General features: G+C 44.7%; 4 protein-coding genes across 6 annotated transcripts in view; 3 read left to right on the plus strand and 1 right to left on the minus strand.

Moving 5' to 3' along the window:
- Positions 1–3,273: 3,273 nt before the first annotated feature.
- Positions 3,274–4,344, minus strand: LOC129639200 (histone H3.3A-like). The gene has a single exon (XM_055564216.1). It carries the CDS (start codon positions 4,228–4,230, stop codon positions 3,820–3,822), a length of 411 nt encoding a protein of 136 aa, XP_055420191.1. The 5' UTR covers positions 4,231–4,344; the 3' UTR covers positions 3,274–3,819.
- Positions 4,345–19,087: 14,743 nt separating this feature from the next.
- On the plus strand, positions 19,088–22,953 carry SMIM10L2A (small integral membrane protein 10 like 2A). The gene is made up of 2 exons (XM_055563200.1): positions 19,088–19,839; positions 21,392–22,953. The coding sequence occupies exon 1, from the start codon at positions 19,263–19,265 to the stop codon at positions 19,497–19,499; it is 237 nt and encodes a 78-aa protein (XP_055419175.1). The 5' UTR covers positions 19,088–19,262; the 3' UTR covers positions 19,500–19,839; positions 21,392–22,953.
- Positions 22,954–38,860: 15,907 nt separating this feature from the next.
- LOC129639073 (zinc finger protein 75D-like) lies at positions 38,861–50,985 on the plus strand. Of its 2 annotated transcripts, XM_055563939.1 has the most exons (6): positions 38,861–39,139; positions 41,129–41,652; positions 42,835–43,024; positions 43,717–43,808; positions 44,138–44,264; positions 50,058–50,985. In XM_055563939.1, exons 2-6 carry the CDS (start codon positions 41,206–41,208, stop codon positions 50,765–50,767), a joined length of 1,566 nt encoding a protein of 521 aa, XP_055419914.1. In that variant the 5' UTR covers positions 38,861–39,139; positions 41,129–41,205; the 3' UTR covers positions 50,768–50,985. The 2 variants fall into 2 exon arrangements, with proteins under 2 accessions (XP_055419914.1, XP_055419915.1); XM_055563940.1 differs by lacking the exon at positions 41,129–41,652 and having other exon boundaries at positions 38,868–39,139.
- Positions 50,986–70,885: 19,900 nt separating this feature from the next.
- ZNF449 (zinc finger protein 449) overlaps positions 70,886–71,179 on the plus strand; it is a 13,751-nt gene continuing 13,457 nt past the window's right edge. Inside the window, exon 1 of one of the 2 annotated variants that reach the window (XM_055563657.1) lies at positions 70,886–71,179. This exon is cut by the window's right edge and continues 527 nt beyond it. The gene's annotated coding sequence lies outside the window, so the exon portion shown is untranslated. The other variant, XM_055563656.1, reaches the window with a different exon arrangement.

Below are 71,179 nucleotides of genomic sequence, written 5' to 3' on the forward strand. Positions count from 1 at the left end.
TTCTGAATGTTGAGCTTTAAGCCAACTTTTTCACTCTCCTCTTTCACTTTCATCAAGAGGCTTTTTAGTTCCTCTTCACTTTCTGCCATAACGGTGGTGTCATCTGCATATCTGAGGTTATTGATATTTCTCCCGGCAATCTTGATTCCAGCTTGTGTTTCTTAGGTTTTCTAATAATATGAGGCTGTACAGCCTCACATTGACATCTTCTACCCACTCCCTTCCTGTGCCCAAGATCTCTCTTCTATTTCTTCTCTAGCCCTTATCAAAACTGTCTGTGCAGGGGAGTCAGACCCGGTCACTGAAGGCTTTGGAAACACAACACCCACCAGGCTTTCTTATATAGCTCGAGGCATCCACCAGCAAATGGCACAGCTCCACTAAGTTCTCGAGTTATATGAGGCTCTAAAGCATCACATTGACATATATCCCTACCACTCCCTTCCTGTGCCCCAAGATCTCTCTTCTTTTTCTTTTCTTGTCCGTATCAAACCTTACTGTGCATAGATGATTGTCGCTGCCCCCTGAATGCCTTGAAAACACATCTTCCCAGGGATTTCTGCTGTCTTTCAAGGAATCCACCAGTGAACGGCACTGCTCCACTATGTTTTCCAGTGATACGATGCTCTATAACCTCACATTGACATCTCATCTACCCACAACCTTCCTCTGCACAAAGAACTCTCTCATCAGTCTCCTCTTGCCCTTCTGAAAACTGGCTGTGTACACAGTGGTCTATGTCGCTGAAGGCCTTGACAACAAAACACCCCCATGGCTCTCTGATGTATACCAAGAAATCCAACAGCATATGGGGCTGCTCCACCAGGTTTGCAAGTTATAGGAGGCTCTACAAATTCTTATTGACATCTACTCCCTCTCACTGGCTTCCTGTGCCCCAAAACATGTCTTTGTTTTCTTCTCTTGTCTTTATCAAAACTGGCTGTGCAGAGGTGACATTTCATGCCTCTGCAGGCCGCAGCACCAAAATAACCCATGTCTTTGTGATGTACTTCAAAGTCATCCGCAAGCAGATGGTGAAATATCACTAGGTTTTTTAGTTACATGAGGCTCTACAAGCAACTATTGACATCTACTTCCCCCAGTCCCTTCCTGCGACCCAAAACCTCTCTTCGCTTTCTTTTCTTGCCCTTATAAAAACTGGTTGTGCACGGAAGACTGACCCTTTGGCTTAAAGACTTAGAAACACAACACTCCAACTGCTTTCTGATGTAGAAGTTAGCCACCAGCAGATGGCAGTGCTCCTCTCCGCTTTTAAGTTCTGAGAGGCTCTAGCCTAACATTGACATCTATTCTTCCCACTCCCTTCCTGTGCCGAAACCCCTCTTCTCTTTCTCCTCTTGCTCTTACCAAAACTGTCTGAGAAGGATGACTGTCCCTGTGACTGAAGGCCTTGCCAACACAACAACTTCAGAGCATTTTGCTGTAGTTCAGTTGGGTGGAGTTGGATCTCTTCTCTCTGGAATGCAATGAAGTGTCCAGTAGTGAGTTTGGGGGTGTCTATGGGTTTGGTATGTTTTGGGCAGGGCATCGATTAATGTTCAGGGTCGCGTTCCTGTTTTGCCGGAGAATTAACCTGGTGTGTCTTGCACTGGAACTTGTTGGCTCCTGAGTGGGGCTTGGTTGCAGTGTAGGTATGGAGACTTTTGGGTGAGCTCTTGTTTATTAATGTTCCCTGGAGTCAGGAGTTCTCTGATGTTCTAAAGTTCTGGAGTTGGGCCTCCTGCCTCTGGGTTTTGGTCCTCCTCTTACAGTAGCCTCCAGACTTCTCTATCCATACAGCACAGAAGATAAAACCCCTAGGTTAATGGTGAAACAACTCTCCACAGCCAGGAATACCCAGAGATTCACAGAGTTATATAGAGAAGAGAAGAGGGAGGAGGGAGATAGAAGTGATCATGAGGAGAAAAGGGAGAGTCAGAAGTGGAGAGAGCAATCAAGCCAGTAATCATATCCCTAAGTGAAAATGGATACTGAAGATTAGATTCTTAAGGGTACAAAATTGATAACAAATATCAAAAAGCAAAGTTTAAAAACCTAGAATAGAAGTTAGACTCTCAAAAATACAATATAAAAAATATGAAACAAAATCAATCACAAAAATTGAAAAATATATATGGAATTGATTTTTAAAATAGGGGTTTTTAAATATAAATTTATTTATTTTAATTAGAGGCTAATTACTTTACAATATTGTATTGGTTTTGCCATACATCAACATGAATCTGCCACGGGTGTACACGTGTTCCCCATCCTGAACCCCCCTCCCACATCCCTCCCCGTACCATCCCTCTGGGTCATCCCAGTGCACCAGCCCCGAGCATCCTGTATCATGCATTGAACCTGGACTGGCGAACTGTTTCACATATGATATTATACATGTTTTAATGCCATTCTCCCAAATCATCCCACCCTCGCCCTCTCCCACAGAGTCCAAAAGACTGTTCTATACATCTGTCTCTTTTGCTGTCTCGCATACAAGGTTATTGTTACCATCTTTCTAAATTCCATATATATGCGTTAGTATACTGTATTGGTGTTTTTCTTTCTGGCTTACTTCACTCTGCATAATAGGCTCCAGTTTCATCCACCTCATTAGAACTGATTCAAATGTATTCTTTTTAATGGCTGAGTAACACTCCACTGTGTATATGTACCACAGCTTTCTTATCCATTCATCTGCTGATGGACATCTAGGTTGCTTCCATGTCTTAGCTATTATAAACAGTGCTGCGATGAACACTGGGGTACACGTGTCTCTTTCAATTCTGGTTTCGCCCAGCAGTGGGATTGCTGGGTCGTATGGCAGTTCTATTTCTATTTTAAGGAATCTCCACACTGTTCTCCATAGTGCCTGTACTAGTTTGCATTCCCACCAACAGTGTAAGAGGGTTCCCTTTTCTCCACATCCTCTCCAGCATTTATTGCTTGTAGACTTTTGGATAGCAGCCATTCTGACTGGCATGAAATGGTACCTCATTGTGGTTTTGATTTGCATTTCTCTGATAATGACTGATGTTGAGCATCTTTTCATGTGTTTGTTAGCCATCTGTATGTCTTCTTTGGAGAAATGTCTATTTAGTTCTTTGGCCCGCTTTTTGATTGGGTCGTTTATTTTTCTGGAACTGAGCTGCAGGAGTTGCTTGTATATTTTTGAGATTAATTCTTTGTCAGTTGCTTCATTTGCTATTATTTTCTCCCATTTTGAAGGCTGTCTTTTCACCTTGCTTATAGTTTCCGTTACTGTACAGAAGCTTTTTTTTTGTTTTTTGTTTTTTTTTTTAGTTTAATGTATTTTAATAGCAAACTTACAGGAACAGCACAGAAGACAGACAACATGAAAAACATGTACTTGCACGTAGGGCAACTCAGTTAGAAAAGTATAGTGAGTGGGTGGAATCTACTGTATGATAAAAATGCTACAAACACCACTTAGTTGCAGTCAATAAGAAATTTACTTGTTTTAAAAAAATCCAAATGCTGACATTGTCCAGAAAAATTTAACAGGTTTATTTATAACAATTATAAAGTTGAACTGCTGAAACTTGTTCACTGAAACATTTTGACTTTCATTAATGCTTTATGTCCCCGCATTTATATTAAAAATTCACACACAAATGAAAATGGAAAAACTGCCAATACCTGATTTCTGTCCCCTATTTTCCACTTGCAATCATATACTTAGGTACCTTTTGACCCCATGGAAAAAAAATATCTAACGTTCAGAACTACCAATAACAGGAAGAAGAGAATTTTTTTTTTTTTTTTAAAGAATGAAATGTTTCCCATCATAGTGGATTCTTAAGCACGTTCTCCACGTATGCGGCGTGCTAGCTGGATGTCTTTTGGCATAATTGTTACACGTTTGGCATGGATAGCACACAGGTTGGTGTCTTCAAAAAGGCCAACCAGATAGGCCTCACTTGCCTCCCGCAAAGCACCAATACCTGCACTCTGGAAGCACAGATCTATTTTGAAGTCCTGAGCAATTTCCCGCACCAGACGCTGGAAGGGAAGTTTGCGAATCAGAAGTTCAGTGGACTTCTGATAACGTCTAATTTCACGGAGTGCCACAGTACCAGGCCTGTAACGATGAGGTTTCTTCACCCCTCCAGTAGGGGGCGCACTCTTGCGAGCGGCTTTTGTAGCGAGTTGCTTCCTCGGTGCTTTACCACCGGTCGATTTGCGGGCAGTCTGCTTTGTACGAGCCATGGTATAGAGACCTCCTTACTTACCCCCCTTCTCCTTCGGCTGGAGCTCGGCGAGCTAGAGGCAGCGCTGGCGTTGGAGAGCGACGGCGGCGCGGCGGCGGGTGCGAACACAATTCTGTACAGAGGCTTTTAATTTTAATTAGGTCCCATTTGTTTATTTTTGCTTTTATTTCCATTACTCTGGGAGGTGTGTCATAGAGGACCCTACTGTGATTTATGTAAGGGAGCGCTTTGAATATGTTCTCCTCTAGGAATTTTATACTTTCTAGTCCTGCATTTGAATCTTTAATCCATTTTGAGTTTATTTTTGTATATGGTGTTAGAAAGTGTTCTAGTTGCATTCTTTTACAAGTGGTTGACCAGTTTTCCCAGCACCACTTGTTAAAGAGATTGTCTTTAAGAATAGGGGTTTTTTTTAAAGAAAGGTTATAGGCTATAAAATGAAAGTTAAAGGAGTAATAAAGAATCAAATTTTTTAAAACTCTAAAAATGATAATAGTAAAAATATATCTAGGTATTTCTCTAGAGCTTCTTGTGGGCAGTGTGGGGTCAGTTCGGTGTCAGATAATCCCTTATTCTGGCCTGTACTTGTTCTCAAAAGGTCTATAGGTGCCTCTCAAGTGCACAGTCTCGGCATTAACTGCAGGGTTTTAATCTGTTGCACCTGTCACTTCCAGAGTGGTTCCCCCTTTGTTTATTTTGGCTCCCTCTGTTTGCAAGTCTCTTCCATGTCTAATTTGTGCCCTGATACAAGGGGGCGAAGGTGGCCACTTATTTAGGCTCACTTGTTTAGTTGTGTTGTGGGGAGGGAGGGACACCGCAAACAAACACCACTGGCCTGTGTGGGGAGTGCTTGCAGTGGATGGACCACACTGGGTTTGCCACAGCCCAAGGCGGCGTGTACTTCCTGGGTCCACCCTGCTCAGGCTCCAGGGTGCTCTGCAAGGGCATTGTCCCAAGTGGGCCCTGTGTTTTATTCACTTCCCAGGTCTAAGCCACTCAGGTTCTCAGGTGCTCCACAAGGCCACAGACCCAGAAGGGCTGTGAGTTTTGTGCCCTTCCCTGGTCCAACCCACTCAGGAGACTGGGTGCTTGGTGAGCACCCAGGTGGGCCATGAATTTTATGCACTTCCCCGGCCTGGCTGCTTGGTTTCCCAGGTGAGGGTACAGTTCCAGGTGTGCTGTGTGACTCCTCTGGGGAGCTGATCTCAGGCCGTGACACTCCTGGCAGATGTGAACTGCCCAGGATCCCAGGAAGACACGGTTAGCAACTGGGAGCCTGCTCACAGTTTGGTGGAAGCTGCAGTCTCTGGGGCCAAGACTGCAGCAGCCCCTTGCCCTCTGGCTCTGGCTGTCACACAGCTGCCTCTCTGGCTCTGGGGAGGGAAGGCCATAAACAGCAACGGGCTTGTTCTCCTTGTTCTCTAGGGCACAACCCTTTGTTCTGTAAGCATGCCAGGGGTCACCATATGGCATTAGAGCCTTTTGTAGGAAAGGTCCTTTTTTTTTTTTTTTTCTTGTATCATTGGCAATCCCAGGGTTTGGGTTGTTATGTCGCATTAACTCCCTCAGATTGTCCTCAGGGCATTCAAGTCTGGTCCTTACCCTGGGGACCGATGAATCAGCCCATGCCTCCCTGCCCAGGCCCCACTCACTGCTGCCAGATGTGAACTTCTGAGCTGCCTCTCCACAAATATTTGTGGTTAGGCACGTATTCTATGGGGTTTTTTTTTTCAGTTATGTTGCCCTCTGAGATCCCAAAGCTCCCCACTGACGTGCCCATGAGAGGGTTTTCTGTTGTGTGTAAACTTCTCCTTCTTCACCACTCCCTCCCCAGGATGGGTCTCTGTTCCTAAATCCTTTGTTTCTGTTTTTGTCTTTTATATTTTGTCCTACCTCCTTTTGAAAAGATTGGGCTGCCTTTCTGGGTACCTGGTGTCCTCCACCAGCGTTCAGAAGTTGTTTTGTAGAAGTTGCTCAACATTCAAATGATCTTTTGATGAATTTTTGGGGAAGAAAGTGGTCTCCCTGGCCTATTCTTCTGCCGCCTTGGGACCTCCCCCCTCAAAAAATTCATAAAATAAATAATATTTAGATCTACATTCTCACCCCTGGGACAAAGGCACCTGAGCCATTCACATTCAGTCAGTCTTGTCCAACCCTTTGTGACCCCATGGACTGTAGACCCAAGGCTCCTCTGTCCACGGGATTCCCCAGGCAAGAACACTGGAGTGAGTTGCCCTTTCCTCCTCCAAGGGATCTTCTTCACCCAGGGATCGAACCTGCATCTCCTACACAATAGGCAGATTCTTGACCACTGAGCAACCTGTGAGCTCCTCAAAGCCACCAGAGGAGTAGTCCTATTGTACACTCCTGTCCAGTCCACCTTCCTGCTGCTTCCTACTATGGTGAGGCTTTCTTTTTTTGTGTAAATTATGTTTTATTGAAAGTATCTTTCATTCATTGCAGATGCTTTCAGTGTTATGCCATGTGTTTTAACATTAAAGGTTAAATTATTTTTTACATGCAAGGAGTGTAAATAGTTTTCCCCACGTGGGATTACCGATTATAAGACGATGACACATCACATGGGTTGTGTGTTTTTAAATTGAATAGCTAGCTAACTGTCTTAACTATATTTCCTCCCAAGCCACGAACTGAATAGTAACTGAACAGATTCAAAGCTGAGAGGATTAAAAATGCAAAAACAAGTCCTCAGATCCAGTTACCAGAGCCCTGCTACATACTGGCTAATCAATACCAGGGAGATGGAAGATTCTAACACCACTTGGAGCATTTATCTCAAGTAAGATAAGGCTTTTTTTTTTTGGTAAATCATCATAATGAAGACCAGAACTTTGGTGCTTAGAAGAATAAAGACCAGAACTTTGGTGCTGAGAAGGTCAAAGTTAGATTCATTTTAAATGAGAACCATCTAATAAACTCAATCTTTTTGTTACAGCAGCACCCACAGTGAACAGAGGAACACAAATAGACTGGAAAAAGATGCTACTGACCAGTGAGAGGAGTAGGTTGTCTCTACTATGGAGCAAATCAGCAATGCCCTGGAGTGACCCTATCACTACTTTTAGTTCCTGTCTCTAGAGACCCAGGGGATGGATTTCAGCACCAACTTTAGTGATGGCACAGAGGATAGGAGAGAATTGCTGCCTCTGCCAGTACCCCTACCTCCCTAAATAGAGATGTACTACTTTTCTGGCTGGTCTTGACAATTAGGTCTGGCTCCACTTTCTTCACAAGTCCCTAGGCTAACCAGTATTGAAGTTTTCCAACAACAGGTCCTGAAAAATTGACGACTGTGCATGCTATGTACACATAACTATCACTGTATGCTGTGTGTACTAGAAGACTGGAACTCATAGACTGGGTTCCCTCAGCCTCTGGCTGGTGGTTGGGTTTGGTCAACGGTAAGCAACTTCGTGAATTCCAAGGATGGGGGAGGGGAGAGGCCAAAGTGTTTAATCCCTACCACAACCCTGAATTGTCATTATTGTCATCAGACCAAACTTGGGTCCATTCATCCACAGGCAGTCAAGCCAGTATACTAACACCAGGTTGTGGTGAAGCAAAATGCAGCATTTTTCCTAAAGGTTCCAATACAAGGATGACAAGTGCATCCTACTTTAAAACCCTGAATTCCCCAGAAGGTTGCAGCATAGCATTTTTAAAGGGCAAGAGAGCGAGGCATGTGTCAGGGCCTATGATCAGCTTGTGCACAATTCTCTGCTTGGCTGGTGGTGATCAATTCTTAGGCGCCAGAAGGTCTAGGGGCTAGTGATCATGACCCTCAAGTAGTTAATTTCTTCCATTTGATTTTGGTGGGTTTAGCAGCTGAAAAACTCAGGAAATTTGCATCACATAGAATCATCTAGGTACTTTGGAGAGAAACTAACTTAAAGGATATGGGGGAGGGGTATCGCCCCATAGGGTCCTACTCAGTTCCACTGTGTCTCTCGCAGTGGCTGTGTCCCTCCACAATTGTGGCTGCTGGTGAGTGCCCCTTCCTCTATGAATCTGTAATGACAGAAACTAGATCAGTGGTTGATGAGAAGTGGGAAGCAGGAAAGGACAGGAGGAAGACATTACAAAGGGGCCTGAGAAGACCTGTGGGTGATGGATACATTCACTTGATTGTACTGATTGATAGTTTCAAGTGGGCATACATACTAAAATAGTTATTAAATCATATACTTTAAATATATTCCTTATATTGTGAGTCAATTTTACTTCAATAAAAGTGTCTAAAAAAATAAAATGAACATTCTCTTTTATCTCATGCCATATGCACACATTTTTTGGCCAGACCAGGCAAATTCTCTCCTGTGTGCAGACAACTCCGGCAGGCCCACCTGCCTACTGTCTTGGCAGTCCTTTGCACCATGAGCGAGAAGTGCCCAGCCACCACTGCAGCAGGGCAGGGGAAACCAAAAATTATTTTGAAGTGTGTAACAGATCAAAATATAAAACTAAAAGAACTCAAAAACAAGCCAACTTTGTAACATGCACAGATTTCTTACATAGCATCAAAAACCATGAACCATAAAGAAAACACTGATAAATTTCATCAAAATTTGAAAGAAAAGTCATCTTTGAAATACTTTGTGATACTTATCGGCAAGCCACAGAGTGGGAAAAAGTACTTTCAAAACATATATCCCTCAAATGCTTGATATCTAGAATATATCAATATAAAGCCCTCTTATTGTTGTTGTTTAGTTGCTAAGTCATGATCGATTCTTTTGCTAACGCACAGACTATAGCCTGCCAGGCTCCTCGTCCACTAGATTTCCCAGGCAAGAATACTGGAGTGGGTTGCCATGCCTTCCTCCAGGGAATCTTCTTGACCCAGGGATCAAACCCATGTCTCCTGCATTGGCAGGCAGATTCTTTACCACTGAGCGACCAGTGAAACCCATAAAGCCCTCTTACAACTCAATAATAAGTAAACAAGCTAATTTGTTAAAGGAGTAAAAGATTTGAATGGATACCCTACAAGAAAATAGATACTGAATGGCAAACACGCACATGAAAAGATACTCAGCATCATTACTTGTAAGGGAAATGCAAAAGAAATCCACAGTGAAATATCAGTACACGAGGGCGGGATGATTTGAGAGAACAGCATTGAAACATGTTTATTACCATATGTAAGGGCTTCCCTGGTAGTTCAGTTGGTAAAGAATCCACCTGCAATGTAGGAGACCTGGTTTGATTTTTGAGTCAGGAAGATCCACTGGAGAAGGGATAGGCTACCCACTCCAGTATTCTTGGGCTTCCCTTGTGGCTCAGCTGGTAAAGACTCTGCCTGCAATGCGGGAGACCTGGGTTCAATCCCTGGGTTGGGAAGATCCCCTGGAGAAGGGAAAGGCTACCCACTCCAGTAATCTGGCCTGGAGAATTCCATGGACTGTATAGTCCAGGGGGTCACAAAGAGTCGGACACAACTGAGCAACTTTTCACTTCAGACGGGCTGGGGAGGGAGGTGGGATGGGGTTCAGGGTTGGGGAACACATGTACACCCGTGGCTGATGCATGTCCATGTAGGGTAAAAGCCACCACAATATTGTAAAGTAATTAGCCTCCAATTAAAACAAATTAATTTTTCAAAAAAGAATCAAACTGCCAAGGGTTGCTATTAAATGTATGTCAGTAGGTCAAGCCTACATTCAAGACTGCAATTGTCCAAGGGAGTGAATACCAAGCAGCTGGGATCACTGGGTGCAGTCTTAAAGGCGGATTACCATAAGTGAATTGCTCAGTGATTAGTGACATATCTATATAATAGAAAACTACTTAGCAATAAAAAGGAATTAAATATTTACTTGCAACAACAAGGATGAATCTCAAAAATAATATGCTTATATGCACACTACTATATTTAAAATGGGTAAGAAAACAAGGACCTACAGTATAGTACAGAGAATTCTGCTCAGTATTATGTAACAACCTAAATGGGAAAAGAATTTGGGGAAAAAATACATGTGTGTGTATAACTGAATCACTTTGCTGTACGGCGGAAGCTAACATAATATTGTAAATCAACTATCAGTTCGGTTCAGTTGCTCAGTCATGTCCGACTCTTTGTGACCCCATGAATTGCAGCACGCCAGGCCTCCCTGTCCATCACCAACTCCCAGAGTTCACTCAGACTCATGTTCATCAAGTCAGTGATGCCATCCAGCCATTTCATCCTCTGTCGTTCCCTTCTCCTCCTGCCCCCAATCCCTCCCAGCATCACAGTCTTTCGAATGAGTCAACTCTTCGCATGAGGTGGCCAAAGTATTGGAGTTTCAGCTTTAGCATCAGTCCTTCCAATGAACCCCCCGGACTGATTTCCTTTAGAATGGACTGGTTGGATCTCCTTGCAGTCCAAGGACTCTCAAGAGTCTTCTCCAACACCACAGTTCAAAAGCATCAATTCTTGGGCGCTCAGCCTTCTTCACAGTCCAACTCTCACATCCATACATGACCACTGGAAAAACCATAGCCTTGACTAGACGGTTTGTTGGCAAAGTAATGTCTCTGCTTTTTAATATGCTATCTAGGTTGGACATAACTTTTCTTCCAAGGAGTAAGCGTCTTTTAATTTTATGGCTGCAATCACCATCTGCAGTGATTTTGGAGCCTAAAAAATAAAGTCTGACACTGTTTTCACTGTTTCCCCATTTATTTCCCATGAAGTAATGGGACCAGATGCCATGATCTTCGTTTTCTGAATGTTGAGCTTTAAGCCAACTTTTTCACTCTCCTCTTTCACTTTCATCCAGAGGCTTTTTAGTTCAAATTTAAAAAGATTAAAAAACAAAACAACAAAAAATAATATGCTTAGCACAGGAGGCTAGATTTCATACTGTATAATTCCATTTATGTGAAACAGGATAACAAATCTATAATAGCAAAAACAAATGTAGGATGACAGAAAACAGATCAAGGGTGGACTGGGCATGAAGAGAAGGCATTGTCTGTAGAAAGGAACTTTCTGCTGTGATGGAAATATTCGGTATCTTGATTGTGGCAATAGCTACACAGGGGAATGAATACTTTTAACAGAACTCATCAAAAGGTGTTCTTATTAGCATTGCATTTCATTGTATGTTAATTATGCCTCAAACACAGGAAAACTCTGAAAGGTGGAAGTAAGGACTCCATCAGGACCCTGGGGCTTAAGGAAAGGCCTGGCAGTGAACTCCCCGGGTGTTCTTTTGCCTCTCACATATCCCCAAAAGGGCACTAGAGGAGCCTGCAACCCAGAACCATCAACAAAGAAAAGCTCCAAGAAAAGCTGTTCCCCGTAACCAAGGGACTGGGAAAAGGTGGTCTAACAGAGCAGGGCACCTTTTTGACAATAGTCACCTTCCTCCAAGTCTGTTTTCTGCAGTTTCAGCAGGGCTGGGTGGGGAGCTGGTCTTCAATACCCGCTTCAACCTCCACATGAAAATAAGAGGGCAGGACTAATCAATCCTTTGCTTTTCTACCCATTGTCAGTAGCCAATTATTATTAGTTTTTCGCTTTTATTTTTACATTAATTTTTATTGGAGTATGGTTGCTTTACAATGTTCTGTTAGTTTCTCACCATACAGCAAAATGAATCAGCTGTACATACAAATGTTGCTGTTGTTTAGTCCCTAATTCATGTCCAACTCTTTTGCAACCCCATGGACTGTAGCCTGCCTAGCTCCTCTGTCCATGGGATTTCCCAGGCAAGAATACTGAAGTTGGTTGCCATTTCCATCTCCAATACATATACATATAACTTTTTTGGATTTGGGTTTCCTTCCCATTTAGGTTACCACAGAGCATTGAGTAGAGTTCCCTGTGCTATACAAGTAGGTTCTCATTAGTTATCTATTTTATACATAGTAGAGTATATATGTCAATCTCCCAATTCATCCCACCCCCTTCCCCTCTTTGCATTCATATGTTTGTTCTCTATATCTGTGTCTCTATTTCTGCTTTGCAAATAAGTTCATCTGCATCAGTTTTCTGGATTCCACATATAAGTGATATACAATATTTGTTTTTCTCCTTCTGACTTGCTTCACTCTGTATGACAGTGTCTAGATCCATCCATGTTTCTTCAAATAGCACATTTCGTTCCTTTTTATGTCAACAGCCAATTCTGTATCGAGCAAATACAACCTTCAGGAATGAAAGTGAAATAAATATATTCTCAGATGAAGGAAATCTAAGAGAATTGGTTGCCAACAGACCTACCTTTAAAGAATGGCTAAAGGAAATTCATTAACCAGAAAGGAAATTATAACACAACAAGGATGGGTCTTTAGGAAAGAAGAGCGATAAAGTGAGTAAAAGTTAAGGTAAATAGAATACTCCTCATGAACTTTTTAAGATCATGTTTCATCATTAAAGCAAAAACTGTACCATCATGTGACGTGAGTTCAATGTGCACAGAGGAAATACTTAAGCTATTTCTATTTAAAAGTGGGAGGATAGAGGAACCAAAATGGAAGCAAAATTTTTCTACTTGATGAAGTGATTGAAATGATGATACCAGTAAACCGGGATATGTACACATGTATATTGCATTGAAAACTATAAAATAAAACAATAAAATAAACTACATGAAGAGCTATATTCAAAAGCACTATAAATAAATAAAAATGGAATTTTCAAAAAATGCTTAGGTGTCCTACAAGAAAGCAAGAAAAGGAAAACAGAGGAATGAGAAACAGAAAACAAATAATAAAGCAGCAGACTTAAGCTTTAATATGACATAATTACTTTAAATGTAAATGGTGTAGGAATAACAATTAAAAGACAGAAATTAACAGAGTAGATTTTTTAAAAACACCAAATTCTATGCTGTACACAAGAACCTCACTTCAAATTTTCATGTTGTTTTAAAGATTTATTCATTCTAAGCATAGTTTTGTGCTTCTTACATGCAACAAAGTAAAATTGCTTTATTTGATAACATAAACAAGAGTGAACTTGAAAGCAACCAAGCCTGGAACTGTGAAGGATCTTTTGTGCCAACTAGTTTAATGGCCTCATCATGGAAAACTTAGTTTAACAATATCCTAGACCAACAATTAATTTCTAGGTGATGCTAGTATACTTAAGATGGCAGTAGTCTCACTACTCCTCAAGTCTATCCATTCCCTAGGTTGACCAAGGACAGTTGCAGCCCTTCAGTCTTAATTCTAAACCATGCAATAGTACAGTGGTAATTTCATTTCTCTTGGGCCTGGTACACTTGCAAGTATTTGGACATGCTGTCATATCTCCTTTCCAAGTCTTTGTTCTCTAAACCAGGTGTCCCCCACCTCCGGGATCTAATGCTTAATGATCTGAGGTGGAGCTGATGTGATAATAATAGGAATAAAGTGCACAATAAATGCAATGCATTTGAATCATCCTGAAACCACCCCCCAACAGTGTTCCATGGAAAAATTGTCTTCCACAGAATCAGTCCTTGGTGCCAAAAAGGTTAGGGACTGCTGCTCTAAACCACAAATGTTTCTTTCATCCATTCATCACAAGACATGGATCTAGCTCTTTTATCACCCACATTGCCTTCCTCTGGAAACACTCCAGAAGAATGCTTTTCTTAAAGTCATAAAACATATCTTTAAGTATTTAAAAGAATTGAAAGTATACAGAGTTTAATTTCTGACCACAATGGGATCAAACTAGAAATTAATAACAGAAGGATAGCAAGAAAGTCTCCAAATGTGTTGGAAAAAACCACACTTCTAATTAATTCTCCATAATTTCTATATGGTAACAATGAGCATGTAAAAATGTAAACTAATACATATATATATATATATAATTTATAATTGCTTCAAAGAAAATGAATACCTAAGAACATATTTATTAAGCATGTACAGGATCTGAATGCAGAAAATTATACAAATTTTGGTGAAAGAAATCAAGGATCTAAATAAATAAATAAATAAAGAGATATACTCATGGGAAATGCCAAATGAGTCATAAGCTGGAATCAAGATTGCCAGAAGAAATATCAACAACCTCAGATATGCAGATGACACCACCCTAATGGCAGAAAGCAATGAGGAACTAAAGAGCCTCTTGGTGAAGGTCAAAGAGGAGAGTGAAAAAGCTGGCTTAAAACTCAACATTCAAAAAACCAAGATCATGGCATCTGGTCCCATCACTTCATGGCAAATAGATGGGGAAAAAATTGCAACAATGACAGATTTTATTTTCTTGGGTTCCAAAATCACTGCGAACAGTGACTGCAGACACAAAATTAAAAGATGCTTGCTCCTTGGAAGAAAAGCTATTGACAAACCTAAACAACATACTAAAAAGCAGAGACGTTGCTTTGCCGACAGAGGTCCATATAGTCAATGCCGTGGTTTTTCAGTAGTCATGTATAGATGTGAGAGTTGGACCATAAAAAAGGCTGAGAGCCAAAGAACTGATGCTTTCGAACTATGATTCTGGAGAAGACTCTTGAAAGTCCCTTGGACTGCAGGGATATCAAACAAGTCAATCCTAAAGGAAATCAATCCTGAATACTCATTGGAAGGACTGATGCTGAAGCTGAAGCTCCAATACTTTGGCTACCTGATGCGAAGAGCTGACTTATTTGGAAAAGACCCTGATACTTGAAAAGGTTTAAGGCAGGAGGAGAAGGGGATGACAGAGGATGAGATGGTTGGATGGCATCACCGATGCAATGGACTTGAGTTTGAGAAAACTCTGGGAGATGGTGAAGGACAGGGAACCTGGCCTGCTGCAGTTCATGGAGTTGCAAAGAGCTGGACGTGACTTAGCGACTGAACAGCAACAATAACAACTGTGTCCATGGACTGAAATATTAAACATGTAAATGATGTCCGTTCTCACCCAAACTGATCTGTAAGTTTAACACTTTCTAGCAAGCGTTTTGTACCCATAGACAAGTTTATCCTAAAATTTGTACAGATGAGCACCAGCCCTAGAATAGCTAAATAAATGTTGAAGAAGAAAAATAAAGTGTGAGGAATCACTCTAACCAATAGTAACATATACTCTATAGCTACAGTAATCAAAATAGTGTGATATTGGAGAGAGGATGGATAGATACACAGACCAAAGCAACAGAAGAGAGAACATCAAAATAGACCCAGAGAAATATGCTCCACTGGTTTTTGACAAAGATGAAAGAAAAAAAATTCAAGGGAGGAAGGATAGCTTTTTTAAACAAACTGTGCTCTAGCAATTGGGCATTTTTAGTCAAAAATTGAACCTGGATTTAAACCTCCAAACCCTGCATAAATATTAACTCAAAATGGACCACAGACTTAAATGTGAAATAAAACTTTAAAAACTTTAAAAGAAAACATAGGAGAATATCTTTGAGACCTAAGGCCTGGCAAAAAGTTCTGACATATAATACCAGAGCCATGGTCCATAAATAAATTGGACCTCATCAAATTAAAAATTTTGCTGTGAGAAAGCCCTTGTTAACAGAATGAAAATACAAACTACAGATTGGGTGGAAAAATATTTGCAAACCATCTATCCAACAAAAGAGTCATATCTAGAATATATTATATAGAACTCACAAAACTTAATAATAAAAACAAGCAGTTCAATTAGAACATGACAAGACATTTAACTAAAGAGGATATATGGGGTTTCCCAGGTGGCGCTAGTTTTAAAGAACCCACTTGCCAATGCAGGAGCCATAAGAGATGAGGGTTTGATCCATGAGTAGGGAAGATTCCCTGGAGGAGGGCATGGCAACCCACTCCAGTATTCTTGCCAGGAGAATCCCATGGACAGAGGAGCCTGGCAGGCTACAGTCCATAGGGTCGTAAAGAGTCAGACACAACTGAAGCGACTTAGCGTGCATGCACAAAGACAATATACAGATAGAAAATAAGCACATAAAAAGATTTTCGCCATTATTAGCCATAAGGGAAATATTGGGTTAGCCAAAAAGTTTCAATTAACTTTTCGGCTAACCCCAATATAAATTAAAACCACAATAAGATATCACAATACACCTATCATAATGGCTAAAATTTTTAAAAATAGTGATAACATCAAAGGCTGACAAGGACGTAGAGAAACAATATATTCAGAAATTGCTGACTGAGAGTGTAAAATGTTACAGCCACATTGGAAATTTTAACTGAATCTTATGAAACTAAACAGGCACTTACCATACAGCTCAGAAATTGTACTCTTGGGCATTTATCCCAGATAAAGAGAAAATTTTGTTCACGCAATAATCAGTGAACAAATATTCACAGCAGCTTTATCCCTAATAGTTCCAAACTGGAAACCCTGGCGTCCTTCTTGCGTAGGAGGTATACAAATTCTGGTGCAACCATGCGAAGGAATACTAACTTAGCAATAAAAGCAGTGAACTACTGACACTTGACATTTCCAGCAACTTGGATGACTCTCCAAAGAAGAATGAGAAAAAAAGCCCCAGATTGAGTGAAAAAGCCAATCTCCAAAGTAAAAGAAAAAAAAAAACCCAATCCCAAAAAGTTACATCCCATAAGATTCCATTTTTACAACATTCTCAAAAAGACTAAATTATAGAAATAGACAGCAGGTTAGTGGTTGTGAAGCATTAAGGAAGGCGAACAGGAGAGAAGTGGGTGTGGTCAAAAAAAAGGGCAACATGAGGGATCCTTAGAGTTATGAAACTGTTCTGTATCTTGACTGTGATGGTGGATGCATGAACGCACATATGTGATAAAACTGCATAGAACAATTCACAAACACACACACACAAACGAAAAAGTAAATTGGGGAAATTTGAACAAGATAGGTAGATTGTGTCAATGTCCTGATTTTGATATTGCACCATACTGCAGTTTTGAAAGATGTGGAAAACTGTGGAAAATTGGGTAAAATGTACGCGGGATCTATTTTTTTCTTGCAACTGTATGTAAATCTACAGTTATCTCTAAATAAAAAGTTTCATTAAAAATTCAATTGCAGGGACTTCCCTGGTGGTTCAGTAGCTAAGACCCTGATCTCCCAGCACAGGGGGACTCAGTTTCTATCCCTGGGTAGGGAATTAGATCCCACATGCCACAACGAAGATGGAAGATCCTGTGTGCCACAACTAAGACCTTGGTGCAGCCAAATACATAAATTTTAAAAATAATTGCATTCTGTATATGAAAAGTGAACATGTGGAAACCAAAATTAAGCACACAGTACCATTTACAGCCATTCTAAAGGAAATGAAATAGATGAAACTCTAACAAAATATGTATAGGGTTGCTGAGTAAGTACAAAGAGGTGGCTCAAATCAGTTCTTTTGTGGTGGTGGAATATTTTTGTATCTTGATCATAGTGGTGGTTGCATGAATCCTGACATGGGATAAAATTGCTAGAGCGATACAGGCACACATACACACAAATTAATGCAGGTTAGAAAAATGGAGAAATCCGAATTGGGCCTTTAGTCTAGTCAAGAGTAATATACCTGTGTCAGTTTCCTAGTTTTAATATTATACTGCATCTATAGAAAATGTCACCACTGGGGAACGTGGGTAAAAGGCACAAGGTCTTTTTTGTGCTATTTGTGCAACTTCCCTGAGTCTATTATTATTTCAAAATAAAATGCTAAAAATAAATGAGATGTGGCCAAGAAGAGGTTTCAGAAATGATTGGAGGGAACAGGCTCTGCACATGAATGAGGCAGGATCCAGTCTAGGAAAAAAAAAAAAGGTTTCTATGTAGCTTAAGTCTATATTCATATGGCCCCCTCTTTTTCAAAGATTTTTGTTGTATTATACAAGTAATAGTTACAGATACACAAATGGATATACATACATATACACGAAAGACAAAAGGTATGTCTCTCTTCCTACTTCCTTAACCAGAGTAAATGATGTTCAATAATGTGACATTTATCTACCCTGATTTTTTTTATGCATTCTTATTCATGCATGGTTATATTGTTGTGCTCCAATAACCTAGTGCCTCTCAAACTCTCTCTTCTCCAGGACAACTGCTCAATCAGTGTATATGAATCTGCTGGGTTTCTTAAACATTTATACAGATGTCACAGAGATATTCAGTATGACTGTGAACAGGCATTCTGAGAGGAATTAGTCAGCCCTCCTTGTGAAAACTGGGATGAAATCTTCATGAATCAGCTTTTGCAGACGGCTTTTTGAAAGTCCTGACTACAATGAAGCAAGCACATTTCAATAATTCTGAAAATGTCATGGAGTTTGAATTGGATTTGGTTTAGAAAAAGATTAGATGAAACCACGAAAGGGCTTTAAAACCCAACAGCAGATAAAAAGCAATGAATGAGGACAAATGTATACCTGAGAAGACCTTGCGCAGCATCCAGGGCAAAGACAAAGAGGAGTGCATAGAAATCACCATGGGATGAAAGGTAAGGACAATGGGGTAAAGGAGCATTCACGAAATACACATGAACGGGGGAAAAATGAGCATGTAGGTTTGGTGCAATTCCACAGTGCAGAGTTACCAGAAAAAAACATGAATTAAAAGTACAGTGGCTAGCTGGCCAGATTTTCTGCGGAGACAGTGAGGGAAAGGGGATGGTGTAAACGGGTAAAGAGCTCCGGGTGGGCCTTCCTTGCAGAATAGCGCATTCTGCCAAAGGATCCCAGGAGGGCAGGCAGCCCTTGACAAAAAAAGCTTTCAGGCCCTCCGGCTCTCTTGGGAGTCCGGGAGGAGGCGGGGCTTCTCGGAGGGGCGGGTACCGGGGGTGGGGCTGAGTCGTTGGCAGCAGCTCCGTGGTACCCGGCAAGGGGCAGGGCCATGCTAGGGGCGGAGCTGCGCAGGCGGTCGCCAAAGTGCGTGCAGGCGAGGGGGCGGAGCTGTCCCTAGGCAGCTCAGGTGGGGCCTTGGCTGTGGCGGAGGAGTCAGCGGGAGCCCAGCCCCTGAGGGGAGACTGAAGGCGGGGCGCGGCGGAACAGGGCGGAGTGGGACGCGACTGCTGTTGGCCCCCGGCTCCAGGCCTCGCGTCCACCTGTCCGCCAGCTCGTGCTGCGGTCGGTCCGCGGGGCCCGCGCCGGCCCGGGCCCATGGCGGCGTCGGGGGCTCTGTCTGCGGCGGCGGCAGCGGCGGCCCTGTCGGGCGTGGCAGTGCGGCTGGCGCGCTCAGCCGCGATCCGCGGCTCGTACGGTGCCTTCTGCAAGGGGCTCACGCGCACGTTGATCACCTTCTTCGACCTGGCCTGGCGTCTGCGCATGAACTTCCCCTATTTCTACATCGTGGCCTCGGTGATGCTCAACGTGCGCCTGCAGGTGAGGATCGAGTGAACGCCCGCTACTACCTCTGCCCGGCCGCGACGGCAGGGGCATCAGCATGAAGGATCACTGGGCCGGGGGCCGCCAGGACGCTCCGGGGGACGAGGAAGGGGCGGATCAGGCCTCCGGGCCCTAGACCTCCGCGGGCGACGCAGCCACCGAGCCCCAGCTCTGGCCAGCCACTTCGCGACCGGTGACGAACTGCACTGAAACTCTCAAAACGGGCCCTTTGCATCGAACTCGAGAAAATTATCTGAGTGCAGCCGACCTGTTGCCTCACTTTGGCCGAAGGGGGGAGCAGAAGGAAGAAATTCTTCAGTAGGAACATGAATGACTGACCCCGACCGAAAAGGTAGGAGGCCAGAGGTTGGACTTGCGGGCTGGAGGGAGGTGGTGGCCATGACATCTAGATGTCCAGGCTGCCGGGCGGCTTGGGGAGACGAGGAAGGGACCTGAGGAAACCAGCCTGGAAAGCTGCCTGGCCGAGAGCAGACAAGGCAGGGTGCATGCAGGCCCTCTGGACTCCCTTGTCATATATCCAAGATGGGGATGAGGGGCAGCTGCCTGGGCATCTCCGAGGATCAGCCGATCACCTCGGCCCACGGCCCCGGTAGTGTCACCTGAACACGGGGGAATAGAGGGAAATGGCCCTGGAGAGGCCTGGAAAGCCCTAGAAGAGAGCGGATGCTGGCCCTCTTGTCCTCCACCCCTCGAGAGGCAGCCTGGATGGATGGTTGTGTTCTTGGCCCAAGCCCAGGTCTGTCGCTTTCTCAGCCCTTCACAAGACTTCCTCCTGGCGGGTCTCTGGGACTGCTCTCTGCCTGCTCCTGCTGTCTCTCTTGCTCCTCTCCACCTTCCAAAGCTTTGCATCAGGGGACAGGGAAGAGTGGGAAAGACGTGTTCCTCCCAGCCCTGCCCCATCTCAGCCACGCTCCCTCCACCTCCTATCAGTGCCCTCCTGGTGCCACAGAATGCGCTGCTCCAGTCCTGGACAGCCTCAAGCAGCCCCTGTGTCCCAAAGGATTTGGGAAAGTGGGGGTCTCCTTGAGTGGAGGGCAGCTGTCAGGCTGGGATGGGAGAGCAGATGGAGAAGAGGCTTGTAGGGTAGGCGACAGTTGGGGAGACAGGGACGTCTTTGGGTGAGGAGGCAACTCTCAAGTCCCCATGTTTTTCTTGCAAGAACTGGTGTTATAGAAGGTGAACTGCCCCTTCTGTGGTCAAGAGAATCAAATCCCTGCCTGGGGCACCCCTGACCCTAGAGTTGCCTGGGGAGCGCCCAAGAGAAGGGCCTGACCCCTCGAGGAGAGGCAGGGCCTTCCAGGTGGAGAGCCCGAGGGGAGGGGTGGCCTGGTGATCCAGTACTGGCATGGGGGAGGAAGGATGGCGCTAGAGACACTCTGGTGGAGCTCTGTTCTCCCCACCTGCTGGGCTCTGGGAAGGGAGACATTTGCCCTTGTCACATAGATCAGAAGTGAGGGAGCTGAACCTGCCTCCGGGCCTGCATTCCCCACCTGCCCCCCAGTCTCTGGGAGACCTGGCACAGTGGGATGGGGGAGGGGAGCACAGGCTCCCAAGAGATCTAGAGAGAAAGGCCCGTGGTAGGGAAGGTGAGAGCAAGTCACAGGGAAGAACCAGGGGACAGTCTAAGCTGAGATGGTCACAGGAGAGATGAATCCCAGAACCCCCTGGGGAGCAAGGTCCTCACACACAGTCAGACCTCCCCACCCCAACCCAAGCCCCACCCAAGGCTTAACCAGGGGTTCCTTGGTGTTGAGTGGCACAGGCCTCTCAGCTTGGGTGGGGGTGTTGGCCGGCTTCTGGGGCCGAGTGTAATAGGAGGGAAGGGATACAAGTGGGTGGGGTGGAGCTGAGACCCACACATGACCCCATGTCTCTGTCTCCAGGCTGCCCCTCCTGCTAGGATCACACAGGAGCATCTGCTCTGGATGGGCCTGCAGCGGTCCTGGCTGAGCTGCTGACTGGTGCACCAGGAGCGGCACTGAGGGGAGCCGGGAGGGCCCTGGCCCTCACCCCCATCCCAGATCCACATCTGCCCCCTCACTGATTGCTCGCGGTCCTGGTCCTCAGTTCCTGGGACTAAGAACCACAGCAGCCTGGTTGCCCCTGGGACAGAGGGGCTGAGCCTCACACCATGTGCCCTTCTCAGCCACCCAGGTCCCAGCTGAAGAGCTCTCCCTGCCTCACCCCGAGGCCTGAGGCTGCACCCGGGCTACCACATGCCCCCCGCAGATTCCCACAGACGGAAGGGCGCTGGTGGCTTCCTCCCTTGTGCCAAGTTGCCTGGAAACCCCTGGTCCTGGTGGCCTCTCCTCCACCCCAACTGTGTCCCTCCAGGACCACTTCCGGGAGACTGCCAGCCTTTGGACTTCATCCCTGGAGTTCCGAGAGACTGTGACATGGGCTGCAGGGGAGGAGAGGAGCGGAGGACCAAGGGCCTCCTTGGGGCTGATGCGTAAATGTGCCCTTTTCAAGTTCGGATCTCACCCTCTGGGTGACTGGATCCCCAACCTCAGCCTCTTCCTGGGCCAGCCTGAGAGGACCTGAGGAGGGCACTAGGGAGGGTCTTTACTTAATATGTGCGTGCCTGTGTGTGAATGTGTGTGTGAGCGCGCATGTTGAGTGCATGTGTGAGTGTGGGGATGTGCGTGGGCATATATGTGCGAGTATGTATGCACATGCATGAGGGTTTGAGTGTATGAGTGTGTGAGGGGGTGTGTGGATGAGTGTGTGGGTATGAGTACAGATGCATGAATGCGCAAATGTTTGTGTATGAATGTGCGGATGGGAGTGTGTAAGTGTGTGAATACACGTGTCAGTGTGCATTTGTGAATGGGTGTGTGCCTGTGCACAAGTGTGTGATTGCTTGTGCACACACAAGTGACTATGTGCTGCAGAGGGTGCAGAGCTGTTTAGCTGGTGTGCAGTGCAGGACGGGCTCCCTGTCCTTCCCGGGCTTGTGGCTCTGTTGGAGCTGCCTAGGCCCTGGGAGGCTGCTTCCCAAAGTGGAGAAAGTATGTTGGAGTCAGGGCCCCGGGTTCAGAGACCCCTCATCACCTGCAGAGAATCCCCGCTCCTTGTGGGGCTCTGGCTGGGGCTGTCCGCCCCCGAAGATGTTGGCCGTGGGAGGGGCGGGGACACGTCCTCAGCACGTGCTCCTGCCACTGCTCTTCTTACCGTTTTGATCTTGAGTCGTTTGCTGCTTCTGCTCTCCCGCCTCTTCCTCATCTCCCGAGTGGGCCCCTGCTGCTCTCTTTGCACTTTATTTGCAGTCTGTTTTTCAGGCAGTGGAGCTTACACACAATCACTGACTTGAATAAGACCACTGTTCCTTTTCTGTGTGTGATGAACTCTGCACCAGTCAGCGCAGTCTGGTCAGAGAAATGTTCTTGTTTCCAGTGTTGTCAAATCTTGTGTCTGTCTAAGTTAATAAAAAATATTCTTTGAATTGAATAAAATAAAAACTGGAGGCCTCTTGTTTCTGGTGTGGTGCCCCCTTGGAGGAGAGGGGCTGGGGGTGAGCGCACCCTACTCTGGTGGCCAGAAGCTGGGGCAGGGGAGCATCCTGAGGGCTATAAGTGGGTGGGGTCATGGCAGGGATGGTGGCCTGTTCAGAAGATGCCCTGAGACAGGCCCTGACTTGAGCGCTGCTCCCGTGATGAGAAGTCAGCAGCACGGGCCTGGCCTAAGAGGTAGCGATTGTCCCAGTTTGTCCCATTCACAAACTATTTGAATAACCAGACAGCTAAGCGTTTTCTTTATTTTAAAGCCTGGTGTTAGAAAGCACTTAATTCAGTTGAACCCCAAGGATGGGCTGGGGTAGGTGAGGTGAAATGGACCGTCTGCAGATCATTTTGTGTCACCCGGAGGCCCCTCTGCAGCAGCAGGTGGCAGGGACCCATCGCTTCCCTGGCGGCCAGGTTGATGCCCAGTTTTGAAGAAAATCAATGTTGGGGACCAGAGACCAGCTTCCCTTCCCTCCACCTTAGACTCAAGCTGTCCCATCACAGGGCCTGGGGTGGGGACTCCGAGACTGCTGCAGAGGGACGGGGGGTGGTGGTCAGAGGCTAGGGGAGGGAGGCCTGCAGAGGAGCACATCACCCACCTCAGAGGAAGGAAGGTAGGGCCCTCTTCTGCACACAGAAACAGAAACATCAGGTCGTGGGGTGGCTGAGACCTGTGCTGAAGCAGAGTCCCACGACAGGACCAAGGCTCTGAGCTACTGGCAGATCTTAAGGCCTGGCCCTGACATTCCCTGAGGGTCCTGTCACCCCACTGGAGGGACTCATTCTCTGCTCCCCATCCTCCCTGTCTGCCTCCTGACTCTGCCCACCCTTAGACCAGGATCCAGCTCAGACCCCACCTCCACACCTGCACTCACCTACCCAGGCAGGGAGGAAGAGCACTCAGCCTCCCCAGCCCTTATCTGGGCACCCTCAGCCCCCCCAAGAGATGATTGTCTGCCCTCCCTCCTTAGCCTCAGCCTCTGGTCTCAGCCAGACCTCTCCTGCTGTGTCTTTCCTGCCACCTCCTGCTCTGCTCCTTCACTTCCACCACCCTGAGCTAAGGGCTCACTCAGCATCTGGGCCCAGGCACAGCCTGTGGCTTCTGGCCCAGTGTTCTCGCTGCCTCTGGGTCTCCTTCTTGGCACCCATGATTGTCCTGGGCCTGAGGCTGCTTCTGAGCCTACACCCTGCACCCCGTCCAGCTCTCAGCTCCCTGCACCCACTTGCCCAGCCCCTCCAGGGAGGCCCATTCCAGTCCTTCTGCTGCCCCCCACACCCAACCAGGCAGGAGGAAGATGCCCAGACAGTGCCTACCCATGAAAGCCAGCATGGTGGGGCTTCCCCTCTGGCCAGAGTGCCTCCGGGGGCCTATGACTGACTTTCCCAACCTCCACAAACAGTAGGCCTCCATGAGCCACAGCTCCCCACCAAGGCACTGGGTATCCCCCCCAACCCTGCGCACTCAGAGACAATCTCACTCCCCACTGCCCCGCTGACAGTGGCAGAAGCTCCTGATTATCTTGAGGCTGTGTTCCACCTCAGCACTGGGAACCAGGCTGAGCCTGGGAGCCTCTGCCTCTTCTGCAGAGCGGTCCCCAAGGCTACCTCAGGCCAGCTTCTCCCTTGCCTGGTCACCAAGCCTTTCTCGAGGCTTCCCTCAGTGGCTGCCATGACAGCCCTCCCTCTCTGTGGCCACCACAGGGTCCATCTGCAGCAACCGCCACTGCTCATCCACCCACAACACCCCTTACCCAGAAATCCAAGGTCTCCTCAGGAATCCCTCCTTCCCCTGCCTCCCACACCCCAATTTATGCCACACATCCCCTGTAGCTCATTAACATTCACCCTGATAATGGGGTCACAGTGGCACCCAGAGGGCCTCAGGGAAGGCAATTCTTCAGAGACCCTCAGCCGCTCATTTGGCAAGACATATTTCCTGGGCTCCTCTCCACGCCTGACCCCAAAGTAGGCCCTGAGCACCGAACCCATGGACCAGTCAGAGGAGCCCACACAGACCATGTGAGAGCATAATAGGTGCAGGGCTCATGGGAGGGTTCAGTCAGGAGGAATGCGACCCCTCGTGTACCCAGGAAGTAATCTGGGGTGTCGTTGCTACGGCCAGCTCCAGGTCCGAGGTTAACTCAGAGCAGCCTGGCCACCCAGACCAGCAGAGCCATAGGTGACTTGCCCAGTTCCCAGAGACTGGCAGCCAAAGATTGCATTTTTACATGGTGTAGATTAAAAAGAAATGTCAGGACACATGTGGCAGGAATTCCAGTGAATGCCCCAGACACAACTGGAAGGTAATTCCATCGATGTTCTCGAGGCAATTTTTCTGGAAAGTCTTATCGAAAGTTGTTTCCAGGTGAATACCACGGCAGATCTGAGCACTTTTTAAAGCATTTTTTATTCAGATGTTGTGCACATCCTTAACCCAGACCCCGTGGAGTGTTCTCCATCCTGCTTTTCCTACCTCTCTCTACCACAGGGTTTTGCACCCAGGAGTACAGAGGGCAGAGCCCCAGCCCAGGAATGAACGGCCGGGTGGGTTCCAGCTCCACGGATCACCAGCGCTGGGCATGTGGGCATGGCACCGTGCCTCGCTGCACCCGTTTCCTGGCCTACAGGCACAGTAGTGCAGGCCCCAGGGAAGCAACATCTCAGTTCTCTTTGATGTTTTGAGACCAGTAGACTATTTTCTCTAGGTTTCTGTTTTCTCATTTTCTATGACTTCATGATGATGGCAGCTCTCCATGTACATGCCGCCTGCGAAATACTGCAGTTTGACCTTGCCCTGCCGGGCGCCCTTTCCCCAAGGTCAAATTTAACAGAAAGCCAGTCTCTGTCACCCTGGGAATCCCAGTCATATGGCTAAAGCAGAGGCTCTACAACCTCATCTTGACACCCATTCCTCCAACTCCCTTTCTGTGCCCCAAGACCTCTCTTCTCATCCCCTTAGCATCTATGTCTTTTTTTTTAGAAATGTCTGTTTAGTTTTCTGCCCATTTTTTTCATTTTCTTATATTGAGTTTCCTGATTTGTTTGTATATTTTGGAAATTAAACCCTTGATAAATTAGGAGTATGGTATTAATGTATACACACTGCTGCTGCTGCTAACTCGCTTCAGGCATGTCCGACTCTATGTGACCCCATAGATGGCAGCCCACCAGGCCCCGCCGTCCCTGGGATTCTCCAGGCAAGAACACTGGAGTGGGTTGCCATTTCCTTCTCCAATGCATGAAAGTTAAAAGTGAAAGTGAAATCACTCAGTCGTGTCCGACTCTTCGTGACCCCATGGACTGCAGCCTACTAGGCTCCTCCATCCATGGGATTTTCCAGGCAAGAGTACTGGAGTGGGGTGCCATCGCCTTCTCCCGTATACACACTACTATACATAAAATAAACAAGGATTTACTGTAAAGCATAGGGAACGATATTCACTATTTTCTAATAACTCAGAAAAATTTTAAAAAGAATATACATATATAAAACCGAATCACTTTGCTCTGCTCCTAAAACTAACGCAATATTGTATATCAGCTGTACTTCAATTTAAAAAACAAAACTGACTGTATATGCATGACTGCTTCTGTCAGTGAAGTTCTTGGTCACACAATACCCACAGGGTTTGTGATATAGTTCAAGGCAGCCACCAGCACTGGCCAGCCTTGGACTGGAGCATGGAGCCTTCACCAAGTTTTGGCAGAATTTGCTTTCTGTAATGAACAAACCATGAGGACGAGATATACAGGTTTTCAAGTTATAGGAGGTGCAAGATCTTGAGCAAATAAGAATCTATGAACTGACTATGTGCTTCAGATTTCTATGCACACCACAAGATTTGCAAATACATCTGGGATGCAGGGTACCCCCTTAAGTCACCAGGGACTTTTCAGAACACCAGCGGTACTGGAAATTGTCATTACCTTTTGTACACCAGGCACATGGTTCTTGGAGCAGACTTGGGAGGGGAAACTAGCTGGGTTCGAACCCAGACTCTTGAGCGGAGTCACTTTGGCCAGGTCCTTCAGACTCTCTGGGCTTCCCTGGTGGCTGAGTGGTAAAGAATCTGCTTGAAACCCACTTGAGAGGTGGGTTCGATCCCTGGGTCAGGAAAATCCCCTGGAGAATGGAATGGCTACCCACTCCAGCATTCTTGCCTGGAGAATTTCAAGGACAGAGGAGCCTAGCGGGCTATAGTCCATGGGGGGTCATAAAGGGTAAGACAGGACTGAGCGACTGAGCACATTCAGATTCTCTGTCGTTCACTTCATCTGCGAGATGGTGAGTAATTCCGTGGTTCTCTGAGGAACATGTGAACCAATACACATCAATCACTGAACACTGAGCACGGTGACTGACTCGTGGAAGTGGTCTGTACACAAGACCCCGTCTTTGTTAGTGATCAGCTTGATTCAGAGCTGGTCAGAAGAGCTGCTCAGTCTCAGGACATCAAAAGACAAGCTGCTCTTGCTGAAGCTGGGGAGGGGCTGGTGACTAGAGTCCTGCCTCTGGCCTCCACACCAGCAGTGAGAGCCCTTGAGCCACTTCTGTAGTGGACGCTTGCCTGCTACTCAAAGTGTGGTCCAGGGACCAGCAGCATGAGTATCACCTGGGAACTTGTCACTCTCAGGCCTCCACCACAGGCCTATTGAATTAGGACTTACACTTTCATAATAACTGGTGATTCCAGTGCACATTAGAGTTTGAAAAGCACTACTCCCTGATATCTTGAGAGTCGAGAGGTTGACATAAGTAAACTGTATTTTAAATGAACTAAAAAAGGACTTACAGTGATGTACCCAGAAACCATAAAACTACTGGGTGGGAGAGCCAAGATTAGCATCCAGGTTTCCTGACTTTCAGCTCAGGCTTTTCTGCACGATTCTGATCAGTTGCACCCTGTGGCAGATTCCCCTCTGGTCCCAGGGGACAAGTTCATGTCTTGTTTCTGCAACCAAGCCCCTGTCATATGTCCTTGCATCTAAATCCATGACTTGTGAGACTTCCTTGGTTATCCAGCAGTTAAGATTTCACCTTCCAGTGCTGCCTTGATGGTTCAGTAGTTGAGAATTATCCTGCCAGTTCACTGCACAAGGCTTCCATCTCTGGTCCAGGAAGATCCCACTTGTCACAGAGCAAGGAAGCCCGGTAGCCACAACTGTTGAAGCCTTCTGGCCCTAGAGCCTGTGCTTCGAAACAAGAGAAGCCACGGCAATGAAAAGCCCACGTACTGAAACCAAGAGTAGCCCTGGCTGGCTGTAGCCAGAGAAAAGACCCAGCACAGCCAAAATAAATAACTTAAGAACCGCAATGGCACCCCACACCAGTACTCTTGCCTGGAAAATCCCATGGACGGAGGAGCCTGGTAGGCTGCAGTCCATGGGGTCGCTAAGAGTCGGACACGACTGAGCGACTTCACTTTCACTTTTCACTTTTTACTTTCATGCACTGGAGGAGGAAATGGCAACCCACTCCAGTGTTCTTGCCTGGAGAATCCCAGAGACGGTGGGGCCTGGTGGGCTGCCATCTATGGGGTCGCACAGAGTCAGACACGACTGAAGCGACTTAGCAGCAGCAGCAGCAGCAGCAGGAAGCGATTACATTCTTCCGATTTCTGCGTGGAGCAGCGCCACCTGCTGGTTGATTCCTTGAACTACATCAGAAAGCCCTAAAGGTGTTGTGTTGCCAAGGCCTTCAGCGACAGGGACAGTCATCCGTGCACAGCCAGTTTTGATAAGGGCAAGATAAGAAAGAGAAGAGAGGCCTTGGGACACACGAAGGGCGTGGGAGGAATATATGTCAACGTGAGTGTGCAGAGCCTCGTATAACTCGAAAACCCAGTGGAGCTGCGCCATCTACTGGTGGATTCTTTGAATTATATCAGAAAACCAGGGGGTGTTGTGTTGGCCATCCACATCTCATCAATCAGTGGACACTGAGCACAGTGGCTGAAACGCAGAAGCGGTCTATCCATGAGGACCCGTCTCGTTAGTGATCAGCTTGATTCTGAGCTGGTCAGAAGAGCTGCTTAGTCTCAGGACGTCAAAACGCAGCACCGCATCAGGGTCAAGGGCATAAACTCTCTATTTAGACACAGCAGCTCTACCACTTAACCAGGGCAGGCCACTCGGCCTTTCTGAGCCGCAGCTTCGTGACTGGTCAGATTGGCGTGGGTAGCACCCACCTGGCGACTGTCGTGGGTCCAGTGCGGCCGCGAGCATGGGTAAGGGCCTGGCTTGTCCTGGGACGGGTTCGGTGGGTGGCAGCTTCTGTGTGAACCCGGCTGCGGGGGCGCCTCCACTGCGCACCATCCGGAAACAACTCACTCCTTCTGCCTCATCTGTAGCTCCTTCACCCAGTTCTCATCTGCTTGCCCTCAGCTGCACAGAGTGGGTAGCCGAGATCCAAAGGAACAAAAAAGAACACAGGAAATGGAAGGGATTCTATTCATCAACCTTCCCTGGATTTGGGAAAGACAAAGCCGCCCTGCGACTTTCAGGGTGTACTACAGCTGAAACCCCTCACAGCCTCCCCCTGCTATCTCTTTGGTGTACCTGAACCTTTGGCCTCCCGCAGCCACAGGAGCAAGCCAGTTGGTGCTACTGCCTCTCCTCCCGGGTGCGGCGAGGGGGGCCGCTGGGAGGGCAACTGAAGGCTGAGAGCTCCGCTAGATTCCTGCCCTCCCTCGGTTCTGCCCTCTGCCTCCACCAATCCCTATCTATGCTTTTCCATCACCTGTGTGCTCCATGGAGCATACGGATTTGCTCAGCCTTTTATGCCACAGAGGACTAAAACCTGCAAAGTCAGCCACATTGTTTTCCTCTGGAAGATTTATGGAACTGCAGACTATTATTTTTCACCTGGGGCTTCTGAGGTCCCCAGTTAAAATACATCTGTTCTGGCATCACTATCCCTCAAGAATACTTTCTGCTTTCTAATTCGTGTTGGTATTTTACCCTGACCATTGTAGTTCCCACTGTAGTTCTGATTGGCATTCTAGCTTGTAGAATGGTGAGTATATCAGGATATCAGTCTCTGGTGAGTATATCTTAATTTTTGACTCTTGCAAAAATGAGTTCATTACCCTGCAATATCAAGAACCAACCCTTAGTGGTAACCAAGCAGATTCTCATCAGAGATCTAGCTGCTTTTGGCACACTCAAGTGTTCATAGTCAAACTGTTCCAAGTTGAATTTGTCTTTTCTAAAAACCCAAAATACCTTCTTTTCTTTTTTGGTTCCCTATCTTGTGTGGTGTCACCACCATCCACTCCAAAATCAGGAGTCGTCTCTTTACTGGCTGTGTCCTTCTCCCTCATGCATCCAGTTAGTAAGACTCCACTTCCTGTTGTTTCTTGAATCCATCCCCCATCAGCCTTGCTTTGGTTTAGATACAACTTATGTTGCTGTTGACTCTCTACAAGTTTCCTGTCACTGTCTACCCACTCCCAGGTTTTCAGCCCCACCCCAACCAATGCCAAGTTCACCCTCCTTCTCCTAGATAATGTGGTTCATAAATATAGCCATTCCATTCTTCTCTCAATATCTTTCAACAAATCCCAAAGTTTAGGATGAAACTGCATCTCCAGAGCACCTCTGACCCCGTCTCGCTGATGCACATTGTGCACTATGAGGTTTGTTTTCTTGCTCTCCAGAGACTAATGAGCTAAAAGAGCACTTCATGTGCACAAGGGCCTGACCTTGTAGCTTCTCGCCAAACAGATTGCATTTCACAAACATCATGACAATGATCAAAACACATGGAAGTTGAAAAATAATACAGAGATACTGCATGTTCTCATCATCTATGAGCAATAAGTATCAACCCATACGCAATCAGAATCGATCTCTGCCCCCTTCTCTTTCCTGCTGCTGCTGCTAAGTCACTTCAGTTGTGTCCGACTCTGTGCGACCCCACAGAGGGCAGCCCAGCAGGCTCCCCCGTCCCTGGGTTTCTCCAGGCAAGAACACTGGAGTGGGTTGCCATTTCCTTCTCCAAAGCGGGAAAGTGAAAAATGAAAGTGAAGTCGTTCAGTTGTGCCCGACCCTCAGCGACCCCATGGACTGCAGCCTACCAGGCTCCGCTGTCCTTGGGATTTTTCAGGCAAGAGTACTGGAGTGGGGTGCCATTGCCTTCTCCGTCTCTTTCCTACCACCATGCAATTAATTCAAAATCAACCCTATATGAGTACGTACAGGAAATTGCTTTCAAAGGTGAACTGGAAGGCCTTATGAATAACACTAAATAACCAATTTTTGGATCTGTATTCCTCCATTTTATTGGCTTGTGAGATAATTCAGACATCCCCGATGCAGGAATAATGTTTTGAGTTTCTAGGTCCATGAACAATACACAGCCTTATAGGAAAAGAAACTTCTGCAGGTGACTCCAGCCGATGCAAGTGAGTGTACTAGGCCATGTGGTGTGGTGCGTGATGGTGCTGTATGGCATATCAGGTGGCTGTAAGAAGCCTATGTCAAGCCAATAGATGAGAGTCTTCCTGGCATATACTAGAGGAACTGCATGCTCTCTTCATCTTTTCATTGCCTCCCTGATACTAGATGACTAAATGCCCCACTGTGAGATACCAGGTCTCTCAAGCTGCCCTGCATAACTGGTGATTTCTGAGGCTTAACAGTTCATTAAGGAAAGAAAGAGAGTAGGTAAATAAATAGATCCCTATGAGAAATTATCCTTTGGGCCACAACACAAAGGCCACACATACATATTTGAGGACTATAAGAATGTTTAAGGAAATCTCCTGACCCTGCTAAGATAAGGCAGAATTAGAGTGATTGGTATGCTCCTATGCATGGTCACAGAAGAAGTCAGGAGGTTCTGACACCAAAAGCAAAGGAACAAAAGCAAAAAATAAGCAAGCAGGGCTATATTAAACTAAAAGGCCTCTGCCCAGCAAAGGAAACCATCAATGAAATGAAAAGGCAACTATTAAATGGGTGAAAATACGTGCATGTCATATATCTGATAAGGGGCTAATATCCAAAAAAAAAATATGGGAACTTCCCTGGTGGCTCAGATGGTAAAGAATCTGCCTGAAACTCAGGAGACCCAGGTTTGACCCCTGGGTAGGGAAGATCACCTGAAGGAAGAAATAGAATATATATAAAAACCTCATACAACTCAAGAGCAGAAAAGTGAATAGTGCCATTAAAACTGGGCAGAGGATCCGAATAGAAATTTCCCCAAAGACATACAGATGACCAGTGTTACTCGCTCACTTGTGTCTGACTCTTTGCAGACTCCATGGACTGTAGCTGGCCAGGCTTCTCTGTCCATGGACTTCTCCAGGCAAGAATACTGGAGTGGGTTGCCATTCCCTTCTCCAGCGGATCTTCCCAACCTAAGGATCAAACCCAGGTCTCTCACATCGCAGGCAGATTCTTTACTTCTGAGCCACCAGGGAAGCCCAGATGGCCAACAGGTACATTAAAAGATGCTCTCACCACTATTATTCAACATAGTTTTGGAAGTCCTAGCTACAGCAATCAGAGAAGAAAAAGAAATAAAAGGAATCCAGACTGGAAAAGAAGAAGTAAAGCTCTCACTGTTTGCAGATGACATGATACTATACATAGAAAACCCTAAAGATACTATCAGAAAATTACTAGAGCTAATCAGTGAATTTAGCAATGTTGCAGGATACAAAATCAATACACAGAAATCACTTGCATCCCTATACACGAACAATGAAAAATCAGGAAAAGAAATTAAGGAATCAATCCTATTCACCATTGCAACAAAAAGAATAAAATATATAGGAATAAACCTACCCAAGGAGACAAAAGAACTGTATCCTGTATACAGAAAATTATAAGACACTGATGAAAGAAATCAAAGATTAAAAAAACAGGTGGAGAGATATTCCATGTTCCTGGGTAGGAAGAATCAATATTGTGAAAATGACTATTCTACCAGATGCAATATACAGATTCCATGTGATCCCTATCGAATTACCAATGGCATTTTTCACAGAACTAGGACAAAAATTTCACAATTCATTTGGAAACACAAAAGACCCCGAATAGCCAAAGCAGTCTTGAGAAAGAAGAATGGAGCTGGAGGAATCACCCTTCCTCTCTTCAGATAATACTACAAAGCTACAGTCATCAAGACAGCATGGTACTGGCACAAAACCAGAAATATAGACCAATGGAAAAAGATCCAGAAGTAAATTCATGCGTCTATCCATACCTTATTTTTGACAAAGCAGGTAAGAATATACAATGGGGCAAAGATAGCCTCTTCAATAAGTGGTGCTGGGAAAACTGGACAGCTACATGTACAGAATGACATTAGAACATTTCCTAACACCACACACAAAGATAAACTCAAAAAGGATTAAAGACATACATGTAAGACCAGAAACTATAAAACTCTTAGAGGAAAACATAGGCAGAACAATTGAAGACATAAATCAAAACAAGATCCTCTATGATCCACCTCCTAGAGTAATAGAAATAAAAACAAGAGTAAACAAGTGGGACCTGATTAAACTTAAAAGCTTTTGCACAGCAAAGGAAACTATAAACAAGGTGAAAAGACAACCCTCAGAATGGGAGAAAATAATAGCAAGTGAAACAATTGACAGAGGATTAATTTGCAAAATATATAAGCAGCTCATACAACTCAATACCAGAAAAACAAACAACCCAATCAAAAAGTGGGGAAAAGACCTAAATAGACATTTCTCCAAAGACATACAGATGGCTAACAAGTACATGAGAAGATGCTCAACATCGCTTAGTATTGGAGAAATGCAAGTCAAAACTACAATGAGATATCACCTCACACCAGTCAGAATGGCCCTCATCAAAAAGTCTACAAACAATAAATGTGGAGAAAAAGGAACCCTCCTGTGCTGTTGGTGGGAATGAAAATTGATACAGCCACTATGGAAGATGGTATGGAGATTACTTAAAAAATCAGGAATAAAACCACCGTATGACCAAGCAATCCCACTCAGAGGCATATACCCTGAGGAAACCAAAATTGAAAAAGACACATGTACTCCACTGTTCACTGCACCACTATTTACAATAGCTAGAACATGGAAGCAACCTAGATGTCCATTGACAGATGAATGGATAAAGAAGTTGTGGTACATATACACAATGGAATATTACTCAGCCATAAAAGGAATGCATTTGAGTCCGTTCTAATGAGGTGGATGAAACTAGAGCCTATCAGAGTGAAGTAAATAGAAAGAGAAAGATAAATGTCATACACTAATGCATATATCAAGAGGGTTAAGGTCAAGAAGCAACAGTTAGAACTGTACATGGAACAATAGACTGGTTCCAAAGCAGGAAAGGAGCATGTCAAGGCTGTATATTGTCACCCTGCTTATTTAACTTCTATGCAGAATACATCATGAGAAATGCCAGGCTGGATGAAGCACAAGCTGGAATCAAGATTGCCGGGAGAAATCTTAATAACCTCAGATATGCAGATGACACCACCTTTATGGCAGAGAGCGAGGAAGAACTAAAGAGCCTCTTGGTAAAAGTGAAAGAGGAGGAAGAAAAAGCTGGCTTAAAACTCAACATTCAGGAAACTGTGGCATCTGGTCCCATCACTTCATGGCAAATAGATGGGGAAACAATGGACACAGTGACAGACTTTATTTTCTTGGGCTCCAAAATCACTGCAGATGGTGATTGCAGCCATGAAATTAAAAGACGCTTGCTCCATGGAAGAAAAGCTATGACCAACCTAGACAGCATGTTAAAAAGCAGAGACATTACTTTGCCAACAAAGGTCCATCTAATCAAAGCTATGGTTTTTCCAGTAGTCGTGTATGGATGTGAGAGTTGGACTATAAAGAAAGCTGAGCACTGAAGAATTGATGCTTTTGAACTGTGGTGTTGGAGGAGACTCCTCAGAGTCTCTTGGACTGGAAGGAGATCTAACCAGTCAATCCTAAAGGAAGTCAGTCCTGAATATTCACTGACTGATGCTGATGATGAAACTCCAATACTTTGGCCGCCCGATGCAAAGAACTGACTCATTGGAAAACACCCTGATGCTGGGAAAGATTGAAGGCGGGAGGAGAAGGGGATGACAGAGGATGAGATGGTTGGATGGCATCACTGACTCAATGGACATGAATTTGAGTAAACTCCGGGAGTTGGTGATGGACAGGGAAGCCTGGCATGCTGCAGTCCATGGGATGGGAAACAGTCGAACACGACTGAGCGATTGAACTGAATGCATATACCTGAAATCTAGAACGATGGTAACAAAGAATGTATTTGCAGGACAGCAGTGGACAAACAGACATAGAGAACAGACTAATGGACACAGGGAGAGGGGAGAAGAGGGTGAAATGTATGGAGAGAGTAACATGGAAACTTAAATTACCATATGTAAAATAGATAGGCTATGGGAATTTGCTGTATGTTTCAGGGAAATCAAACAGGGTCTCTGTTTGAGACCCACACCTAGAGTAGAGGGATGGGATGGGGAGGGAGATAGGAGGGAGGTTCAAGAAGTAGGGGACATATATATACCTATGGCTGATTCATAGGTATATATATATACCTATGAAAAATAGAAAAAAAAGATGCACTATGCTCTTAACCATCGGGGAAATGCAAATCAAAATGATAATGTGATATCACGTCACACTTGTTAGCACGGCCATTATGAAAAAGATGAGCTATAACAAGTATTGACAAAAATGTGAAGAAATATGAATCTTCCGACACCACTGGTGGAAATGTAATTGGTGCAGCCACTATGGAAAACAGTATGGATGTTCCTCAGAAACAAACAAACAAAAAAATAGAGCTACCATATGATCCAGCAATTCCACTCCTGGGTACGTATCACAAAAGAAAAAGAAAAATGGTAGCTTGAAAAGATACCTTTCCCAAGTGTTTTGGAGGAGACAAACCCAGCTGGCAGAAGCATTTGTAAAATGCTTATGTTTTTCAGTAAGATATGTATGTTGAAAAAGCTCCCACTTGTAGATGTTATTATTTGTGATGACTACAAGCGTGATCGATGAAGATATGGCTCTGGGTGTGCATCACACCAGGTACCGAGTGGGACTCTGGGCTCCGTAATCTGGGCTTTGATGAGAGGTGGTGGGTGGCAGGGGGAGGGGTCTCCAGGCCGGAATTGAAGTTCTCCCCTGGTTAAGGTAAGAAAGGTGGTAGGTAATCTGACACCTTCCTATGTGAAGTGATCCTTTTGCCTACTACATGAGAGCCACAATACATGTTCAGATATCGTGGGCGTGTTGGGCAGTTCCTGGTAGAGTGAGGCAAAGTCAGGGTGACCAGCACGGTTCTGCAGAACATCAGTGCAGAAGTCACAGGGAACAAAACCGGAACCAGTGAGCGTGCAGTTCTGCCTGGGTAAGATGGTAATTGATGTGAATGGTAAGTCTCATAAGGATGTACCCTCTCCCCACTGCAGCCACCGTAAGAGCCCCCATACAGATCTTATGATGTCACCAGACTGACGTTGCTCCTACTTGGAATGTTTCCCTTGACGCCGGAGCTAAGAGGAGGCCCATGTAATTGCTCTTAGGCACTAAAAAGGCATTCCAACAGGGGTCTTCACCTAGTCCCCAATTCAGCCCCCCTTCTGGTAAGCTTTCACTAGTGGTAAAGAACCCGTCTGCCAATGCAGGAGATGTAAGAGACACGGGTTCCATCCCTGGGTCAAGACGATCCCCTGGAAGAGGACATGGTAACCCACTCCAGTATTCTTCCGTCCACCTATAAAGTTGTTTGCTGCTCAGGATCGCATCTTGATTCCTTGGGTGACTCAAAGTTGAAGTGTTTAGAGGAAAGAAAATCCTTTTTACACAGATTTTGCATACCTTCTCTTTTTTACTTAGTGTTTCAAACATATTACCCAAAACATAAGTATGGAAGGGATCTGGGCGTTATGGATTTAAATTATAAGTAAACTATAAACCTTTCATTATGCAGAGTTTTATAACAGAAAACATGGGTCAATGTATGCTTAAACCACTAATCATATTAATAATATGTAATGAAATTTAAGTGAATTACAACCTGTATTCCTGGAGTCTCTAGTCATTTAAACTTTTTTTTTTTCTTTTCTTTGAAGCATATAAGCCATAGTAGGTAATAAGGAAAACTGAAGAGATCATTATACTTATTTCCATATTCATTCTAAATGGCTAACTGTATAATCTAATTTCTATTGAAGACAATTATAAGGAATAACTATGAGCAGATTAATATTAAATTTCACATGGTTTACAAATCTCACTAGTTAAAAAAGAGGAAAAAGAAAATGCCTTTATCTGACCATCCTCCCTGGTTAGTGACCCAGCTGAAAGGTAAGCCTGGGAATTACCCAGAAGCAACAATGTTCTGACTTTTATTCTATTGTCATAAAACATTCGGTTGAAAATGCCTGACCTCAGGATCACAGCTTTGAAAGAATCATTCTGAAAACGACTCCCTGGTGAAGCAAACATGTTTACTAGTTTTACAATCACAGATAATGCTCTGTGTTCTCTCACACTTTTGGGCAGCTTTGCTCTGCAAATAAGGATTAACCCTATCTTCTGAGTGTAATCTTAGTTTGCATGTTAAAAGGCGGACAGGCGCTCCTTGTTTATTTTCCTCCTTGGCATGCAGATCTCTGGTATCCTTGCCAGAGTAGTTTCTCACACTGATTTTTCACACTGACGACAGTTTCATCTTTGCTGTACCACTGAGCTACACATAGTTTCTCCTCTTTGATTCTTATAGATAACTTTTGTCCAAATGGCTCTGCTGCTGCTATGTCGCTTCGGTCGTGTCGGACTCTGTGCGACCCCATAGACGGCAGCCCAACAGGCTCCCCCGTCCCTGGGATTCTCCAGGCAAGAATACTGGAGTGGGTTGCCATTTCCTTCTCCAATGCATGAAAGTGAAAAGTGAAAGTGAAGTCGCTCAGTCATGTCCGACTCTCAGCGACGCAATGGACTGCAGCCTACCAGGCTCCTTCATCCATGGGATTTTCCAGGCAAGAGTACTGGAGTGGGGTGCCATTGACTTCTCCGCCAAATGGCTCAATACTGGGTAAACAATGAAAATTTGGAGACAGTGACAACCTGAGATATCCGGGCTCTTAGAAAGATGCCTTCTCCAAAGAACTATGCTAAGCACTACAGGACGTGTAAGATGACACAAGAGTCCTGTCCTTCAGGGATGCATAATATAGTAGCAAAAGCATGGGGTATGACAACAGGAGACCTACATTGGTCTAAAATCTGCCTCCTGTAATCCACGTGACTCGGCGGACGCCGCGTCCTGTATCTGAATTTCTTTATATGTCAAAGAGAAATATAAATGGAAGGGACACCATGAGGTTAAAACCTACCTAATAAGAATAAACAATAATAGTTGGGAAACACGTGCCTGCAAACCAGAAAAGGATTTTTAAAATATCAGGGACTGCTGCTCCTGATCCAGCGAGGGGTCTGGCCAGGAGGACCAAAAGCCTCAACTCCAGTCCCAGGACAATTCTAGCGATGACTTTCGGAGATAGGGGTCCTAACCAGGCGAACTTCCCGGTAGAAAAAGCCACCGGCTGCTGGAACGCGATTCAGTAACAATCTGGATGCAAGACACGCGGCAAGTCGGGGGGATCTGAGATCGGGGACGCTCGCAGAAGACAGCCTCCTTCGCGGCGCCGCTAGGACTCCCGTGAGCCCGAGACACGCTGACCTGAACTGTCTGCATCCGGGGCTGAACCCAGGATGGGGCGGACCTGCGGGACACTTCCGGACTCGCGCGGGCGCGAATACACAGCTCTGGGGAGGGTGGTGATGGGCGTGGATATCACGCAGCCACCGGAAGCCATCCTTTCTTTTCCGGTCGGCGCCCGGCCCACAGCACGAGACCCCGAAATGGCGAGCCGGGGTACGGTCTCGAGGCGCTAGAGGGGTCGCGCCGGGGACGGAACTTCCAAGGTCCGCGCGCGCCCGGGGCCTCGCGCCTTCCCGGCACCGCCCCCGGGGGCGCGGGAACCCGGACCTGCCTTCCTCCTCGCGACGGCGTGAGGTGTGGTGACATCATAGCCGAGCCCAGGAAGAGGGAAGTGGCGTCCACGGAAGCCAGAGCTGGGTGGAGGTAATCGAGAAGCTGATTTTCCTTCGGGGTTTGGTCAGGAGAGCCTCGAGAAACAACGAGCCATACCCTTAGAGATACCTCACGAGCCAGCGCGGGTGGCGGGAAGGCCGGACGGAAGTTAGCCGGGGCGGGCGGCCTTTTCGTTTGCGTTGTGGCTGCTTTGCGCTGTGGCTGCTTTGCCGGGCGGCGGGTGGGTCTGAGACCCGGCGATACCTGTTCTCGAGGAGGCCGGTCCTCAGGCAGGCACTTATAGTCATATCTAACCTGCGGAAGCAAACTTTGGTACACCGTGTGGAAACCAAACCCAGGGTTGCTGCTGAAGTAGACTCGGAGGCTGCTGGTGTGTTGAGAGCTTTTGGTACTTTGGACCCAGAAGGTGTAGGTGGGCCATAGAGCGGTAAGGCCTGCCAGTGCACCCAGCGAAACCTGCCCGTTTCTGCTGGCTTACGAGCATATTACTGGTGAACTTGAAAGTCGCGCAGTGGTGTCCAACTCTTTTCGAATACAGTCCATGAAATTCTCCAGTCAGAATACTGGAGTGGGTAGCGTTTCCCGTCTCCAGGGGATCTTCCCAACCCCGGGTCGAACCTAGGTCTGCCACATTGTGGGCGGATTCTTTACCACCTGAGCCACAAGGGAAGTCGAAGAATATTGGAGTGGGTAGCCTATCCCTTCTCCAGCAGATCTTCCCGGCCTAGGAATCGAACTGGGGTCTCCTGCATTGCAAGCGGATTCTTAACTAACTGAGCTAGCAGGGAAGCTCCGAGAAAGAGGTCATTTCAGCCTCCAAGACATTAGTTTCTGCTGACAGAGAAATGCAGGAAGTGTCCGTGTACCTCTCGAGCCATTTCTTTGAACACCTGTGGCTTCCTTGAAAGAGCTTTGTTGTTGTTTCTCTTGGGTCCCCTCTGAGAAAATCGGACTCTCAAGGCCATCGTCAGCCTTGCTTAAAGATCTCTATGACCCTGAGGAAATGTCAAGTCAAGACAAGGGTTACCTTTTCTAGGACTTTTCTTGTTTCCGAAAAACCTTAATTGTCACTGTTCCTCCGTTTGTTTTTTTTTTTTAAAGAGTGTGACGTTTGGATATCTTGTAAACAAAGCCAGCTGTCAGTTTTTCTAGTAAAGTGAGGAGAAATTTTCATACATATGTAGGAAGGGGCTGCTGCTGCTAAGTCGCTTCAGTCGTGTCCGACTCTGTGCGACCCCATAGACAGCAGCCCGCCAGGCTCCCTCCTCCCTGGGATTCTCCAGGCAAGAGTACTGGAGTGGGGTGCCATTGCCTTCTCTGAGAAAGGGGCACTGTGACATTCATAAGTGTTCCCAGGAGGTGCCAAAGAAGCAGTGGTAATGCCATCTGATAGCTTAGTGGGGGAAACTTGCTGAAAGGAATAAGGTTACTTTTTCTCTAATTTTTTTCTGATCTGGGTGTCTCAGTTTCCCTTCCAGTATTAACATGATGGAAAAGAGAATGTAGATGTTCCATGAAGCAAAGGAATCAGTCTGCATAAGAAGATGAAGGGACAGAGCAGTTGTCCCTCATCTCACTGAGCATAAGAAACTGGAATGATCTATTAAAATGTAGAGAAAGTCAAATACCCCCATTTATAAAAGTCAAATACCCACCTTTATAAAGGTGGGACAGGAAGTGCACAGATTATGTATTGGATAACATCAAAGCTTCTTTTAGCAAATGCATGTAAGTTTTTTCATCCCTCAACCTTAAAGAAAAAGTGATGAACTAACATTTGTCTTTCCAGAGTTGTATATTTGTTTCAAAGCTGGGTAACAGAGGAAAGGTTGAAAACATGTCCTGAGTCTTGAGCCTTCTCGAGTGGCAGTTAATTTTAAAGAGGAGGCAGAACGGTTACTTTCTGTTCCTCCTTTTCTGATAACTTTCTGTTCTTCTTCTCTGATAACTATAAGTAGTAAATGTGCGTCATGTGGCTTTCTTCTTGATGTGTACTTTTTTTTTCCTCCCCTCTCTCAGTGCCCTTGGGGAGAAGATCCACTCATTGGTTTTGTACCAAACCTGACAAGGCCTCAGTTATCAGGTGGCCCAGGAGGATGTCACAAGTAGGAGAAAAGCTGTTCCCAGAGCAAATAATGATGAGCCCTGTGAAGGCGCATGCATGCTTGTACCCACATGTGGAGGTTTTACAGGGGACTAAGAGGTCTGTGAAAGAGAGTTCCAATAAGAGTAAGAAATCCAGCCCACAGATGGGCAGTCTTAATCCTGAGAGTGCTCGCCAGCACTTCCGGAGCTTCTGTTATCATGACGCACCTGGACCGTATGAGGCCGTCAGCCAACTGCAGGAATTATGCTCTCAGTGGCTGAGGCCAGAGATCCACTCAAAAGAGCAAATCTTGGAATTGCTGGTGCTGGAGCAGTTCCTGGACGTTCTGCCCAGTCATATCCAGAACTGGGTGCAGAAGTATCATCCACAGAACGTCAAAGAGGCTGTGGCCCTGGTAGACCGCTTTCAGAGAGAATCTGGTGGAATAAGCAATGAGGTGAGCAGAAAGATTCCTTACATGTACACTGTGAAAGAGGGTGAGAGTGGGGTCAATAATTGGAGAATGAGATGGATTAAGTCCCTCTTCTGTTGTTCCTTTAGAATAACTAAGTGCAATCTGAAATCACAGGCTTGCAGTGACAGCTTCCAGGTTTGGGAGTTCCTGAGAGTCTTTTCCTGGCCTTAGAAAAAGAAATGCGTTTTGCCCTCTTTAGGGCCAGGGTGAAGTGAAGGTGGTGGGCCTGGCCTAGCATGGCCAGGGAGACAGGACTTAGCAGCCAAGAAATAAAAGGCAAGAAAATGCTAAGAAGGGAGGAAAAAAAACCTCCGAATGCAGGGTTTTAAAGGTCAAAGGCAGGAGAGGGTAGCAGCCAAAGTGTAAATCAAACCTTTCTGGGGAGACTGCAAAGAAAGAGAAGAAATGGAAAGAGAAAAGGCAAACAAGGATCAGAAAGAAGAAAAAGGCTAACAGTAAAATGGAGAAAATCTGAATGCTGAGGGGTGGTGCTCTCTGGGCTGGGAACACACATCTCAGGGCCAGGAGAAAAGCATCTCCGTGGCCTGCCTTCATGCTTTGGCTTGGCCTTGCTGGTGAGTGGGTAACCAGGCCTGCCCTGGGGAGATGGCAGCGTACTTCTCCTTGAGAGCCCCGCCTTGAGGAGCACAAGTGTCTTATACACCTGAAGTGTATGGCGGAAAGTTGAATCCAGCTCTTCCCCCATTTTTTCCTCCGCTGCATCCCCTTTCTCCATGAAATTGTTCCCTGGACGTGGGAGGATTGGAAAATCCAACTGACAGAAAACCCTCTTTTATTCATTTTCTTATTCTTTAGAGGAAACTAGAAAATAAAAGTCCACTAAATCAAGGATCCAAGTCTAGAAAGCAAGAGATTGGAGGCAGTGAGAGAACAGGCAGCCTGCCCCTACCCTGCTCGTAGCCTGAGCTATGGCTGTCCAAGGAGCTATGGAGGCAAGCAACAGTCATAGCTTCTCTCATTTTAATCTGATTTTCCCAGATCATGTGTACAGTTCCTTGTGAGAGGATCATGGCGCAATATATCTCTTCATTTTTAAAAATTTCCTTACACACTCCCCAAACCTGGACTCTACTCTTGTTTGTTCTTCCATCACCACCCCAAAACCAAAAGCTCTTTTCTAATGAGGATGGGGGTTATTTGTAGGTCACAGCCCATGAACTGGGAAATGACACAGCGCTCTTGGGAGGAACAGAAGTGGCCCCAGGCTTTAAGTGGAAGCCAGCAGAGCCCCAACCAATGGGTGTGTTCCAGGAAGAATGTTCGAATATATACCAGGTACTGCAGGAGCCGGGCTGGAATACTCAGAAAGAAAGCCAGCCTGTGGATGAAGGAGGTGAGGAGTTTCATCATAATTATATTCTCCTGGGAGCTGTGATAGTAATTGGTTCAGGGAGCATTCCGTGGGAATTTTCCAGGTGCCCAATCATGCTTTCAGTTAGGATGTCTTTCTAGTGGGAGTACAGTAGTAGGTCAGTGGTGAGTGAAGGTGAAGGCCATTCTGGGGTACAGAAGCATCCAAACCACAGAACCCTGGTATTCACAATGTGGACCTTTCTCTATGGAAATTTGAGAGGGGAGAAGAAGGTAGAGCAGGGACAAGGTGGGGGGTCATCTCACCGTTAGAAGTTAGAGGAGAAATTGGGATCAGAAATGGGCTGTCAGTGGCAGAATGGGAAGAGAATTGTACACCAGGAAAAAAGTGATAAATCGCCCATGTTTCCCACCAAGGTTTTAGTTTTCAAACACCTCTAATGCTTGCCTAGCTCAGTGAACATTTTCTTTAATGAGAGGAAAAGCAGTGGATTTCCTTTCATTTAATGAAAACTGGGAACCAGTTCTGTGGAGTGGTGGCTTTTTGGTTCTAGTTTATAAGGAGAAGGCCACTTCGGGTGCACATGTGTGAGCTCACGTGTGCACACACACACGTGAAGGTGAGCCGTCTTTACTGACGGAGTCCTAAACTGTAGAAGTTGGTTTGGGGTATTCATAAACAGAAATTTTTTTTTTCTTTCTTCTTCCCCACAGCTGTGCCTGCTGAAGAGAGTCCAACCTTTTCTAAACAGAAAAGCACCCCAAGCTGGAACATGATATCTGAGCTCACCTTGCCTGAGTCCCTGGTGAGCTGTACTTTACAAGCGTTTTCAGACAGCCTGAATGTGGCCTTGTCTCATTTTCTCTGCTGCGCATGATCCTGCCTTACACAGCAGATGCTCTGAGGCACATTAGCCCCGGGTGTTCCCTAGGCAACTAGAATTGGCGCTGTGGGATTGGGCACCTCCCAAGCTGTGTCCTGATCTCTTGGGCACCTTTTGTGTCATCTCACTCCTTTTCCCTTGAATCTTCTCTTAACTTTTTTGGTAACTGGCCTCCCATGTAATTCAGAAATGAGTGATAGGATGGCTTCTGTTGTAGCGAGTACTGAACTACAACTTCCTCTCTTCTCTAGAGTCCATTGACATTTGAAGATGTGGCCTTGTATTTTTCCAAGGAAGAATGGAAAATAATGACCCCTGATCAGAAGACCCTCTACCTTGATGTAATGCAGGATGTCTATGAGGATGTCGCCTCTGTAGGTAAAGAGTCTTCCTTTCCTTTGTACAGCAATTGAGCAAACTGTTACATCCTCAGTTCATGGAAAATGCACACCTGTGAGAGTGTCCCAGTGTCCTAGCAGTGGGTTGGTTCTCAGCTTGATGGTGTGAGGGAGAGGGAAGGCAGGTCCAGATCACCTGGAGAGCTTTTTACAGATACACATCTTTCTCCTAAGTAGACTGCGTGATCTATCATACTCTTGCCCTACCCTGCAAGCCCACTCTTGCCAGATCTTTTCCATGTCAGTAGAAAGCACAGTTTACCCAGTTGTTCAGGCCCCGAACCTCCAGTTATCCTTTTTTCCAGTCCTTTTGTTATACCCTACCCCCCAGCCAATCAGGGAGCAAGTACTCTTAACTCTGTCTTCAAAATAGGTCCTGAATACAACCATGTCTCAACCTCTTCTGCTCTTAACCATCCTGGTCTCCGCTGCCTCATCTCTAACCAGGTCTGCTGGAATACCACAGGACTCCTGTCCCATGACGTTTCCATGTGTCCTTAGGGTTAGTTCCTAGCTTCCTCATGGCACATCCAGCCACAGCCACAGTAGAATATAAAGAAGATAGTGAGTTTAAGATTCCGCCCATTTAAATGTTTAGAATAAATAAAAGTATAGAGAGTTATTCACTTTTTCTGAAAATAGTCTGGAATTTAGATGGCAGTCCATGACCTCCAGGTTTTATTCTCAGAGCATTATCATTGCACCCTAAACTTAAAGTGACCTGTTTAGCACAAGGGCAAGAACCATAGACCCAACGTCCCTTTAGCACAAGGCCAAGAACCATAGACCCAACTCCCAAAGAGTTCGAGGACATTCTTGGAGAGTCTCTTTGAGGTAAATGTACATATAGGAAGAGTAGAAAATTCCTTAATAGGAGCCTTTATAAAGGCTTAACAATTTTAAGATTTTGTTCCTATATATTTTTAAAAATTAACCTCTTTATTGACTTATTTGTAGATTCACATGCATATTTAAAATGTAATACAAAGAACCCATATACACTTTACCCATTTTTCCCTCAGTGATAACTTTTGCAAATGTATATGATGTCACAACCAGGATAATAAAATGGGTACAGTCCACTGACCTTTTTCATAGTTCCATTTTTCCTTGTATTCATTTGTGGGTGTGTATGTATTTAGTTATATAAGGTTTGATCACATGTGGAGGTTTGTATATTCACCACCCCAATCAAGATCCATTACCACAAGGATCCTTCCTGTTGCCCTTTTATCCATATAACAACACACCCTTCCCTCCCACACCCTACCTCGTCACCAACCTGTGCCAACCACTGATCTGCTTACAGTTTTTAAAAATTTTGTCATTTCAAAAATACAGCTTTGGGAGATTAACTTTTCTCCTTCACAATAATTCCCTGGAAATTCATCTAAGTTATTGTGTGTATCAGTAGTTCATTCATTTTTACTGCTGAGAAGTGTTCCATAATATTGATAAACCATTGAAAGGTATTTTTGCTGTCTTCAGTCTTGGGCTATTGTGAATAAAACTGCCATGAACATTCCTGTACAGAATTTTGTGTAGAGATGGTAAGTTTTCGTTTCTCTGGGATAGAGAGTGAAAGAGTGAAATTGCCGTTTCATATGGTAATTAGATGTTTAATGCTAAACTGGTTTTGAGAGTGGCTGCATCATTCGACCTTCCTAGCCAGCAATGGATGTGATCGTTTCTCCACATTCTTGCCATTGTTTAATAGTATTAACATTTTAAAATTTTTTTGGCTTTCTGTTAAGTATGTAATGTTATCTCATTGTGGCTTGGACTTGCATTTCGCTAATAGCTGATGATGATGTAGTTTTTCATGTGCTTATTTGCCATCTTTATATTATCTTCAGTGAAACGGCCTTTGCCATGGTTTTCATTAGGTTGTTTTTTAACTGTTGAATTTTGAGAGTTCTTTTATAGATTGTAGTGCTTTCTTGTGTATATGGTTTGCAAGTAGTTTCCCCAAGTCTGTATATTTTTCTTTTTATCCCCTTCCCATGGGTTTCCACAGAGTAAGTTTTTTATTTTGATGCCCAATTTTTCACTTTTCTTTTTACCGATTGTATTTTTGCTATCAGGGCAAGCCATAGATCCCTAAAATTTTCTATGTTTTTCCTACAAGTTTTTTAAGTTTGCATTTAAGTCTGTGATTCATATTGAGTAGATTCTATATAAGATACGAAATTCAGATTGAAGCGCATTTGTTTTTCTGCCTGTGTAGGTCCAGTTGCTTCAGCCTTGTTTATTGAAAAGGCTGGCCTTCCTCCATTGAATTGCTTTTGCACTTTGGTCAAAATCAGTTGGGCATACTCGTGTATCTGTTTTGTTCCATCGAGTTATGTGTCTCTCCCTCTGCCAATATTGCGCTGTCTTGATTACTGTAGCTATACAGTATAGAAAGCCCGAATCAAATAGAGGCTTTCTTCCCACTTTATTCTTTTGTCAAGATAAATTTTATTTTAAGCTATGCTAGGGCCTGTGCCTTTCCATGTAAAGTTTAGAATACGCTTATCTATAAGAAACTTTTTTGGAATTTTGCTAGAAATATCATTAAGCTATATGTGAATTTGAGGAGGAATGATATCTTTACTGTGTTGATTTTTCCAAACAATGAACACAGTATGTTTTTCAAGTTTTCTTTGATTTCTTTCATCATTTAAAAAATGCTATCTACTTATCTATTTTGGCTACACTGGGTCTTTACTGTGGTGTGCAGGCTTCCCTAGTTACAGCTCGAGGGCTCTCGCTAGTTGCAGGGTGCTAGCTTCATTGCCCTGGGGCATGTGGGATTTTCGTTCCCCAACCAGGGATCAGACCTGAGTCCCCTGCATTGGAAGGTGGATTCTTAACCACTGGACCACCAGGGAAGTCTCATCACCAACTTTTTGATAGAGAAAAAAATTTATTTTATCTATGTTTTTGTTGGCATATAGTTGTTCATCTACTTTTTATAATTTTCAGTGTGCAGATCCTCTACATGTTTGCCAAGTATATGCAGGAGCATTTAATTTTCATTGGCACAACTGTAAATGGTATTATTTTAAATTTTTGTTAAAACAAATGTTCAGTGTTTTTATATAGGTCTGCCTCTAATTTTATGTTTTCTTCTTTTATCCTGTGACCCTACTGAACTTGCTTATGAGTTCTAAGAAGGTTTATTTTTTTTTTGTAAAGTTCTTGGGGTTTTTATACATAGTCACATGATCTACAGTGCTTTTTATTTATTTTTTTATTGTTATTTTAAATTTCTGTTAAAACAAATGTTCACTGTTTTTATATAGGTGTGCCTCTAATTTTATGTTTTCTTCTTTTATCCTGTGACCCTACTGAACTTGCTTATTAGTTCTAAGAAGGTTTTTTTTGGTAAATTTCTTGGGGTTTTTATACATAGTCACATGATCTACAGTGATTTTTATTTCTTTATTTGTTGCCTTGTTGCAGTAGGTCCAACTTCTGGTACAATGTTGAATAAGAATGGTGAGAGCAAACATCCTTGCCTTCTTCTCAATTTTATCATGGAAACATTATGTCTTTCACTTTTACATGTAATGTTAGTGCAGGGTTTTTATTGATACTTTATCAAGTTGATAAATTCCTAACTTTACTAGGGTTTTATTTATTTATTTTTGGCTGTGCTGGGTCTTCATTGCAGCCCTCGGGATCTTTTTAGTTGAAGTGTGTGAACTCTTAGTTGTGGCGTACAAATTCTTAGTTGCGTCCTTTCGGTATCTAGTTCCTTGACCAGGAATTGAACCTGGGCCCCTTGTATTGGGAATGTGGAATCTTAGCCACTGGTCCACCAGGGAAGTCCCTCTTGAGTTTTTTTTATCGTTAATGGATGTAGGGTTTGTCAAATACTTTTCTGTGTCAGTTAATGGGATTATGATCTTTCAAAGCTGGTTGATATATGGTGGGTTATGTTGATTGATTTCAAATATGGAAATCCTACTTGATCACGGTATATAATGCTTACATATTGTTACATTCAGCTTGCCAATATTTTGTTGAGGATTTTCGTGTTGAAGTTCATGGGAGATGTTAGTCTGTAGTTTTCCTTCTGAGTACTGTCTTTGTGTGATTTTGTTATCAGGGTAATTACAGGCCTTATGAAATGATTTGGGTAATAGTTCTTCTTTTCTGGAAAAGATGATATAAAAGTGGTGTTAATTGTACAGATATTTTGTAGAACGCTCCAGTAACACTATATGAATCTGGAGATGTCTGTTTTGGCAGCTTTTTAATTATGAATTCAAGTTTTAATTTTCAGAGTGCTGTTCAGATTATCTATTTCACACTGGTTGAATTCTGGTAGTTTGTAGATTTTGAGAAATTTACCCATTTTCCCCTTACTTTTAACATTTGTGAACATAAGTTGGTGATAGTATTCCCTTATTATCTCTTTAATTGCTGCAGAATGTGTAGTGATAGACCCAGTTCCTTCCTGATATGGATGGTTTGCATCTTCTTTCATTTTTGTCTAAGTTAATACAGGTTTATCAGTTCTATTAATTTTTTGAGGAGCAAGTTTTTTGTTTAATTTCTGCTGTGATCTTTATTATTCCTTCAATTTTTATTTTCCCTTTTTTCTAGTTTCTTGAGGTAGAAACTTAGATTATTTATTTGAGAGCTTTCCTCTTTTCTGTTGTGTGCCTTTAGGGCTATACATTTTCCTCTGAGCATTCCTATAGCTGCATTCCATATATTTTGATTATATTATATAATTTCATTTTCATTTAAGTATGTATTTTTAAATTTCCCTTGAGACTTTCTCTTTGAATCATGGATTATTTAGAAGTACATTTCCATTTGTTCCCATATATTTAAAATTTTTCTGTTGTCTTTCTGGTTTTGATTACCAATCTGATTCCATTTTTGTCAGATTGCCTTTTCTCACTCAAGTTGTGGTTTTTTTGTTTTTGGGTTTTTTTTTGGTTCTAGGTGTGCTGTGTGATTTATTTTTTTGTATCCTGATCATTTTGTCTATTATGTTAGGAGAGTCTGAGTCCTATTTAAATATTTTAATGGGCAGTCACTCTGTTTTAGTTTAGCATGTAAGTTCTTTTCTACTTTGTGGAATATGTGTCTAGTGACAACTTAATTTTCAGAGCCTTTATGGTACTATTTTGGTCTCCTTGATTTATGTGGTACTGCTGGGATTCCCATGTGCTCCTGTTCATGCTGCCAGAGAGTGAGGAATGAGGAAGATCTTTGCTTAGGCTAGAGTGTCTCTCAGTGGGAATCTCTGACCCGTAGGGATGAAGAGGCTTCCTGGGGCCGGCTGCTAGTGGCTGGTTAGCTAGGTCCATCTTGCTAGTTCTGCATGACAAATCTGATGTCTCCGATTGGAGTTCTGATGTTGTCAGACGGTTTCCCGTTTCTGATTGTGGATGGAGTGAGCCTATTCAGGTAGCCTTCTGTTGCTCAGTTGAGATTTGGAAAACACGAGATCTGGGTTGCCTACATTTTTGGATGTGGGGATGTAAGATACCTACTGTGTTACTCTTCTAGTCCTGGAATCCCAAACCATTTTGCTCTTACCACTTTATAGAATTCTCTGTTCATTGTATCTTGCATTCTTGAATGGATTTGTAGTTGTGCCCAGAAAGGAAGACCAGGGAAAAATGGGTCTGTGCCATTTTGTCCAGATTGGACCAAAAATCCCTTGTTCCTGTATTTTTAAAAAGCTGTCAGCATTGATTTTTCTTCCATGCCTACAGTTTTCTTGTTCTGGGAAACAGATGGCTGATTCTTCTGTTTATTCCAACAGGGTTAAACCTCAAAAATGACACTGGAAATGACCCACCTGTATCTCTTCCTACATTAGAGATACAACCATCAGGATGCGAAGTATTAAGAAAGGCCACCATGAAAGATGCTGAGACAACGATGGGCGATGTAAATCATGGTGGTACATGCAGGGTATGGAAACGACCTCGTGCTTTTCCAGGAAGGAAAAGAAAGAAACTTAGAACTTGTAAACAAGAGCTTCCAAAACCTGTTGATGTTCATGGGAAAGGCTGTGAGGGAGAGAAACCTTTTAAATGTCAGGAATGTGGAAAAAGCTTCAGAGTTAGCTCTGACCTTATTAAACATCAGAGGGTTCATACCGAAGAGAGACCCTATAAATGTGAACAATGTGATAAGCAGTTTAGATGGAGTTCAGATCTTAATAAGCACTTAATGGCACACCAAGGAATTAAACCATATAGATGCTCATGGTGTGGAAAAAGCTTTAGTCATAACACAAATCTACACACACACCTAAGAATTCACACTGGAGAGAAGCCCTTTAAATGTTATGAATGTGGGAAAAGATTCATTCAGAACTCCCACCTTATTAAACACCAGAGAACCCACACAGGTGAGCAGCCTTATACCTGTAGCATATGCAACAGAAATTTTAGCAGGCGTTCAAGCCTTCTTAGACACCAGAAAGTCCACAAGAGAAGGGAATCATGTCCAGTGTCTCCAGTCTGAGGAAAGTCACCATTTAGAGCTAGATCCTGGATGTGATGAGAGTGCATAATGTTGAGATGGCCAGTAACAGTGTTTTTAGAAGGGGCACATGGAATGTTTCACAAAAAGGAATCTAAACTCTCTGTTTTATGCTTGTATCTTTTAGCTTTGTATTTTCAGTGCCTACCAGCAATACCTGGAAAATTCTTTATAAATAAAAGAGTGGAATCATTCTTGTATATCTGAAGTTACCTGTTTGTATCTGTCTGGTTACTCAGCCTCCCCATCCTCCATGATCTAAATTCTTCAGGTATCAGGTACTCAGTAAATATATGATGGTGAGGAATCCTACTCCTATTCTTTCTCAGGAGAGATGGATCATAAGAGTATACAGTTTCTCTGAAGGGAGCTCAGAATGAATTACTAAGTTTGAGGCAGTATCTGTGGCTATCGTCCTATCTACATGAACAACCTAAGCCCAGGGTTCAGAGAACTGTATCCTGAAACAGGAAGAGAAGTTTCGGTGTTTGCCCTGGGAGAAGTACCCCCATTCTAGTTGCCTCTCCCCTGAGCACCCACTACTGCAGTGTTTTCTTTCAAGGAATTCTAGCATTAAGCAAAGGCCTAGGGGCCTTGGAAGCACTTGATACCTTTCTTCCTGCTGAGCCTTCGACACTTAGGTATTTAGACTGAAATGATGAAGGAGGCAGCCTGGGCTCTCATCCGAGTACTTACCTCTGTAGAAGGCATAGGGCATGTGAGTGGCTTTTTTTTTTTTTTAACTTTCATTATATGGACTAGAAGACTTTCGCGTTGATGCCACCCTGCTCCAGGACCTAACAGGAGGCCAATTTGTATGGCTGTTCAGGCATTGCTTCATACGTATGGATGCTTTGCAGGAAGATCTGGAGATTTTGCAAACTGATTTATTCAGAATGGAAAGGAGAGCCCTGTGGCCTCATGGTCTTGTAGACTCAGTGAACGTTGGATGCTAGGAGGGGATGTCCAGTCAGCAGGGTAAGTCCTGTGACTTAAAAGCGATGGCTCACTGAAAGCCAGGTCAGACAGAAACTGGTTTGTTCATGTTGGGATTTTAGTTCCCAGACCAGGGATCAAACCTGTGCCCCCTGCAGTAGAAGCATGGAGTCCTAACCACTGGACAGCCAGGAGAATCCATGTGTAGCATTTAGAAAGAAGAGATGGACTCAAAAATTGAAGGAAGTACTGTGCAGTTGGAGCCAGTAGTTATTGCCCATTCACCAAAGTTCCTGAGAACAGGTTGGCAAAAGGGTACTCCATCTTCCCAAAGCTGCTGTCCCCACTCACAACACTTGTAGCTTCAGAGTTCTACTGCAGGTTCTCGTCTATACTGACATTCCCAGGAGAGGTTAAAAACAGGAAACATGGGTCTTCTTTTAGAGATTTTTTTAATTGGAGGAAAATTGCTTTACAATGTTATATTGGTTTCAGCTGTACAACAATGCAAATCAGCCATAAGTATACATATTTCACCTCCCTCTTGAGCCTCCCTCCCCTCCCCAATCCCTCTAGGTCATCACAGAGCACCTGCCTGTGATGCTATACAGCATCACGGATGCTATACAGAAGTTGCTATACAGCAACTTCTCACCTGCTACAGAGATGGGTTTTTTTTTTTTTTTTTAAGGCATAAATGGCAGGAAGACCTTTGAGATGTAAATAGAAACAGGAAACGGATTGGGAATGCCTGGTTCCAAGTTCAGATACTCCACTGCTCCAGGAAGAAAGGACATTCTTGTAGTGGAACAGAATGTAGAAGTTGGGTCTCCTGGCTGACTCATTAGTACCTATTCTTCCCTTTCAACCCTCTGCCATGGCCTCGCAGGGCCCCCTTCCCCATGCATCTTGACCACTCATATCAGCCCTCACCATCTCAGAAGTGGGCACTAAGGGAAGAAATGGCAGGATGAAATGAAGGAGACAGATTCTGCTTCATACTCGCTAGCCACCTCCCCGGCATGTGGCTAAAGAGGCGAGAACTCCGATGCTTTTCTGAGGACAACGGAGAAATCATACAAAATCCAGGGGACTGGAGATGCAGGCTGGATGTTCATTCAGGGGACAAAATGGAGAGGCCACTTAAGATCCCACAGGCAGAGATGACACTGAAGAGACGAAAGATGACCAGAGCCAGGGGTGAGGGCTGTGGGCTCCTCTCTTCCCACCACTGTGCTCCGACTCACAGCAAGTGAGGGATATCAGGGAAAAGATGGGCTGAGAATGGAGCCAGGAGAGCAGCAGGCAGTGGTCTTTTGCCCTCCAATCTCTGTGATGCCTGAGGTTGGGAGTCAAGGGCTCAGGGAGCAGAGTACCACTGCCCACTGTGACCAAGGTACCACCACCTGTCCTCATGTGCAGGCCAGTTCATGCAAGACATGTCTCTTCAACTTCTGCCCAGAAAACAGTGACGTGGCTGCTACCAAAGAGCCTGTGGGGCATCCTTTCCAGCCCTTCTCCCATCCCAGCAGCCTCTTCCTCCATCACTGCCTTGCTCCCTTGGCCATGGCCACGCCTGCTTCAGCCACCACCAATTGTGAGTGTAAACTGTCCCTCTGTCCCCAGGGGAATGGGCACAGTGACTGAGAATGGGCAGGGAGAGAAGAAAAATGAAATTATGGTCTTGTCGTTGTCAGATTCAACTGCTCTCTTTGCTACCTCTTCTCTCTAGTTTTTGAAAAACATGAGATGTTAGGTTGTTGGTCACCATGATGACCCTGTTGGGGTGGGATGGAGGGAAGCTATTCCTAATAGGGAGGGGATTCCCTACAAAACACTGTCCCAGGCTGGGTGGCCAGACGTGGCTGTGAAGGCCGTCCATTCCTGTCACTGTCTTTGCCTTCTTCCCTCCCTCTGTGCCACCTGCTCCTTCCTACCATCATGGGCCAGGCGAGGGATGTAACTGTGGACAAAGTGAAGGGGAGGGAGGGCCATTCTCCTGAGGATCAACAGTCATGAGCACGTGAGGAGGAGTGGTGGTGAGCACCTGTCACCTCTTGATCTTCCAGACACCTGGGGGAAGGAGGGAGGGAGGAGGCCAGGCCAGCTCTGGGAAGCATTTCTGCTCCAGGGTTGGCATTTCAGGTGAAGTAGAGAGAAAGACAAAGAAGGAAATGGCAACCCACTCCAGTGTTCTTGCCTGGAGAATCCCAGGGACAAGGGAGCCTGGTGGGCTGCTGTCTGTGGGGTTGCACAGAGTCGGACACGACTGAAGTGACTTAGCAGCAGCAGCAGCAGAGAGAAAGAGCCAGGAAACGCCAAGAGAGGTTTCCCTCATCCATCCTTAGGCTCTGATGTGTGACCGGGGGTGACAAGAAAGAACTGACTCCAACCTCTGGGCTGCAGACACCTCAGAGGAACTTGAGTTTGGTGACAGATCTCATGGCTGAGAGTGTTCTCTTTTCAGGTAGTACCCATATATCTGCCATCCCCAGGCCTCCCTTGGGGAGGCCCTTAGCTTCCCTAATGGGTGTTACTGTGGGTTTCTTCTTAACCTTATGCCCCACTCACTGAAGTGTCAGCACCGCATTTTTTGGGCATTCCCCATGCTGGAGCCAGTGCAGGTTCTCACATAAAGTTGAGGTGGTACAGGCACAAGCTGTCTGCTCATTGTGTGTGTATGTGAAAAGTAAACCTAAAGGGAAACATCTAATCCCTTAGAAGACTGAAAAATAGCCATCTTAACTCTGTCTATTGTTTGCTTTTAAAGAATAGTTAGGGAGTTTTGGGTGGATGTGTATGCACTGCTGTGTTTAAAATGGATAACCAACTGTAGAGCACAGGGAACTCTACTCAATGTTGTGTGGCAGCCTGGATGGCAGGGAAGTTTGGGGGAGAATAGATACATGTGTATACATATGGCTGAATCCCTGGGCTATGCACCTGGAACTATACCCCAAAACAAGTTTAAAAAAAGCCTTTCTTAAAACAGGTAAGCAGGAATGTGAGCTGAGAGAAATGTAACAGCAGGGGGCAGTCTATGTGGCTCATATTCTGCTTTGTCCAGCCCTTACTCCCACAGATCCTGACAGCAGGTGAAACCTTTCTGAAAATTCACAAGGGAGAAAATTCTCAGGTCTTCAGGCTCGGTGGACACAGGCCTACCCAGGCCCAGGCTCCTAATGGTCCTTGTACAAAGACTCGCCCCTCCCTTGCCAAAGCCTTTCTGCCCATTGTGCTGGCCAGGGCCCCTCTGGGAGCTGGCATCCCCATGGGATAGATCAGCACGAAAACAATATATCTTCCCGTCAGTGGTCTTTGACAAGTCTGGGAAGCAAGGCTTCCTTATCTGTGGTCCATGGATGAGTTCAAAGGACTTTCAAAATTCTGAGTATGTGGGCATTTCTCTGAGAAGCTAGGTGGTAACTTTTGGGGGTTATTGAAAGTCTTGGTGACCCCTGAGCCTTTAGGCACAATTACTGCTGCAGTTACTTAAAGCTGTGTCCCTGACTCCTCAAGTTTTGTAGTGCATTAGGGCTGAAGGGCCCTTGGAAAAGCTAGGGAGACCAATCCCTGGTTTTACAGAATAGGCAACTGGAGCTTAAATGGTTTCCTTTCCAGGGTTTTGAGGCAGAGGGGGGATTGGAATAGAATCTCCCAAGACCCAAGCCTTGAGACTAAGGTCCCTCTCTCCACACATCACAGTACCTTCACCCTGGCAGTGGCATCTCAGGAAGTGTCATCACTTTCAAAAGGTGATCTCTTGGCTATCTCCCATGGGACTAGGAATTTGTTTTTAGCGATGGTCTGTTTTGTTGTAGCCACCCAGGTGGCTCAGTGGTAAAGAATCTGCCTGCCAATGCAGGAGACATAAGAGACACAGGTTCGATCCCTGGGTCAGGAAGATCCCCTGAAGCGGGGCATGGCAACCCACTCCAGTATTATTGCTTGGGAAATCCCATGGACAAAGAAGCCTGGTGGGATAAAACCCATGGGGTTGCAAAGACTCGGACACAGCTCAGTGACTAAACAGCAACAATATCCTTGCACAGGCAGGTCCAAAATCCTCTGATAAAGGAGAGCACTCTCCAGAAGTTGGGGGTGCTGCAGTTCCCTAGCCCCTGCCAGTCAGCAGAAGCCTGGGTGCTCGAGGCCCAGAGAGGCCTCTAAGAGATGCTGTCTGAGGAGCTACTTCTGATGAGTCCTTTAGTCCAACAGGCTTCAAACCAAGGTTCACTTATGCCTGGGGGGAACCCAAAGACTGCCCAAGGGAGACTGGAGCACAGATAGTTTTAAAGGAATCTATTTCTGGGGCCTCCTTGGTGGTCCAGTGGTCAAGACTCTGCACTCCTAATGCAGGGGGTGAGGATTCGATACCTGAATAGGGAACTAAGAGTTCACCTAGTGCGACCAAAAATAAATATATAAAAGAATCTATTTCCAAATCCTTAGTTTCATATCTTTTTCTTCCTAACACTGATCTGGGGAGACCCAAAGGACGGTATTCCGCTCCCACCTTCCCTTCTCCTCAAGCCTGCCACCACCCTCCCCTGCCCTGACCTCACCATGGCACCCCACCCCAGAGTCAAAAGTGTTTGAGGAGCCAAAGAAGCCTCTTTATTAGTGCTGTTGGAATCTTGGTGAAGAAATCATCACCTGCCCCAAGGTCATGAAGATATTTTCCCATGTTTTCATTTACAAGTTGAATTATTTTACTTTCTATATTTAGATCTATAATTCATCTGGAATTGATTTCTTAAACAAAATGTGGCATATCCATTCAATGGATAATTATCTAGCCAAAAAAAGAATGAAATATTGACACATGTATAATATGCTGCTGCTGCTGCTGCTAAGTCAGTTCAGTTGTGTCCGACTCTGTGCAACCCCAGAGACGGCAGCCCACCAGGCTCCTCTGTCCATGGGATTTTCCAGGCAAGAGTACTAGAGTGGGGTGCCATTGCCTTCTCCGATGTATAATATGAATGAACTTCAAAAACCAATATGCTAAATAAGTCAGGCACCAAAGGTCACATATGATTCCACTTACTTGAAATACCCAGTAGAGGTAAACCCATAGAGAAAGAAAGCAGATAAATTTTCCAGAGGCTGAGGAGGCTGGAGTTTGGGTTGATGAGAGTGTTTTCAAAGTTGACAGATGTCATGGATGGACAGCATAGTGAATGTACTAAGTGCTACTAAACTGTAGCATTTTTTGAGGTCCACTTTTTGAGGTCCATCAGTGTTGTAGCATGTGTCAGTTCTTCATTTCTTTTTATAGCTGGATTAGATTCCATTGAATAGATAGGCATAGTTTGTATCCATTCTTGCACTGAAGGACATTAGGGGTATTTTGATCTTTTGGCTATTGTGAATAGTACCATATGAAGATTCATGTACACGTATTTGTTTGGATGCCTCTTTTCAAAATAGGGATTCCCTAGTGGCTCAGATGGTAAAGAATCAGCTTGCAATGAAGGAGACCTGGGTTTGATCCCTGGGTCTGGAAAACCCCTCGAGAAAGGAATGGCTACCCACTCCAATATTCTTGCCTGGAGAATCCCACAGACAGAGGAGGCTGGCAGGCTCCTCAAAATAATTGAAAATACCAATTCTTTTAGGTATATACCTAAGAATAGAATTTCTTGGCCACATGGTAGTTGTATGTTTAACTTTCTGAGCAAACTCCAAATGGTTTTCCACAGCATATGCACCATTTTATATTCTCACCATCCAAGTACAAGGGTTCCAATTTCTCCACGTCTTCACCAAGTCTTGTTAATGTCCATTTACTTTTCATTATAGCCATTCTAGTGGATGTGAGGTTGTACATATCATTGTGGTTTTGATTAGATTTCCCCAATGACTAATAATTGAGCATCTTTTCATGTGCTTGTTGGCCATATGTATATATTCTTTGAAGAAATGTCTGTTTGAGCCCTTTGCCAATTTTTAATTGAGTTGTTTGTCTTTTTGCAGTTTGTTATTTATATATTATGTTTATTATTTATATATTCTGTTATCTATTATTATATGTAATAGTTACTTTTATATATTCTATATATAATAAATAATAGTTATTTATATATTCTGGATGCTTGAACCTTATCCTATATGTTATTTGCAAATATTTTCTCCCATTCTGGGGAAATGCATCACTTTCTTGCACAAAAGTTTTTATTTTCATGAAGTCCTATTTTTTTCTTTAATTGCTTATAATTTTGGTGCTATATCTAAAAACCATTGTCAAACACAAGGTCATGAAGATTTGACCTATGTTTTCCTCAGAACTTTTATGTTTTAGCTCTAACATTTAGGTCTTTGATCCATTTCGAGTTAATTTTTGGTTGTATTGTAAGGTAGGGGTCCAACTTCAGACTTTTTCATGTGGATATACAATTGTCCCAACTCTATTTTTTTAAGAGCCTACTTTTCCTCATCAAATGATTCTGACACCCTTGTCAAGAATCATTTGACAGTAGATGTATGGGCTTGTTTCTGAACTCTCAATTTTATTTCATTTGTCTATATGTCTGTCTTTATGCCAGTACCATACTGATTTGATTACTATAGCTTTATGACAAATTTTGAAAAAATCAGAAAGTGGGGGTCCTCCAATATTGTTCCTCCTTTTCCATGTTGTTTTGATTATCGGCATGTCTTGCAATTGCATAGGAATTTTAGGGTTGGCTTTTCTGTTTCTGCAAAAAGGGCTGTTGAAATTTTGATAGAGATCATATTGAGTTTATAGATTGCTTTGTGTAGTATTGTCATTCTATCAATAAATCTTTCAATCCATGAACACAAATAGTTTGCATAATCAAAGAAGGAATTACTTTGATGATTAAGGTCTGTTTAAAAATGCAGATTTTAAGTAGATAAACATCAGGTAGATCAGGGTGGGCCATATTCCAGGCCTTGTGAAATCCACTATAAGACCAATTGTAAAGAAGGCAGAGAAGAAAAAGGTAATAGGTAAGAAACTTCTAATTGCATATTAATTAATTGATCATATGTAATATTTACTATGCCTGGAAAGCATCTCCAAAAGGTATATCCTGTAATGACTGAACGGTACTGATTTGGTTAGTGCTTTCCTTTGCAACAACATCTCTCCAATACGAAATAAGCTTGTTCTAAAATTTTAAGTTATAACTAATATTTTAAGAAATATTAGACTCGATTATACTTACCAAAGGAACACTAATATTTTCCTTTGTGTTAAATGTGCATTTAGACTTTTACTTAAAAAGAAATTAATGTGATCAAACTGATTAATTCTAGTCATCACTGTTGGGTCACACCTAGTACCAGTCTCTGAAACTTTTGCTTCTGTCTTCCCTTTCATTGCATGGTTGCTAGTCAATGTACTCAGTTGAATTTGGGGGCAGACCATTAGGAGGCTTCACAAAAGCTGTAAAAGTTCCTTTCCTCAGGTGGCCCTGGCATTCTAGGAGCTCTGGGTCTGCATAATGGCTCATTCTGGTAACTGTGTGTGCGGATGATCCCAGGGCAAGGTACACTTATGTCCTTGTACATTTAACTTATAATTTGCACATGACTGTACACAACTGGCAGGAAATTACAGACACAGAGGGTCAGCATTTCCACATATTTTGGTGGGGCGGGGGCGGAAATTCAATCCACAACACCCTGTTTTAATTTGTATTGGACTGTATTAACTATTTTATGTGGGATTGAAGATTCAGGTTCTTCCATTTCATAGAGCCAATTGTGTCAAAGACTTTATTTTTCATTAAATCAGAGCATATTTTAGGGTAATGGGCTATGGGGGAATTTATACAAGGCAACAGTTCTGATGGTTACAGTGAGGCATAGTTTTTGTCCTCTATTTTTGTGTTTGGTAACTCTCTCCTAAGAGTATAATAGGTTCCTTTTTAAAATTTAGTGAAGACCCCCAGGTATAACTGTGTTTCCTAAGCCTGGTGCTGATTAAGGCTATGAAGCTTTGCCAATTGGTGCATATGAACAGATCCTAAAGTTAATTTAGAACCTATATTTTAAGGCTACAAAAGCCAATTCAGTTCAGTTCAGTCGCTCAGTCATGTCCGACTCTTTGCGACCCCATGGACTGCAGCACGCCAGGCCTCCCTGTCCATCACCAACTCCCAGAGCCTACTCAAACTCATGTCCATCGAGTCGGCCATGCCATCCAGCCATCTCATCCTCTGTCATCCCCTTCTCCTGCCCCCAGTCCCTCCCAGCATCAGAGTCTTTTCCAATGAGTCAACTCTTTGCATGAGGTGGCCAAAGTATTGGAGTTTCAGCTTTAGCATCAGTCCTTCCAATGAACACCCAGGACTGATCTCCTTTAGAATGGACTGGTTGGATCTCCTTGCAGTCCAAGGGACTCTCAAGAGTCTTCTCCAACACCACAGTTCAAAAGCATCAATTCTTCGGTGCTCAGCTTTCTTCACAGTCCAACTCTCACATCCATACATGACCACTGGAAAAACCATAGCCTTGACTAGACGGACCTTTGTTGGCAAAGTAATGTCTCTGCTTTTGAATATGCTATCTAGTTTGGTCATAACTTTCCTTCCAAGGAGTAAGTGTCTTTTAATTTCATGACTGCAATCACCATCTGCAGTGATTTTGGAGCCCCCCAAAATAAAGTCTGACTCTGTTTCCACTGTTTCCCCATCTATTTCCCATGAAGTGATGGGACCAGATGCCATGATCTTCGCTTTCTGAATGTTGATCCTTAAGCCAACTTTTTCACTCTCCTCTTTCACTTTCATTAAGAGGCTTTTTAGTTCCTCTTCACTTTCTGCCATAAGAGTGGTATCATCTGCATATCTGAGGTTATTGATATTTCTCCCAGCAATCTTGATTCCAGCTTGTGCTTCTTCCAGCCCAGCATTTCTCATGAACAAAAACCAATTAGTATAATTTAATCTTTCATTGAATAAAAATTCTTTTAGTAAATTTTAGATTTCAAATTGGATAAAACTATGGACCTCTATTTTAATTTTTTGTCCTCCTCACCATCCAATGTTTTGTTTTTTGAATAGTTACTGGATACTTCCAGGGTCCACTCTATCCTGATCAACCCCAAATTTGGTTTAGATATCAAGACTGATGATGCCACATATGCATTAAAGCACTAGTGAGGCAATGGCACCCCACTCCAGTACTCTTGCCTGGAAAATCCCATGGACAGAAGAGCTTGGAAGGCTGCAGTCCATGGGGTTGCTGAGGGTAGGACACAACTGAGCGACTTCACTTTCACTTTTCACTTTCATGCATTGGAGAAGGAAATGGCAACCCACTCCAGTGTTCTTGCCTGGAGAATCCCAGGGACAGGGGAGCCTGGTGGGCTGCCATCTATGGGGTTGCACAGAGTCGAACACGACTGAAGCGACTTAGTAGCAGCAGCAGCAACAGGATTACTACTCATGTATTGAGGCTTTCTTGAGAGAACAGGGCAGCCTCCGTAGGCAGATCTGAAAATGGCTTGAGTGAACATGGAAAGAAAATTGACTTTGGGGCTTTATTGGGCCTAGGAGATGGAGCTGGGGTGAGGGATTTTGCTACCACTGGATGAGGCTGGCATGGTTTGAGCTTCTGGCTTGCATCAAAGGAGGGAATATGTGTCCCAAATCTTCTTTAAGATGATATGGTCCAGATATACAATGGAATATTACTCAGCAATAAAAAATAATGAAATAATGCCATTTACAGCAATATGGATGGACCTAGAGATTGTCATACAGAGTGAAGTAAGTCAGAAAGAGAAAGACAAATATTGTATATTGCTTATATGCAGAATATTAAAAAAATGATACAAATGAACTTATTTACAAAACAGAAACAGACTCACAGACTTATAGAATGAATTTATGCTTACCAAGGGGGAAGGATAGGGGAGAGATAGACTAAGAGTTTTGGATGGACATGTAAACACTGCTATATTTAAAATAGATAACCAACAAGGACCTACTGTATAGCACAGGAAACTGTTCAATATTATGTTACAACCTAAGTGGGGAAAGAATTTGAAAAAGAATTGATACGTATTAAAAAAAGTTGTAATAAGAGGGAGGAATTGGGAAATATATTCCACAATGAATGCATAATCCATGTACACAAAATGCTAAATAATAACTAATAAAAAATAGACACATAAAAAAGGAGGGAATACTCAGGTGCTCTTATCAGCTTGCCCACACATGTAGGAAGAAGGGGAAGGGGTAGTAGCAGGGCTTGAAATCTGTCAGCAAACATTAACACTGAAGTGATATCCTTTACTATCAACATTTTCTTGACAAACTCTGGGATGGGAGCAATTATGACCTTCACTTTACAGATGAAGAAATGTGGCTTAAATTGAATCCTCAATGTGAAGGGATTTGAACATACATTTATTTTATGTCAATCAGTGCTTTTGTCTTTGATACAAGGTAAAGTGGGGGAGCATTTGCACTAACAAGTTGATTTCCAAAGCAAGTGAGCAGAGTGTTATTATGTCTGGATTCCTGGAAATTAATGAAAAATGTTGTACTAATTATTTACAGTATACAATTACCCTTTAAATTTCAGGATGTTACTGCTGGTATATGAATCCTTATTCCATTTGGACACAAAGCTCACCTTTCCATCAGTGCCTTGCACTACATTAATGAAAATGTCCTGGCCTGAGGGCACATGTTCCTCTCTGCCACCAGCAACGCTATAGACATAGACCATAGTTGGTGTGTCTGTAGGCTACAGAACTTCATGGTCTTGTGCCTGACTTGGGGCAGTGACTCCTTAATCAGGGACTAATGAGCACCGTTAGTAACACCAGCAGCAGTGCTTCTGGCCTAGATGCCCAGACTGGCTCGCGTCTGGGTCACAGACAGACCTCGGGATCCCCAGCCCCAGTGAGAACTGGAATTGAGCTCATGCAGGACTGTAAGAGTAGTTGTCCTAGCTCTCTGGGACTATGGCCCATGCCGAGTTATTCCAGCAATGCTTCTCAAAGATGCTAGCAGAACTTTCAGGAATACAAATGGAATGTTGTCTTTTGAGAGAATACAAGTAACTGCATAACCAAGGACTTGACCATCAGCATGACGTTGAGACCAGCTTGAGACTCAGGAGTCCCGCCCCTTCTGATACTGTGAGGAGCATGAACTTTGCCTTGCGCCAAGACCTCTTCTTTGGAAACGCGATAAAGAGGAGGGGAACAGTGTCACTGGGGAGGTGAACTTTGAAGGGACTCAATATACGGTATATCCAACTAAGGCTGCATCAGATCATTGTGGCTGACATGACCATGAAGATGAATGCTAAGGTCATCGGAGCACTCCCTGTGTGGTAGACACTGTTCTGAGCACTTCAGCAGTATCATCTCATTCAATCCTCACAACTCTAAAGGAAGGAAGTGTTGTTGTCCTCTTACCTTTACAGGGGGGGAACCTATGGATCAGAGAGTTTAAAGGACGTGTCCAAGGTCCCACAGAACTGGCACTGGAAATTAAACAGCCTGCCTCCTGAGCTTGTACTCTTAAACACTACGATGCAGCAACATTTTCCTAATGTGGGCAAATGGTAGTCACTTAACTTTTACCCATCAGGGCTGGGGTTCATCAAGCCAATTCATTTTGTGATGGCAGCTAAAGATGTTACATTAGCTAAATGTATCTGAATGTTTTACCACAGAGGTTATTCTGAGAGGCCACATTTTTCACAGGAGTAACCATTGGTCTGGAAGGGAGAGCAAAAAAGGGGAAGAAAATGATTTTTTCCCTTCTTCCACTACCTTTCTCTAAGTCCCAGGACCTGATTGGTTAGGCACCAAGAGGAGTCATGGTGACTCACAATGGCTCAGAACACTCTGGTCACGTGCAATGGTAAGATCTGACCATGGCTGCCACCACCTGAGTTTCTCCGTGTTCAGGCCTGAATACACTGAGTTAGAGGTGCTGGAAGACAGGGCAGACCATCACCTATGTTTGAGTACCATCTGTGTATCTGTTCCCTGGACATTCAGTTCTCTTGTCTTAGGCTCTTTCTTTTTATTTATTTATTTTTTTTTTAAAATTTATGTGGTTGTGTCTGGCCTTAGTTAAAGCAGGCGGGCTCTTCATTGCAGCTCACAGGCTTCTCTAGCTGTGGTGGGTGGGCTTCTCTCTAGTTGTAGCCTGTGGGTTCCAGAGTGCGTTTGCTCAGTAGTTGCGGCATGTGGGTTTAGTTACCCCACAGTATGTAGGATCTTAGTTCCATGACCAGGGATCAAATCCCTGTTCCCTACATTGAAAGGCAGATTCTTAACCACTGGACGGCCAGGGAAGTCCTGGCTCTTCCTTGACTTGAGCAAAATCTCTCTGCTAAAACTTCTCCCATGGGAGGATACAAAAAGTATCCTAACTATGTTCATTGCATTTCAACAGGTCTGCTGGGTAATGTCAGCAATTGTGGTATCAAGATCCAATCATCCAGTGAAAGCTTCAAGGCAATTCAATTCAAGGTAGAATTCTCTACACTTCCTTGATCTCATTGCCAGCCTTGGCAATGAGTCTCAAATTACTGCTTTTTGTTAAATACCAATTCACATAAATGGGGTGTTCAATTGTAGAAAATATAGTTGTGAGTGGTCAGACTTCTCACGCCATATTACCTTGTGAGTCTCTGATATAGAACAACTATATAGTTAATGTTAAAAGTGTGTGACCCATGGGGATATCATAGATTTCTACAGGATGTTTTTATTAACAGTGAAGACTGGGCTTTGTGTTTTTTACAGTGCTACTGTTTAAGGAACTAAAATGACTATTACGAGGAAATGTGACTTGGCCCCACACTGGCTGCCCTGCTCAGTCTCACATGACAACTGAGAAAACCGAGATATGGATGCCTGGACGAGGGACCCAGGCCATGTGCCCCCTTCCTTGAGTGGCAGGGAAGGCTCGGCCATCCAGGTTTCCTCTCGCTCATGTAGGACCATGTAAAGGCACTAGGATACTGTTTTCAATGTTCAGAACAAATAGAGGGATGGGAATTGTTTCCTCATCTTCCACAAGGATCAAGAGGAGGCAAACTGAAGGGGTAGAAGGCTGGGGCCCTTATGCCAAACAAATTGGGTTCACTTCCTGGTTCTGCCACATACCAGCTGTATGACCTTGGGCCAATTACATGCTTTTCCTGTACCTCAGTGCCCTCTTCTGGGTAAGTGGGCATGACAATGGACCCACCAAAGCTGTTATGACATTACATGAGCCAGAGTATGTTAAGCCCTTTGGAGAAGTGCCTAGCAGACAGACACCCTGAGCAGAGGTCTGCTGCTGCTGCTGCTGTTCTTATCAGGAATGTATTCCTCATAAAATGGAAGCCTGAGGCTGGAGAATGCATATCATCACCTTCTCTTTCTCTCCTGAATGAGAACCTCTTAAAGCCACAGACTGGTAGAGAGTCTTCCCTGGCAAAGTCTGTGCCCTTGCCTTGAACTCTAGTTACAGGCTGGTTCACTGTTTGTTTGGGGTTTTGATATCTTTCTTCTGAGCCCCAATGCTCTTTTCTTGGAGAAAACAGGCTGAATCTGGGTCAACCTGCCTTGAGGTTTGCACCTCTCTGTGTCTCAAATTTATGCTTCTAGGAATCTTTTTTTATTTAAATAGTTTTATAGAATTGACTCACATTTTTAGATTCTTGTAGAAAGTACAAGAATTACATCTACAGAGATCAACTAATAATCCATCTCTCCACCCCTTTTCTGTATTCCCCCATCTTACACTCCTACCCCAGAAGAACTGCCATTTGCTTGCTGTAAACATTTCAGATTTTATTCTTTGCATTTACTTTTATCAATAGAGATGACTCTGAAGAAATACAAACGTGATACTAAGACACATATTGTTTTTCAAGTTTCTTTCTTCAACTATCATTTCTTGGATATTCTTTCCAGGTCAATACATAGAGGACCCCTTCACCATTTTCAATAGCTGCATTTTATATCATATTATTGATATACTATAATTTATTTACATAAGGAAATTAGAAAAATTGCCTTTGTCTTAAGTGGGTGTCTCTTTGGAATAACAAGTCATTCACCCAGATATTTTATAAAAACTATTGGATATAAGTTAAATACATAAAAGAAGATATGTGCTCCAACAAAAAAATATGAAATAGCAGAAATGATGTGTCTATTTCACACTGACTACAAAACGCACATGAATATCATTTTTAAAACTAGAGAGAAATGTGCTTGAAGCTTTTTGTTTTCTGTTTTAAGACTAAAAATACCATTTCTTGCATGACAGGAAAATTCATTACTGCCATCCTATCAGTTCTTCCCAAAATACATCTTTGAATTCAGTGCAAGCACAGTCATGAACCTCAACAGGATTTTGCCATGAAATGAACAGATTGTTCAATCAAATAAAAGAGAATCGATGTGAAAGCTTCCTAGGTGTCTCAGTGGTAAAGAATCCTCTTGCACGTTTGATCCCTGAGTCAGGAAGATCCCCTGGAGGAGGAAATGGCAACCCACCCCAGTATTCTTGCCTGGAGAATCCCATGGACAGAGGAGCCTGGCGAGCTACAGTCCATGGGGTCACAAAGAGTTGACATAACTGAGCAACTAAACAACATGTGGAAACAGCCATGATTGTGAGCTGTTTCAAGATGTGAAAATCTATACTACAGATTTAGCGACTAAAACAAGAATCAAAAATATGTCCATGGAACAGAACAGAGATTCTCAACACAGACTCATGTATATGACAGAATGAAGGAAATGATAAGGTTGACATTTCAAATTATACTATGCCCCAAAGCAATATCTTATGACCACTTGCTGAAAGCAAGTGTGTGTGGCGGGGAGGTGGCAGGGGTGTGGGGCAAGAAGTCCCTTGGTCCACTGGATTAAGTGGGTTTCCTCATCTTTTTCAGGCCCTCTCAGCTGTGCTCTCTTCTGAAAGCTGTCTGTGGAATCAACCAGTCATGGATAAAAGAACCTCTGAAGTCAGTCCTAACACGCCCATACCAATCATCAGAAGGCTGGCAGATAAATACCTAAAACCCACCCTGGCTTCCAAAAACATAATGAGTTTTGTACTTGGTAGGCAACTGGGGAGGCACAGAAATGATCTGGATTTGTCCAAATGGCTGTGGATGCTGACACGAGCTGCACCAGGGTGGAGTTGGCCATTGCCAAAAAGTCATATAACCTACCTGCTTATGCCTGTCCATAATCTTGGAAAATGTAAAAAACAAAGTAAAATAACAAAATCCTACCTTGTTTCACTGGCTAAAATGAAAGATGCCTGTCAGTCCTTCTAGTTTGATATGTTTTTATGTTGATATAATTTTCCTGGGTTACACTGGAGAGGAAATTCTATTCATTCTAACAGTCTTTGCAGGGGCTCTCAGACACAGTGGAGATGGTGAGATCACACTTCCTATCAGATTTCTTTCAGCTTTAATCTGAAAAAAAAATCAAGGGAATAGTTGGATAGTTCTAGGTCACTCAAGGACCCAAGACTCCTGTCCCCTAGGAAAGACATTCACTGCCATTCACTGACAAGGAAGAGCACTGCTTCTCAGCTGGGCCTGAAACTGCCCTCCCCACTCCCCCAAGAGACACTCTGCTGCTGGGAGGCACCAGCAAAGGGAATCAGGCCACGAAGAGCCCAGGCCCGGGAAATACTCCCCAGCCCCACTGGTCCCTGCCTCTTGCCTCCAGAAGCTCCCCACATAGCAAGCATTCCTGTCTCTGGAGGCAGCAGGGGGAATCCTTTCCCTTACCTAGAATCCCAAGGTGGCCTGGCCTGGGAAAACTGCTTCCATTTCCCCAGGCAGCATCCCCAGGAACTCAAGGAAGACCCAGTAGCCTGCAATAAACCAAGCAAGGCAAAAGCCCCACGAAGGCTCTGAAAATCACGCTGTCCACACAACCACAGCCCAGGACCTGCTCTCCAAACCCAAACAGGGAGACTACCTACTACACTACCAAGCTTCCACAGAATCCAGTGTCTCCTAACATGACACCGAAAGTCCAAGACACAATGGAAAATTACCCTTCATACAAAGAAGCAGGAGATTCACAACTTGAATGACAAAAGACAATCAAGTGACACTAACTCCAAAATGAATTAGGTATCAGAATCATCTGACTGTGATTTTAAGCAACAACCATAAAAATAATTTAACAAACAATTAAATGTTCATACCAGCTTGTTTGGGGCTTCCCAGGTGGTGCTAGTGGTAAAGAACCCGTCTGCCAATGCAGGAGACATAAAAGACGAGGGTTTGATCCCTGGGTTGGGAAGATCCCCTGGAGAAGGGCATAGCAACCCACTCTAGTATTCTTGCCTGGAGAATCCCCATGGACAGAGGAGCTTGGTGGGCTACAGTCCATGGGGTCACAGAGTTGGACACGAATGAAATGACTTAGCACACACACACGTACCAGCTTGTTTGTAATAGCCAAAAGCTGGAAATCACCCCCAGGTCCTTCAGTGGGTGAGTGGTTCAACAAACTGTGATACATACATACCATAGCATGCTACTCAGCAATAAAAAGGAACAGATATTGTTACACAGAAGGATTTAGATAAATCTCTGGAGAATTACGGTGAATGGGGAAAAAGCCATCTCAAAAGGTTACAAACTATGATTCAATTAATAAAACATTCTTAAAATGAAAAACTTCTAGAAAAGGAGAATAGGTTGGTGGTTGCCAGGGGTGAGGGGTTTGGGAGTGGGTAGGAGACGGGTGGATGGGAAGGACAAGATGAGGGTGAGTCTATGAAAGAAAAGCAGGAGGGCCCTTGCAGTGATGAACTAATTGTTCTGTATCCTGACTGTATGCATGTCAATATTCTGGGTGTACCTTGTGCTGCAGTTTTGCAAGGTATTACCACTAGGGCTTCCCAGGTGGCTCAGATGGTAAAGAATCTGCCTGCAATGTGGGAGACCTGGGTTCAATCCCTGAGTTGGGAATATCCCCTGGAGGAGGAAATGGCTACCCACTCCAGTAGTTTTGCCTGGAGAATCCCATGGACACAGGAGGCTGGCAGGTTACAGTCCACGAGGCTGCAAAGAGTTGGACATGACTGAGTGATTTTCACTTCACACCACTAGGGAAATGAGGGAAAGGGGAAAGAGACACCTCTGTTTCTTTCAACGGCCTGTCAATCTACAGTAACATCAAAATGAAAAGTTTAATTTAAAAGAGGGACTCGAAGACATGCTCCTCCCTTCCAGAAAGACCCCAAACCACCATTTCTGAGGTCTTTCACTCCACACTCACTCCACCTTGACTTCAGAAACTCTCTCTTGTTAGCAGCCATGCTCCATCCTGCTCCTGTCAGTGAGGCCATTCCCCAGCCCTGACTGCTGACCTTAATACAACACCTAACAACTTCCTTTGTTTGTTTGTTGGGGGGGGGGGCGGGGTCTCGCGATGTTGCCCAGGCTGGAGGGCAGTGGCTACTCACAGGCACAGTGTGGTACTGATCAGCAGGGCAATTTTGACCTGCTCCATTTCAGACCTGGGCTGCTTCACCCTTCCATAGGCCACCTGGTGGTCCCCTGCTGCTGGGATGTTCCTTGTGGACGATCACAGAGTGCCCTGGATCCCAGAAGTCCTGAGCTCAAGAGGATCTCCCGTGTCAGCCTCAGGAGCAGCAGGGTGTGCTATAAGCAGAAATCGCACCAGGCCTGCTCAGTTTTAAGCATCAACTGTGTGATCCAAATGTACACGCTGCTGCTGCTGCTAAGTCACTTCAGTCGTGTCCGACTCTCTGAGACCCCAGAGATGGCAGCCCACCAGGCTCCCCCGTCCCTGGGATTCTCCAGGCAAGAACACTGGAGTGGGTTGCCATTTCCTTCTCCAATGTACACGCTGGTCTCCCTTAAATCCTCAAAATCCCAGATGCCATTTTACCAAAAGGGAATTGAGGCCCAAAGAGGAAAGTGATTTGCCCCAAGTCACGTTGCCACTGAGCAGCAGGCAGAGCCAGGATCCAAACCCCTCTGATCCAAGATGACACTGACTATTTGCAGGAGTGACCTGCCTCCCTGTGAAGACAGGCACTCTACACTGTTCCTCTGTGTGCTTGGGTTGGGGGTGGAATCTGGAGGATGAAAGTTCCAGACTACACTACAAAGTCACTTGTCCATGTCATTCTACTCAGGAGACTCTTGAGGGGAAGTAAGACATTGTGATGTCCCAGTCAGGGCCACCGAAGCCCACATAAAACATCTCTTTCTTAGTCACCTCTTCCCTCATTCTCGAAAGCTCTGTCTGCATGCATTTTAAGAGTCACAGCTTCTTGGCAAGTTTATTGGATGGTGCAGAAGCTGCACGTACACCCTGCTGTGGGTCTCCTGGGACAGGATGGTCAGGAACTGCTCCATCACCAGCAGCTTCAGGACTTGCTCCATGCTCTTCTCCAGCCAAAGGCACACATCCATGGCAAAGCTCAAGGAGCCGCCTGAGTGATTCCAGGGACCAGCAGCAGAATCCACGGAGGCGCAGATGAGAGGCCCTGGAGCTGGGCCTCCTGTGGCTCTAGCTGCAGAAACTACTCTGGTTTCACAATGAGGACCACTTTTTGCTCTTAGGAGTTGGGGTCAAACGCAGACTATCTTGGCCGGGAAACCATCCAAAACAGCTGGTGAAGGCACCTGGCGCCCCATGCAACAATACACAAAATCTGCAGGAGTCAGCGTATCCCTGGTGCCAAGTCCCAGTCCATGAGCCCAACTCCAGCTCAGACAGAGCTGTTTGAAGTGCTTTGGCCTCTGTGGGTTCGGGATGGTGGGGTGCCTGCCTCGTCTAGCTTCCACCAGCGCCTCTGGGAGGCACAGTTGCTGGCAGCTCTTTTCCTCTCTGTCTTGGACCAACACCAAAGTTTGGCGTCCAAAGACACACACACACACACACACACACATACATCCCTAGCCCAGGTCAAATGTGAGGACACACACACAAACTAGCTCGGGCCAAATGTGAGGACTACATCTTCCGGATGACATCATTGCCTCTGGCCTGGCCAAAACACCGCTGACCACCCAGAAGTGAAAATTTGATTCCGGAGGCGGGAACAGCGAAAGACCAATTGGAAGACAAGAGGAGGGGCCATGTTGGCGACCTAAAGATCCAAGAGCTCTCTGGTGGCGGCCGAAATCAGAGAGGCTTATCAGTCCTGAATATTCATTGGAAAGACTGATGCTGAAGCTGAAACTCCAATACTTTGGCCACCTGATGCGAAGAACTGACTCATTTGAAAAGACCCTAATGCTGGGAAAGATTGAAGGCGGGAGGAAAAGGGGACGACAGAGGATGAGATGGTTGGATGGCATCACCGACTCAATGCACATGAGTTTGAGTAAACTCCGGCAGTTGGTGATGGACAGGGAGGCCTGGCGTGCTACAGTCCATGGGGTCGCAGAGTCGGACACGACTGAGCGACTGAACAGAACTGAACTGAACTTCGTCAAATC

The sequence above is a fragment of the Bubalus kerabau genome, chromosome X (assembly GCF_029407905.1).
Source record: "Bubalus kerabau isolate K-KA32 ecotype Philippines breed swamp buffalo chromosome X, PCC_UOA_SB_1v2, whole genome shotgun sequence".
Lineage (NCBI taxonomy): Eukaryota > Metazoa > Chordata > Mammalia > Artiodactyla > Bovidae > Bubalus > Bubalus kerabau.

Excerpts from the sequence above, each read along its gene's own strand:
- SMIM10L2A (XM_055563200.1), top strand. The coding sequence starts at position 19,263 with ATGGCGGCGTCGGGGGCTCTGTCTGCGGCGGCGGCAGCGGCGGCCCTG.
- LOC129639073 (XM_055563939.1), top strand. The coding sequence starts at position 41,206 with ATGTCACAAGTAGGAGAAAAGCTGTTCCCAGAGCAAATAATGATGAGC. Across the intron at positions 43,025-43,716 it reads CCAGCCTGTGGATGAAGGAG|CTGTGCCTGCTGAAGAGAGT; the intron begins GTGAGGAGTTTC and ends TCTTCCCCACAG. Across the intron at positions 44,265-50,057 it reads TGAGGATGTCGCCTCTGTAG|GGTTAAACCTCAAAAATGAC; the intron begins GTAAAGAGTCTT and ends TTATTCCAACAG.
- LOC129639200 (XM_055564216.1), bottom strand. The coding sequence starts at position 4,230 with ATGGCTCGTACAAAGCAGACTGCCCGCAAATCGACCGGTGGTAAAGCA.